Genomic DNA, 72,089 nt, shown 5'->3' on the forward strand with positions numbered 1-72,089 from the left:
CAGGACAAGAAGCAATGGGTGGAAACTAATCAAGGAGAAAAGCAACTTAGAACTAAGGAGAAATTTTCTGACAGTTAGAACAATTAATCAGTGGAACAACTTGCCTCCAGAAGTTGTGAGTGCTCCAACACTGCAAGTTTTTAAGAAGATGTTGGATAACCATTTTTCTGAAGTGGTGTAGGGTTTCCTGCCTAAGCAGGGGGTTGGACTAGAAGACCTCCAAGGTCCCTTCCAACTCTTCTATTCTCTTCTATTCTCTTCTATTCTCTTCCATTCTAAACGTTTGTCATTATTTGGCTGAAATATCAAACCCAGAATGTTAGGTTAAATTTGTACTTTAATGCGATTATAAAAAGTATGCTTACAAATTCCCCCATGCCTCAACATTAGTTTCTTATTAAATATACAAAGAATAGCTCATCTAGATTTGTAGCTGACATTCCTGCTGGATGTCAATTCATGGGAGCTTCTGTCAAGCGTTTTAATCAATTTTGCTCCCCCTCATATGTTTTATTATCCCCCCCACTCCCCATCCTGTTTTTCTTGCTCCAGGTCTAAGCAGAGAGGCGACAACTTCTTTCGATTTGGGCATGGCTTTCATTAGCTTAATGGCTATTTCCCCAGGAAACAATATGAGGAATGGGAGAGTGTGGGAGGGGACTGGTCCCAAAATTTAGTGAAACCCAGCTGTGGTGAAAGAGCTACTGGCATAATAATGAATTGTTCTAACTCTCTTGGCTATGTGCTTTGCTGATGAGTCAGTCTGCCTTTTGCTTACATGTGGGTGGCTTTCGGTATGGAAAACAGAAGCATAAATCAGTGTATGAGTAGGAACATTAGCATTATGGAGAGTGGGATAAATTTGGAGTTTCCAGACCTTTCCAGGGTTATTGCAACTAATTGAGCAAAGGCTCTGGGAAGTCCCAAGAGACAAACACCAGCACAGAACAGTCGCCAGGAATATGGTAGCTGACGTGAAACATGTATTCACTGGGAAAATATAACATTTAAAAAGGCATATTTTTTAACCTGTTGGTTTAGCTTTTAGCCAACCTTGTTGCCCCTGGTTAGGAAAAAGAGACTTGTATCTTTGCCTACATCCCTTAACTGAAAGTCAGGATGTGATTGTTATTGTTCCCTCTTGATTGCTCCCAAAGGGAACAGAAGCACAATTCAAACTTCCCTGTTCAGGAAGAGAAACCATTTTCCCCCCCCCCGCCCCCCCATCCACATTTCATGCCTTTTCCTCATCTAGCAACAAATGTTTTCTTATCTCTTTTGCTATGGCAGGCTGCAGTTCAGCCTTTGAGGTGTGCAGATCTTTGTAATAAACTTGTCAGCATGAAGGTGGGCTGGGCCATATGCGTAGCTCTGGCAGGAGTCCTGGTCATAAGCCATGTCCCCTCCAAAAAGCCTGGCGTTGTTGCAGTGATAAGACATGGACCATCAGTGAGTGACCCGATCTATCCCTGAGTACAGAAAAGCCTACAGCGTATTCACTTGCATTTTTCTCCTTTGCAAAATGTACAGCTTCCTCTCTATCCCGAGAGGGGAAAAACATGTTAAGGTTAAGGTACACGTGATAGACCGTATGCAAAGCAGGTCCTAGTTCAATTCCCACAAGCTTCAAGTGAAGAAAAGTTCAACTGGAGATTGAAATCACGGCATACAAGGTGGAGCAAAGATAAGACGCAATTATTTCTATTTTAATAGAATAAGGCATTCTTGTCTAACCTGAAGCACAAAGGAATGATGGCATCCTTGTCCAACCCACAGTCCGCATGACAGCCATTGCTCATGCTGGCTGAGAGGTAAGTCGCATTTGAAGATCATCAGGTTAGGCAAGGTTAGAATAAGATTGAGATGGGGAACCCTCGTTATCTTTAGCAATTGAAGGAAGGCTAGGCTATCCCCAATAATGTTTTCCTCTGCTTCTCTTGTGTTTCCTATTACCCCAGTAACCACTGCCAGGCTGAAAATTTGAATGGAGCAAGCATTCAGTATCATTTATATCGTAACTCAAAACTTCTAAAAATCAAAGAACCTGGAGACATTCCTGGGATTATAATTGAGTGACTACCAACTAATCAGTCCAGAAAAGAATGACTGCTTCTTTGAGATTATCAGCAAGCAAAAACTGACAAGAGTTTGGTCATGTGATGCAAAAGGATACTGCATTAGAAAAAAACAGATGCGTCTGGCAAGGTTGAGGGAAAAAGAAGGGGGGATAATGGGTAAAGGGAATGGATAAGATCAAGATGATGACTGAAATGTTCTTGGGAAGGCTGAGGATTATGATGATGAGAGATAAAGACGCCAGTCACTGGGAATAGTGTGGTAGCACCTAAAATGGATCGCTGGGCAACAAAATCTTGGTATATAAATATTGCTTTCTGCAAGTTATGTGGCTTCCTGATGAACAATTATAGTCAACAACACAATGGCTGAGAGACAATTGCTTCACACTGAGCCAATTTGCTGAACTATGATTCGTTAAATAGACCAAAGTTAACAGAGGGCACATACTGTGCTAAACTACATTATGTATGATCTCAGCCAAGTTTGTGATTCAGGCAAATTTATGAAAATGGAATCCTTGAGTACCAGATAAAACCCTTTAGATGCTGTATAAGGAAAGGTCTCAAATGGAACTCGGGTAACTGAGGTTTTCTTAACAAGTTGTTGATGTAGAGATAATGACTTTATGTATCTATCCAAAGTGTAAGTAGGCACAATGTTAAGAGTAAGTGACAACATCCAGAAGCATTGCTCACTGAACCCTTGTCCAGTCTTGAACCCAAGCAGGAATGGATTGAAATCTCAACTACAAAGAAAAATTGTTATCTTTGATCTTAGCACTCAAAAGCAATGGAGAAACTCTAATCTTCTCCAACATAGTCTAAAATTATGTAAGGGAAGAAGAGACATCAGAGTTGTTGAATATACAAAGACTAATAATGGCATACACATTGGTGGGTATTATGCCCTTGTACCGATTCTCAATGCTTAATGAAAGCAACGTTTCAATATGCTCCTGCATATTGCAAAACAATCTTCAAAAGAGACATCCTGGTATAAGAACGATTCATGATAGTTCAGATAATTAGGTATTCATTTGTTTAAATTTCAGTGTTGTCTGACTTTTTGATGACTCTGGGTGACTTACAAATTAAAAGAAAAAGGGGAAAAAATGCATATTAAAAAAACCCATGACCAACCAGACAAACATCCAATCTTAAATTAAACCTACACTAGGTAGATGGACCTACACAACCAGCTTAACTGAATGCTTAGGACAGGGGTGCCAAATTCAAGGCCGCGAGCTGGATCCAGCCCGTGGGGTGCTTAGATCTGGCCCACGGGGTCAACCTGGAAACAGCGAAGGACCCGCCTGCAGTGCCTCTGCCAGTGAAAACAGAGCTCGGGAACCCTCCCAAGCTCCATTTTCACTGGCAGAGTTGCAGAAAGCCATCGCAACTGAAAACGGAGTTCAGGAGCCCCTTTTCGTTGGCAGAGCACTCGGGCCACCACAGGTGCCCCCGACACAAGTGACGTCAAGCTGGCCATGCCCATCCTGGCCACACCCATCCCGGCACCCCGAGGTCAAACACAACTTTGATGCGGCCCTCAATGAAATTGAGTTTGACACCCCTGGCTTAGGGAAATAAGCAGATTTTGAGTAATTTACAGGGCATCGTCAGGGTGGGGGACCACATGGATTTTCAGAGTGGGATATCACAGTAGAGGCACTGTGCCTCATGGGCCCTGCATGATGACATTGTTTAATAGATAGAGGCCACCCTTCTGCTTGATCACACTGGACAGGCAGAGAGAAGTGGAGATAAGAGATCCCTCGGTTATGGAGGCAGTATGCTAGTTATTGGCTTTTGAAGGGAGGGCCGCTTCAGACAAAGCATCTGGCTGTTCACTGTGAAAAGCTGAATAAAAGAACAGAGATGGCTTTGATCTGATTAGGCATGACTTTCCTTTGGTCTCTCTTCTCCCAGTCTGAACTGGTATAAAGACAAGACCAAACCACGAACTGGATATTTTGAATAGTATAAACTGAGCCTCAAGTGTAAATGCCAGAAACCATAGCTTCTACACGCAAAACATGCACTCAACCGAGCTGATTTCGGCTTCATTTAGTATAAGACTGTTTTTGAAAATAACTTTTGAGACAATGAAGCGACAAAAAAAAAATTAAAACTGCAGGAAAGAAAACAAGCAAGAGCAAGCAGCTGTCACTTCCCCATTTTTTCCCCTAGCGAAAGCTGTGGCTGCAGCAATTGAAAAAGGCAAGACAACCCTCTGACCAATGGAATTTCTGTCTCCTCTTGGCCCAACATATTGCTGAAACTGGTCTAGGCTGGTGCTGACAAGCTGCTTCGAGGTCCCAGATATGCAAAGCCATCTCCCAAAGTACAGCCGAATTCTCAGAATGAGCAAACAAAACAACTTTTTTTCCTCCCCAGCTGGATTGGGTTTAAATTGCAAGCCTAGCTGTTTTACCCTTTCCTTCCCTCTTCTCTTCCAAAATTTTTCACTGATACAATTTCAGTCTATCCAGAAATATGTTTGGCCTTCTCCTCCCTAGAAGGACAGGGTTGGTGATTTCTTTTAAATTATGTTTGGCACTTTTGAAGTCTTGGCTGTAGCTGTTTAAAACAGTTTACAATCCTACTCCAGCGGCCTCACTTCCCTAGGCACCCTTAAATATTCTTCAAAGTCGCAGCTGAACTCCAAACAAGCTCTTGCTGGAAATTTCTGGTTCCCACTGTGCAAGCTTCCCAGCAAAACTTTTAAGATGCGGTGGAATTTGTTCAACAATTTTAATTATGTCTCCAATCTGGCATTACCTGCCTGAATCCATTCTACACGTAGGAATCTCACAAACCAGTGAGATTACTTTCAGGGGAAAAAAAAATCATGGGATTGTGGCCACATTTTCTTTTTGCTCTGGAACTGGAAAGTGTCCTTTGGTTTACTCAGCTGTTTTTTTTTTTTTGTTTTTTTTTCGTTTTCTGGTTTATTACCACTATTATCTTAAACAACATATGAAATGTGTTCGTTTTTTTTAATATTGATTTCACTTCCCTTTTTTTTTCTTTGGAACGAAAAGCTGATATAAATTGTCGGCAATAGCAGCCTGTCTCTCAATACATGTAGTGTTACATTTTACTTGTAGTACTTTTCAAAATGCCATTTTTCTTTCAGGATATAGATGGCAAGATACACCATTGGTCCTTCCTGTTTTTGATCCTGACAGTAGCCATAAAAATAGGGTAGGCAGAGGAGGGAAAGTCTGACTGAATTCACACACCTTACCAAGCATGACCTATTGAGCAATTCACATATCAAGCTAGGCCAAGCAGATCACTGTCTGGCTTGAGAGCTTCATTTTGCAATCCTTCAGATCATATTTACTGAAAATGGCCCTATATGCGCATCACTTTGAGGTTAGAAATGCATTAAAGTTGTACACTCAGAAATAGGAATCTCACATTTAAAATGCAGAATCCTTCCCCTGAAGGTCCCCCAGTTCAGATCCACTCACATTCATGATCTGGCTCCATCTACCTCGTGTTCCTTAGTCCTTCAAAAATCTGGCTGTTTGACACAAATGTTATTCACACCTACATTAAGTCAAAGTTGCAAATTGCAACAGCTGGATTTAGGCAGTAATCCATACCCAGGGTGAGCTTCAAAAATTTTAGCAAGGGGTTCTCTGTCCAGTTGCTGGGTGGGCGTCGCCATGTTGGGCATGGCCTAGTCGGTCTCCTGCACCACGGGAGAGGGGGGTTTGCCCTCCCTGGGCTCCAGAGGGTTTTCTCGAGCCTCCGGGAGGGCGAAAAAATATCTGGTAGGCCCGTTTTTTGCCCTCCCTGAGCCTCCGTGTGTGCCCTGCACTTAACTGCATTCAAAACGGGCTGCGTGGGGACTCCTGGGAGGGGAGGGATGGGTGGGGCCAGCCAGATGTGGGATTTGGGGGTTCTCCAAATTGCACAGAATCTTAGCTAGAGGTTCTCTCAAACCCCTGCAACCCCCCAGCAGCCCACCCCTATCCATACCTGAACAAACCACACTGTAATATGGTTTAGCAGAATATTTGAACACAGTCAGAGATTCCCACCTAGCCAACTCAACAGTTTGATGGCTGATTGGCTACTTCTAGGTCCAGAATGTGCTTTGAATTCCAATTAAATTAAATTTCCAATTGAAGTTTTTGGCAATTAGCAGATAGAAGACAAAAGCAGGTAGGATGGTGGTAAAGCACCTGCTTTATTCATAAAAAGCTCCATGTTCAATTCTTGGGATCTCTCCACAATATTGTTTAACAAACACATTCTTCATGAATTTGCTCATTCTTTACCCTATGCAGGTACTTCTAAATGTACTTATCCTAACTTTGTTGAATTTAGTGGCATCTGGTTATAAGGATGCTTCTAAAATTATTAAATCTATTTCAAGGGACTGTATTTACTGGAGAGGTTGTTGGAATAAAAATCCAGTCCGATCTGGGAGAAAGACGCTGGAGATAAAATGGAGGCTTGTTGCAAGGAAAGATCTCTGTTTATTTGGTTTTCCAGAAACTTCAGTGACAGCAGCATGTTTCTGGGGTGGCTGACCAATTGGCTGGGTGAGTGGATGGATTTTTATAGGGTTCTGGGGTTTGGTGATTGAGATGCTACAGGGGGTTGTAGTGAGTCTTATGTCTTTTGCTATTCTAATGGTGGTGGGCAGGGGTGGGTTCTACTTAACTTTACTACCAGTTCGCAACGTGGCCGCATGCGCAGAAGCATTCTGATGTCGGGGTCGGTGGGCCGAGCCTCCTGCTGGTTTTACTACTGGTTCTATAGAACCAGTGCGAACCGGGGGCAACCCACCACTGGTGGTGGGTAAAATCCTATTATGTCCTAAAGGTCATGTCCTGTCCTTAAGAATTTGGGTGGGGGAATGTAGATTTTAGGAGCCTTTGTTTTTGCATCTTTTTAATCCCATCAGCTCCAGCCTTCTGTGGGAGCTTGTGGCTGAAGGTGTTCTGTTTATGAATAGATTGGCCCCGTCTTTCTGAATGGATAGAAAATCTGTATTCCAAAAGACCAGCCTCTTCAAGCTTCTGTTTGAGGCTGGTTTCCTATGATAGGAAAACTGGGGCTGCTTTCTGCCTTTGTTAAGATTTTTCTCCATTTCTCCTTTGGGGGAAATATTCCATCCTGCCTCTTTTTAATATTAAGAATAAAGAATATTTTAATCTGGGGAGGTGGGGCCTTCCTAAAAGGTATAAAGATGGGTTCTAATTTTTAAAACATATTGAGTCGTAAGTACTGTTAGTGATGAATGCATTTTCATTACCCCAAGTAGCTAACTCGCAAATTAGAAAACTGGAACAAATGATTAAAAATCTCTTATGAACTGTAAGCTTAATCGTTTCTTTGAACCAAAACTATTGTCATCTTACGCTGCTTCTTCTGAATAAGTCCCTATATATGACTTCCTCATTTAAAAAAAAAAACAAGCAAAAGGAAATAAAAAGCAAATATTCCTCTGGATATAAACTCAGGCTTCATAAAGGGCACAGAGAATTATCCACAAATTCAGAGTTATCTAATTTCATGTTCATTAATATTTTCTTATTTCCCAACATTGCTTGTTTGCTTGCTCGATCCAGTTTAGGGTTGAAAGGTAAGATAATGCAGGCTATGTCCTAATTTCGTTCCTAAAATAGTAACAATCAATAAGTCAAACTAGTTTCCTAATGTCCGGGCTGCATTCTGCTTTGCCCAAAAAAGGGAAAAGGGAGAGAGACATGTGAATGACTGATTGCTGCTGGCACAGATCTTGTTATATAAGAGACAAGGAACATAGGACAGAGCTGGGATTCTTGGAAGAGTAGAGTAAAACCTCTACTTTAGGAGTTTCTGCACGAAGCAGAAAACACTTATACAAAGACCCAGTTTACCTAATAAAGTAGATAATTGCAGCCCCTATAGTATTAATTACTATATATTAATATATTACTATATATATTAATTATAGTAAATACTGACTCCCACCTCCTTATGTTCTGAGTGCTCGCATATTTAGTCTCCAATCTTTTGTGTATTGATGTCTAAAGAATATTTAGCCTCTCAGTGTGTAGTAGCCATCCTATTAGAACAGATACAGCTCAGCAGTAACAATACTGTCAACATTTAATCAATGAATATGCTGCTTCTCATAAGAGAAACAATTATATTCTCATAGGTCAGCTTATAAACTGCAATTAAACTTGCTTCGTGGCAATGGAAAGATTTAATTCTTGGTTGTCCTAGCCTAGTGCTCTACCAGCAAAGCATAGTGCCCAAATCAACAACACTCTTAAGTAACAACTGTTTCTAAATATGGCCAGGAATCAGCCATAGCAAATTTATTTTGTATAATTGACACATCTAAATCCATAAAACCATCTTGATTCAAGCAACTATTTTGACTATTTTTATTGGGATTTGATCAGCTTCCAAGGCTGTTTTATGACATTGTTTGCATTCTTATTTGCATGTACAAATGTATAATTACAAAAGTACAATTTAATCTACTCTGCTTTCTTTTCAAAGACAAAAGTAAAGATTGTTTGCCTCTCTAGCAGTTCTATCGTAGGAAGGCTAAGCAATAGATAGGCATTTTATGTAATTCATATGCAGAAGGGGAAAGGCTATAAGCCAGTGCTGAGGTATGTATTAAGCCTGAACAAAAAAGCCAAATTCCGTTTCCTAGGTCCTCAGATCAGGAAGAAAAACAAAGTCCTCTATCTACCAGAAAGCTTGTCGGCTGATGCTACACCGTACTAAGTCAGCTAACCCAATAATACCACCAAGAGACAATTTCATACCTTTGAGTGACATACATGTGCATGAGAATCAAGAGACATGCAAACCAGTGGTGAAATCTAAAATTTGTTACTACCGGTTCTGTGGGCATGGCTTGGTGGTGGTGGTAATGTGACTGGGTGGGCGTGGTCATTTTTTTTTTTTTTACTTTTAAAACCATTTTTTCTACAACCTCTTCGATGAAGAGGTTGTAAAAAAATGCTTTCAAAAGGCTCTGACGATCCCAGCTGAGTTGCCTGATCGGCAGAGGCTAAAACCTCTGCCGATCAGGCAACTCAGCTTGGATTGTCAGGCATTTAAAAGAAAAAAAGGGTTTTTTTCTTTTAAAAGCCTTTGAAGATCCCAGCTGAGCCGCATAATCATCAGAGGCTTTTTTTTTTTACTTTTAAAAGCATTTTTTCATCCGAAGAGGTTGTAGAAAAAATGCCTTTAAAAGTAAAAAAAAAAAAGCCTCTGATGATTGTGCACCTCAGCTGGGCATTGGGGGGGGGGAGGCAGGGATTTTTGCAACCGGTTCTCTGAACCATCCGCCTCCATCGCTACCGGATCAGGTGATCCGGTCTGAACCGGGAGCATTTCACCCCTGATGCAAACCGAGTGTGGTATTTAGAATACTGTATTTCTGCATGACCAACTAAACCAGTCAAACTCAAGGCCTGTGAGCCAGATCTGGCCCATGGGGTACTTAAATATGGCCCGCAGGGCTGGCCTGGAAATATCAAAGGACCAGCCTGCGGGGCCTCTGCCGGCCAAAATGGGCTGTGGGGAGGCCGTGTGCAGTCCCCCCCCATGGCCCATTTTCGGCCTCCTGCAGCACTCTGTTGGCCAAAAAAGGGTCCCTCAGAAGCCACGCGAGGCCTGTTTTTAGCCTCTCCAGCCTCCAGCAAAAACAGGCCGCACACGCATTTTGGCCGGCAGGGTGCTGCAGGGGGGTCTGTCCCATCTCCCTGCCCCTTCGGTTCCTCCATGGAGAACTACAATACTGATCCAGCCTTCGAAGAAATCCAGTTTGACACCCCTGAACTAAACCATGAAAAATTGAAGTGCATGTACACATTAACATCCTTAAAAGACTCTTCCGGCAAAATGAATATCCAACAGCTTTGGTTTATGATTGTTTGGCAACAAGGAAAGTAACTCAAGTTTCCTTGCTGCATCTGAGTCTCCCACGGTCGCAGTTTAACTTGAAAGGCTTTCACTGCATCATACATATCTGTGATCACACGATCCCATCCTTGAAGCTGAAGGTTTAGCGCAGTGAGATGCTTAGTTATATCACGCAGAAAAGCTAACTCACACAGCCACTTTTCATCCCTCAATACCGTGGAGTCTTTTTCTTTACTTTCCATGAATTGACAGATTCCCTTAAGCAACTCGAAAAATCTATTGGGCACTTTTTCTCAACTTAGCCATTGCACCTTTGTGTGATAGGGCAGATCACCAAATTCAGAATGTATTTCTTCCAGAAAAGACTTAAATTGACGGTGATTTAAACCTTTGGCTCTTATAAAGTTAACTGTCTGTGTTGCAGTGCTCATTACATATTCCATCTTTAGGGCTTTGCCGCATAGTGTTTCCTGGTGTATGATGCAGCGATATGCTATCAGCTCACTGGTGCAATTGTCGCTCTTTATCTTCTCTCACATCTTTCCCACTAATCCACTCTTTTCTCTGCACATCAAAGGTGCTCTATCTGTTGTCAGTCCCGTACATTTGTCCCAGGGCAGTTTCATGTCATTTACACATTTAGATACGGCTTCAAATATGTCTTTTCCTGTGGTAGTGCCATGCATGGAGAAGACTCCTGGAGAAGACTCCTGCAAGTCCCTTGGACTGCAAGGTGATCAAACAGATCAGTCCTAGAGGAGATCAACCCTGACTGCTCTTTAGAAGGCCAGATCCTGAAGATGAAATTCAAATACTTTGGCCACCTAATGAGAAGGAAGGACTCACTGAAGAGCTTAATGTTGGGAACGATTGAGGGCAAAATAAGGGGATGGCAGAGAACAAGGTGGCTGGATGGAGTCACTGAAGCAGTAGGCGTGAGCTTAAATGGACTCCAGAGGATGGTAGAAAACAGGAAGGTCTGGAGGAACGTTGTCCATGGGGTCACAATGGGCCAGACACAACTTCGCAACTAACAACAGTGCCATGCATTGAATTCATATCCAAAAGTTCCACTGTAACGCATAAACCTGAGTCCACTCCACGGATGAAGATTGTCAGCTGTGCCGTGCCAATGATGTCAGTGCTCTCATCCACAGCAAGGGAATAAGCAATGAAATCTTTTCCCTTTTCAATCAACTGTATTTGTAAATCAGTGGCAAGCTCACATATCTGATCAGCAACAGTTATTCTGCTTAGGCTTTCATTAAGAAATGCTTGTTTTTGATCTGGACGCAAGACTTCGCACACTTTAATCATACAGCACTTCAAAAACTCTCCCTCTGTAAATGGCCGGGCTGATTTAGCTATCTTTTCTGCCACTATAAAACTAGCTTTCATAGCAGCTTCACTTTGGGATTTTGCTTTTCTGAACACACACTGCCCTGACGTCAGACTCTTTTTAAACTCTTCCACCTTCTTTAGCTTCTGCTGTTTTTTATACTTCTCCTGATGTTGTCTCACAGTGCTGTCTCATATTATAATCTTCAAGTACAGCCACATTATTATTATTATTATTATTAAATTTATATCCCGCCCTTCTCCCCGAAGGGACTCAAGGTGGTGAACAGCCGAGAATTAAAATAACATACAATATAAAAGTTAAAATAATTAAAAATAAATTAAATTAAACAGCCGCCCCAATTTAAAACCCCTAGCAATACAATTAAAAAACTAACCCATAAAACCTATTCAGGCCAGGCCGGCTTGCTGAAATAAAAACATCTTCAGGGCCTTACGGAAAGTGCAGAGATCCGGGATCAGCCGTATTCCAGGAGGTAGCTCGTCCCAGAGGGCGGGTGCTCCCACAGAGAAGGCTCTCCCCCTGGGGGCCGCCAGCCGACATTGCTTGACCGACGGCACCCTGAGGAGGCCCTCTCTGTGCGAGCGTATTGGCCGGTGGGAGGTTATCGGTAGCAGAAGGCGGTCTTGTAAATACCCTGGCCCTAAGCCATGGAGCGCTTTAAAGGTGAGAACCAACACCTTGAAGCGGACCCGGAAGACCACCGGGAGCCAGTGCAGCTCGCGCAGGAGAGGTGTTATATGGGAGCACCATGTCGCTCCCGTGATCACCCGCGCAGCCGCATTCTGGACCAGTTGGAGCCTCCGGGTGCTCCTCAAGGGGAGCCCCATGTAGAGAGCATTAGCGTAGTCCAGGCGAGAAGTGACGAGAGCATGAGTGACTGTGCATAAGGAATCCTGACTCATAAAGGGGTGCAACTGGCGTATCAGTTGCACATTAGCTCTGCAAACAATGCACACGGCCTTATCTTCAGTGTCAACAAACCGGTACTCTGCTTCCCACCTCTTTTGAAAGTACCTGCTTTCAAAGTCCACTTTCCGTTTGGCCATTTTTTTTGGGGGGGGGTTAAATATCAGTATAGGCACGCAGGTCTTCTTCACGGCAGATGTTGTACATATGGAGTATGAGACTGCACAGAAAGCTCAAAGTCCCAGATGCTGCAGGGGCGATCAGTTGTGAGTGCTTTAGGTATCCACTCTGGAGGCTCAGTAGGATGCTATGAGTCTGGATCTTCTGGGGTATAAGGGGAGCCGTTCTGACCGGGGTGGGGGGAGATGGAGTCCCCAGTGTGAGTCTGCTAGTGTTGGACCGGCTTTCCGGTTTGACAGATGACGCTTGCGGGTGTTATCTCTGGAAGATGCTGATGTTGTAGCCCCGCCCTCTGAGCCTGTCCCATCGGAGGAAGAAAGCTCCGAGCATGAGGAAGAGGAGTCAGCCAGGCCTCCCTCTCCAGGCCCCTCCCCTCTGGCATTGTCTCAGGTGCCGGCCGAGGGAGAGATTAGCAGGGAGACAGGTGGCTCGGATCAGAGTGACGAAGAAACATCATTCCTGGACGCATGCCTCCGAAGGCGTGATAAACGATTGCAGCAGCTTAGGAGGCGTGCTAGGGATTAGAACTGAGTCACTGGACCACACCCCAGAGACTATATAATAGAGGGTAGTGGTCAGTGATCCTTGTGACGAACAAAACTAACCTTGGATAGTCACTAAAGCCTCGTTCGGAACTGCGGAGAGAAATAATTATTGTTGTCGGACATTTGGAAGCTGAGTATTTTATCTGTCTGTTTTTCTGTGAAAATAAAGGCACTTGGCAGACGGTGTGTAAATCGCTGCCAAGTTGGAGATAAGACCTGGGTGCATTCCAAAGTGTTTCCTTAACCCTTGGCTGGCTGTGTTTGTGTGTGTGTGTGGACGGGGACAGATCAGCTGAGCTGTTCCCTGGTGGAGAGGAGTGAGTTGAGTTTGACATGCCTATCTTAGAGGAAGTCAATCTACATGTTTTTTTGGGGACAAACAAAATCCAGAAAGTCCTAAAACCTGGTGTAAATCAATCAGCACCCACCAAGCCATAATATACAAATTGAAAACCTAAACATACACAAGAGACACTTTTACATTGGAGAAGAGTGTGCTGAAGCAGAATCTAGTGTGTTAAAAAGAACCCAGAAGGTGGTTGCTAACGGCTGAATAAGAAGGGGAACAGACAGATTATTGTTCTGCTCTGTAGCAGCATTTCTAATACTTAATACCGAGGTGGGAAACTATATGGCCCTTTTGTTATATTATGAAGAAAGCTACAAAAGGTAAACCAAATGCTATTCTTTAAATAGAGTGATAGATTTTAACCCAGGAGACCTCAGTTAAAATATGTCTGTTCTGCTACTGTAACCTTCTCAGGCCAGACATTATGGTTTGATGCAAACACACAAGATAAAATTCAATAAGTCTATGTATGAATGAACTTGTTTACTTGTCTTATTTACAATTCTCTCCCTGCCCCTTGCCCCCAGATAATACTCCATCTGATTTTAACCTCCGGCTCTCCCCTGTCTCCACTAAAACTCTAATTTGTTGACAGTAAATAGATATGGCCTTCCCTTAAACAACTGGAGCAAGAATTATAGAGAACGTATACATGAAATTCTTAGGTAAACAGTACAAAAATTTAATATTTCTGTGCTCAGGCTTGGTTAAAACTGTGAAAGTGTAAACTATATCGCTGGGCTGGGCTGGGTAAAAGTAAGTAAATTTGGACCTGACCAAGTATTAGTTTACATAAACTCCTTTGATTTCACTTAAGCATGATAGATAAGAGAGTGCTTTTCCTGTTTCAAACAATGACAGAACTTAAAGTCCTCTATTTGATAAGAGTGCAATTTACAAGAGATTCAGAACTTAGTTCATGGGGAAATGATGGAGTTTGAATCTACAGATGTTAAAGGAGATGAAGTAATATATCTAAATATAAATGATTTCAAACTCAAGTCATCAAAGTTCCAAAGAGACTTAAGCAGAGGCTTGGAAAAAGTAACATCTTTTATTTAATAAAGCAAAATAGCTGGGTGGACAGTTCCACTGCACACAAGCAACAAGCATGAAAGGAAGAGCCACACCTGAGAAGAGTGTGGCGAACATCTTATACATTCATGTAGCCAATCAGACAAAAGTTTGTTACCCATCCATTGAGCATTCCTTGTCCATGCCCTGCTTATCTATAGAGCATTCCTTATAGGCTTGTGCATTCATGTCCTCATCTATTTTGAATCAACTGTGGGCAGCTCTGTGCTCTACCCTTCTTATCTATTGAGCAAGGCTGTCCCTGGTGTCAGCGAAGAAGCAAGAAACAAGCGAGAAAGCAAGGAGCAAGATAGTAGAAATTAAACTATGACTAATTTGTAATAACTATATAACTAATATCCCTTCATTCCTCCCTTTACTTCAGGACAGGATGCTTCCTGTCAATGATTGACCAGGGGGGTGAACTCTTTGGAGATGGTATGGAGGACCATAACCTTTGCCGGTTTCTCAGGAAAGTGAGCGGACACTGATGAGGTTGATTGTCATCCCAGTGATGGTGGACCGGACCACACGCTGGATCAGTGGAATGAAACAGTAGAGGAGGAGACCTCCAAAGCTAACAGCACTAGAAACCCAATCCTTTTCCAACCAGAGAAGATACCGCCAAGTGAGTTGAAGTCAACTGCCCCATTCCAAGTCTGCACTGGGACGTGTGCAACTTTCATCATTCTGTCAGTGATCTCCTTTATAATTTTAGTAGTATCATCAATTTTTATGCAGCAGTTGCTAGGGTTGCATTTCCTGCAAACTCCATCTTCTTGAGCAAGCAAATAGTCTGAGGCGAGACGTTTCTGGTAGGCAGCAGTAGGAATTTGGGTGTTAGACATAGCAAGCAGTTCAGGGGATGTGCTCATAGCATTGGTGACAGTTTCAACATCAGCTTGAAGACGAATCAAGTGGTTTGGGAGATAGATTGGGGTTCTATAGCCATTCATCCCATCCTCTGCCCAGGTTGCTGGGCCATATACCTGGATACTTCTCTCTGTAGGCCAGTCATCATTTCCCCAAGTATTCTGGCTGGTAATCTGTAGGGACCTTTTTTGTCTTTGACCTATCTCGTCAGACATTTGGACACCAAGTCTCTTTCCCGGAACAATGGGTAAAAGGAAGAAACTGGGATTGATAGTGCCCAAGACACAAGTCCCGCTCCATTTCTCTGGGAGGGACACGTAAGCCTTTTTCCCACAAATCCAAAATAATCCATCTGGGGCTGGCCAGGACAAGGATGCATCATGTAGGCGGTCCCAGATGGAGGACAACTGCTTATAAGAAGAAAATGGGTTATCAGGGCGACTTCCATTTGTCCCTGACCACCAGGTGGCACTGTCATTGGCGGCTAATACATTTTGACAGACCAAGTCCCCCAAGGGGATTGTAAAAAGTCGTGAGCTAGTCCTTTGAAAGCAAGTGTTACCGATGATGGAGGTTTTCAGATTCCACTCACGGGGCCGGTCCACAGAGGACCAGGTGAGGTTCATTTGGTGTAGGGTGGTCAGGTTTACTTCCCTAGACTCCCATGGCCACTGTTCTCCCACATTGGTTCCTCCACAAACATAGCAGTTGGTTACATTGAGGGAGGACACAATTCTCTCAGCTAAATCTATAAAAAGATTTTTTGTTACCGAGGGAATGTTCATTTTTGTTTCCATTTCCTCATAAAATGAATGGAACGCAGTAAATTGCTGAGGCTGGTGTACTGTTTTTGTGATTTTGATTTCAATCTGACCATAGGGGTCTGTCCCCGTTCCATGGGGGTTGAAGCATATGGGGCTTCCATTATTGGGACAAATCTCATAACTGGTGGTGTTGTGGACACAGGACGTGGTTTGGTCCTTACAATTGTAGTGGGAATGGTAGACGAGGGTCTTTGTGACCTTGTTTCCGCGGCGGGTAGTAACCAAACATTGCTCACACTGAGACCGGGAGACTTCAGCTTTGGGTGTAGAAGTCCCTAGGATCAAAAATGTTAAGACAAGTTGTTGAGCCAAAGTAAAGGTGGGCGCCATCACTTCTTTGCCCCAGGAACTTGCAGGGAAACCACCAGCAGCAAATCAAGAAAACAGCAAACACAGCAAATCAAGTGTATTCAATGTGTGTCTAGTCCATTTAGGAGAACAGGTCAGTGGGGGAAGCTGGAGTGAGGCAAAGCTTCAGCTTGAGTCCTTCTAGCTGCTAGGCTTGCCACCACTCGGAGGCCTTGCAACGTGCTTAACCCTGGATCCGTGAACCCACACTTTAACACCTTCCACTTTCACGGTCGTTGGAGTGCTTAGGAGTACTTGGCGAGGTATGGACCATTTGGGTTCGGTGCAAGCAGGAGACGGTTCTTTAATTCTTACCCACTGGCCTGGTTCAGCCAGTGGTGGCGGATCAGGAGCCGGAGGTAGAGCAGACTGGACCTGTTTAGAGATAGAGGACAAAACCTGCACCAGATTATGCAAATATTGGGAGATATTTTTCCCCTTCGCAGGAGTCCTGCAGGGTAGTTGCAACAAAGGGCCTCCCATACATCATTTCAAAGGGCAACAGTCACAATTTCTCTGAGGGCAGGGCCCTAATTCTGGCTAAGGTTATTGGTAATACTTTTGGCCATGGAAATTGGGTTTCCTGACAAAATTTGGATAGCTGTGTTTTTAAAGTTCGGTTCATGAGTTCCACTTTCGCTGAGGCTTGGGGCCTGTAACTAGAGTGGAGATGCCAAGGGATGCCCAGGAATTTACTAACGTCCTGAATGACCTGTGAGGTAAAAGGCCTTCCATTGTCAGACTCGAGACCTTTGGGGACCCTAAATCTCAGAATGATTTGTTCAACTAAGGCATTCACCACCTCTTTTGCTTTTTGAGTTGGGATGGCTTCTGGCCACCCGGTGAATAAGTCTACAAACACAAGTAGGTTGGATTTGGCTTCCTTCCTGGGGAATTTGGTGAAGTCCACTTGCCAAGCCTCCCCTGGATATCGGGCAGTTGAGAGATGGCCAAGAGGAACCGGACTGCCTCCTCAGGGGTTGTTCCTCAATTCCAGAGCTGGAGCTGCAGAAGCGGAGACTGATGTTAACAACTGTAAACATCGGTTCCCGCTTCTGCAGCTCCAGCTCTGTCTCTCCCCCCCTCACTTTCTCCCAGGGCGAGGACCCCGTCCCCTAGGCGGACCCCACGAGACACCTGATCCCCAATCGGCGAACTCTGTGCTGGGGCGATGGCACGTGTGCCCACAGAGAGGTCTCTGAGTGCCCCCTCTAGCACGCGTGCCACCACGTGGCCTGTGGTGTTCCAGTGGGGTCCTCCCACTGAAAGCATCTTTTAAATATATGATAGTGTACCAGTTCTGGTCACTAGAGAGAGTGGTCAATAAAATATATGGATTCGTCACCACAGGATGCAGTGAGCGGATCCAGGAATTGACTTCTCAAAGATTGTGGACAAATCTCCAAGTCCCATCAGGCTTAGGGACAGGAAAAATTGGTGTTGACCATCATGACTGGGTATAAACAAGAAGTCCAGTTTCAGTTTTCAGTAAAAGTTCTCTCTGGGCCTTGATGCCAACCCGGGCTTCTCGTTTGATAGAGTATTGCCAGATTGCTACAGGTTGGGCTTCTGGGAGGAGTTGAGTCATGTGGGAAGTGGCAAATTGTGCAAACCCAGGGGTTCCTTGGTACCACACCTAGGGATTTATCTTCTGAGTTAGGCTCTGCAGTAATTGGTCCCTTCACCCAAAAACAAAGATAGGTTCTTTCTGAAAGTATTCTAAGGGAGATGCCCTTTTGGGTGCATTGTATGACGGCTCCCAGAACAGGGCTGTTTCGCTAGAACAGGGGTGTCAAACTCAAGGCCCATGGGCCGGATCTGACCCACAGGGTGCTTAGAACCGCCTGGAAATAGCAAAAGACCGCCCCGCGGTGCCTCTGCTAGCAAAAACGGGGCGTTGGGGGGTCCTGCAGGAGGCTGGCCGTCCTGTCTCCTCCCCCCAGCTGGCCTGCAGAGAACAACTACAATGCTGATCCAGCCCTCCAAGAAATCCAGTTTGACACCCCTGAACTAAGACTAATTTGTAATAACTATATCCCTTCAACATAATTCAATAAGATGAGCCCTTCTGCTTAAACCTACATTTTGAGACCAACAGTTGCTATCCACTTGGGAGATGCACTTAATATATTGCAAGTAAATTATTAAAAGAAATGCAGCAAAAAAACATTTCTGCAAGTGCAGGAAAAAAAAGCATGACATATCATGAAGATTTCTGACAAAAAGATCAGTTACTTGCTGCTCATTGATCTTTCTACACTCCAGCTTTCCAAGTTTATTGCTTTATGTAGGAAGCATGTTTTTTTTACAATCTTAGGCTTGCTTATTTTTTTAAAATAATAGCCAAATACGTATTGCTGCATTATCATAAGACAGAACTGGTGACATGTATTTCTACTGCCCTCAACTGGTACTTTAGAGGAATTTTTATTCCTTTCAGCTCATTTGTTCTCAAAATACAGAACAGTGTTAGCGGTCTGGCTGACTACTGTGAGATACAGAATGATCTAACAGGATTCTTATAATTTTCTGTGCTGTTAAAAAGACTTTTGGATCTTTTTTTACAACAACTTTTGGCCCTTTATATGTTTACCCCCAGGAGTGGGGCAGCATTTAAAATCAATTAACTATTATTATCTTTTCTATGTTAACTATGAGAGCCAGGTTGGTGCAGTGGTTAGGGCATCAGACTGGAAACCAGGAGACAGTGAGTTCTACTCATGCCTTAGGCCTAGGAAGGAGGCAATGGAAAACTACTTCTGAAAAACATAGCCAAGAAAACTGCAGGGACGTGTCCAGGCAGCCTCAGAGAGCTGGACAGAAGCGAATGGGGGGGATATCTACATGGATATCTAAACTAGTGTAGGAAGTTAGCACCCACCCCTCTCCTAGAAAAATGAAATATTCTAGGAAATATTACAAGGCAGAATATTTCCCCTAAAAGAGAAATAGAAATCTTAAGACAGAAACTCAGCCCCAGTTCCCTGACCTCAGCAGATATTTCGGTTATTTACAAGACAAAAGACATGGCTCTCAGGACATGATAGGATTAGCCCTCACTCAAGATCCAAACTAGGACAAAGCCATTAAGCCATAACAGGAATTGCCCAAAGCCCCTTCATTACATCATCACCCAGCAAGATTCAATCAGGTTACAAAGTTAGCTAAGACCCCCGCCCCATGGGAGTCTGACAGCCAATGGAATATATTTCTTGTACAGGAACAGGAAACTCTAAGGCAGGACCCAAGAGAGTATATAAATATATCCCTCTCTCCACTTCATGTGCTCTTTTTGCCCAGGACCTCAAACCACATGGCCCTGTCCACCATGGTGGCTCAGCAGACTGATAGCATTGTGATCAACACCAGCTGTCTGCAATTACTGTAAGTTCGAATCTCATCAGGCTCAAGGTTGACTCAGCCTTCCATCCTTTCTAAGGTAGGTAAATTGAGGACCCAGTTTGTGGGGGCAATAAGCTGACTTTGTATAAATATACAAAAGTATGAAGGCTATTGCTTAACGCATTGTAAGCCGCCCTGAGTCTCCGGAGAAGGGCGGCATGTAAATCAAATAAAAAAATTAAATTAAACCACCTTTCCAAGCACTCTCCATGTTTCCAATGTCTTTCTTCCCACTTGGAACTGAACCCAAATGGACATTTCTTCCAACACTAGCAAGCTTAAGTATGAACTCTTAACCATATTCAATAAGGTTCACATTTCAAATTCCTCCACCAGATGCTTCATCTCCAAAGTTTGTCTGGGACAGTTTACAGAAACATGCCACTCAGAAGCAATCCCATCAAGATTCTAAATCACCCTGTGATACCAGAATCAACCTGGATATGAATGGAATGATCAGCAAGATTGGCAGGAAGTTCAAGTACCCATTGGAATAGGGATAGATCTATAAAAAATCTGGAGTGGGCCATTTCAATATACACATATAACTATATGTGTATACACATAGTTGTGTCTGTGTGTGTTTGTGTATACAGGTACTACCGGTACTTGAATTACATAATTCGTTTAGTGGCAATTCAAAGTTATAAAGGCACTGAAAAAAATGACTGATGACTGTTTACACTTATGACTGTTGTAGCATTCCCATGATTACTTGATCAAAATTCAAACTGGCATCGGACCTCTGTTTATGATGCTTGCAGTGTCCCGGAGTCCCTTGATCATCTTTTGAGACCTTCAACGAAGTAAAGTCAATGGGGAAACCAGATTCACTTAAAAATCGGGATATTAACATAACAACTGCAGTCATTCACCTAATAACTGTGCCATTAAAAGTAGTAAAATAGGGCAAAACTCACTTAACAATTGTCTTGTTTAGCACAGAAATTTTGGGCTCAATTGTGGTCGTAAGTCAAGGATCACCTGTAAATGTGTATAGATACAGTATGTATATATTAAAATGGCCCATCAATATATGAAATGAACATTTATTAATGGTGAAGTTTCCAGAATTTGTTTCAGCTACAGTTGGCATTCTTAGGACGGGAAAATGAGCTGACAATTATGCAGAATTTTTGTTTATAACTTTTGTTTCTGGCTATTCTTCTTTTTGGGAATGCTGTCTTAAAACAGAATTGTCTGCCCAAAAGGCTGTACATGAAATGATTTCAATTTTCTTTCATCTGAAGCTTTAAAAAGAAAAACTACAGTAGATTTTGCTATATTTCAGCCATGACTTAAGACTTCTCTTTTTTCCCTTCTTCTGGATACTTTTCCAACATGTTTTCTTCAGTCTGATCCATTTGGGTACCTATCTCATGCAGTATGTTATTTTTTTTCATCAAGACTTACTATTTAAAATGATAATATGAAAGCATTTCTGGAACTTAAGCCAAAGTGCAATAATCTTAAATGGTCTCATATCAACATAATTTATAAGATAACATTATCTATTACAAAGACTATTATAGACAACTGAAACTGGTTTTTGCCTCATAATCAATAAAGTATAGGAAGCATTTTATTAAGAAAATGAATTATTTCTGCCACTTTTATTCAGAGTGGATTTGATTTAAATCAAATCAATTTAAGTCACAATTTAAATCATGATTTAAATCAAGTTGATTTAAATCATAATTTTTAAACAGCAACTGTCATCTCTGTCCCGCAACAGCTCCTCCTCTGACCCGCTGTTGACTCACCGGACAGCCCCAATAATATTGCAGAATATACAGTCTCATGCTATATAACTAAGATCCATTTCATACTGAATAAAGTAATTATTAATGGATCTTAAATAAAAAACTATCTTTAGATAGATTTTTAGTCCAAAAGCATTTTATTAAAATAAATGTGTTAAAAATTTTAAAAATCAGATTTAAAATTTAAAAATCATATATATATATATATATATATATATATAATTGGTTTTTATCCACCCTGCTTTTATAATAATAATAATAATAATAATAATAATAATAATAATAATAATAATAATAATAATAATAATAATATTTTATTTCTATACTGACCTTCTCCCGAAGGACTCAGGGCGGTGTACAGCCAATTTAAAAACACAAGACACAACAATGATTAAAAATTAAAATAATTAAATAGATTTGGCCGATTTAAAACCCCAAAAATTTAAAATACCCCAATTTAAAATTATTATGTTGATAGCCCGGCCTGGCGGAACAACAGGGTCTTCAATGCGCAGCGAAACACCCGGAGGTCGGAGATCTTACGTATTTCCGGGGGCAGTTCATTCCACAGGGCTGGGGCTCCCACAGAGACACCCCCTGGGTGTCGCCAGCCGACATAACTTGGCTGATGGCACCCTGAGGAGACCCTCTCTGTGGGAGCGGACTAGTCGGTGGGAGGCTATTGGTGGCAGAAGATGGTCTCGAAGGTACCCGGGTCCTATGCCATGGAGCGCTTTAAAGGTGGTAACCAACACCTTGAATTGCACCCGGAAGACCACTGGGAGCCAGTGCAGCTCGCGCAGGAGGGGTGTCACACGAGTTGCGCCCATAACCACCCGCGTGGCCGCATTCTGGACCAGTTGGAGCCTCCGAGTGCTCTTAAAGGGGAGCCCCATGTAGAGAGCATTACAATAGTCCAGCCGGGAGGTGACAAGGGCATGAGTGACCGTGCGCAAGGCGTCCCGGTCCAGAAAGGGCTGCAACTGGCGGATCAGGCGAACCTGATAAAAGTCCCCTCTGGCCACGGCCGTCATATTCTCTTCTAAAGACAGCCGTGCATCCAGGAGGACACCCAGATTGCGAGCCCTCTCTGTGGGGGGGCAAAGATTCACCCCCAATAGTCAGCGATGGCACCTGCTGACTATATCGGGACGCCGGCAGCCACAGTCACTTGGTCTTGGACGGGTTGAGTCTGAGCCTGTTCCTCCCCATCCAGACCCGCACGGCCTCCAGGCAGCGAGACATCACATCAAGGGCATCGTTGGGGTGGTCTGGGGTGGAGATGTAATGCTAGGCAACTCATTAAATAAAACCAGGAATTTCACAATGGGAGATAGGCAACACAAAAGCAGCATTTTAAAGCCACTTTTACATCATCAGGTCCTTGGTAGGCAACTGTTTATTGTGGAAGGTACAAAGCTGATTCTAATCTAATCTGTTTAGATCAGCCTGTTTCTGGCCTATACTTTCTGCAGTAACCAGAAGGCTAAAACAACAGCTATTATAAGCAGTGACTCTGTTGTGACTTGTTCATCTTGTGGTTTAACTCCCTTATTGTGTATTGTTTCTCCCTACTCATTTATTGTATCTCTTTTAACATTTCATTCCTTCCAAACGTTGTTTTGCCACATTGCACTCATTCCTCCTCTCCTTTCTGAATCTCCCTGCATCCACAAACTCATTCCTTCCATCTTTTATTTCCTTAAAAAATACCATTTTCCTCTTCTTCACCTCCATTTTCATGCTGTAAACCTAATTATAGAGCTGCTATGTCTTCCCATCATTTTTTTTCCTACAGAAGAAAATCCTTTACAATCACAACTAAGCCCAACATTTCTAAGCAAGACAGTTAAGTGAATTTTGTCACTTGGTGTCTGAATTCTGATCACATAACCATGGGGGATGCAGCAGTGGTATGGAAAAAAAATGGCCACAATCACCTTTTTCAATGCCGTTATAACTTCCAACAGTCACTAAATGAGATGGTTGCAAGTTGAGGACTGCCTGTAGCCTTTTCTATTACTGTACCCTTTTTTTTCCTTTCTTTGTATAAAATGTATAGAATCCCCACGTGCAACCATGTAATCTAAAGCATGTGGTTTTTATTTCCTTTGTATAGGGGGAATTCTCTCTTCCTCTTTCTCGATTTGTTTTTCACCTTCCATTTTGACCATAGCTTGCTTTTTCTGCGTTTTTCCTTTATTTCAATTGCACACACACACACACGAGACCACATAAGAGAGTCACTTTGGTGTTAGGCAAAACGAGTCAGAAACGGGACAGGAAACAAGATGCAGTGAGTTCGAGCCGTGCCTTAGGCATATGTTGGAAGAAATGTCCATCTGGGTTCAGTTCCAAGTGTGGAAAAAAGACACTGGAAACATGGAGACTGCTTGGAAAGAGGGTTTAATGTTGGACAGGAATCACATGGCTTGAGTTCCTGAACAGAAAAAAAGGGAAGAGATGCAGAAAGTGCTGGCTGATGTAATCTTCCCAGGTGCCATGTGGGGAGTTTCTGTTGCTCCTTTGTGTTGCAGATGGGATTCTGAGGCCTTAATGGCCCATTGACAAAGGTGTGTGTGGGGGGAAGGGGGGAGAAAATGAGTTTTTGCCTCCCTTTTAGGGGGGGAAATATTCTGCCTTTTTAGTATATCCTAAAATATTTCATATTTCTAGGAGAGGGGTCTGTTTTAACTTCCAACACATATATAGAACATAGAATAGTAGAGTTGGAAGGGGCCTTGGAGATCTTCTAGTCCAACTCTCTGCTGGAGCAGGAGAGGAGACCATATATAAATGAAGTTCCAAGGACCCCTCATATCAACCCTGAGCCACAACTATTCTCCTTTATTATAAATACAAACGCACATACACATAAATATCCTCTTTCTTTTTATAACCACCTTCATTCCTTCCCCAACCGCATTAAAGATTACTTACCTCAGTCAGTTCCCTCCGAAAATAATCACCGACGGCAAATCTCCCGCCAAAAGCTCGCGCTGGCTCCTGGAACTTGTAGTCTTTTCCCTCCCGGACTCGCCTCCCGATGACGCGATTGGACGGCCAGAGGCAGACCCGGATGTGTTGCTATGGCGGCGGTGCCCCCCTTCAGAGGCCTGGTCTCCGTGTTGGAAACCTACCGGGGCAGAGACCGAGTGGTGAGAAGAGGGTGGAAGATCGAAGGGCGCCCCCCTCACCGCCCTTGTTTTTTTGGGGGGGGCTAAGAGGAGCGGGCGCGGGACGGGTACTGGGTGCTTTGTGTTCGTTGGGATTCCCCTCGGGTTGCCCGGAGGATTTAAACAGCAGAGCAAGCTACAGCAGGGGTCTCCAACCTTGGCAACTTTAAGACTTGTGGACTTCAACTCCCAGAATTCCTCAGCCAGCAAAACTGGCTGAGGAATTCTGGGAGTTGAAGTCCACAAGTCTTAAAGTTGCCGAGGTTGGAGACCCCTGAGCTAGAGGATGCTCTATCTATGGAAAGCAAAAGGAGAGAGGGCGTCCAAGAGAAAGTTCCCAAATCCACAATGGGCAATGTGTGTGTGTGTGTGGGGGGAACACTACAACTCTCAGCATCCACTGCTAGCGTTAACTATGGGAGTTGTAATCCAGGACACTTGAGGAGCGCTGGTTGGAACTCATCAAAACTCCCAATAGAGACAAATTTGGGCATCTGCCATATTTAGGAATAGAATAGAGCTGGAAGGGACCTTGGAGGTCTTCTAGTCCAGCCCCCTGCTCAAGCAGGAGAACCTATGCCATTTCAGATAAGTGACTGTCTAGTCTTCTTCTTAAAAACCTCTAGTGATGGAGCGCTACCAGTTTCTCTACACTCCTCTTACTCATGCATCCCTCCTCAAGCTGGTACTTTAGCAGAGCCAAAAGGTTTATGGTCCCAATAAAGTAGAATATTTTTAGCTCAGGGTTGAAATGACCAGGGTTGGTGCTCTCTGAGTTTGGCTGTTTTCTTGCAGAGTTTCATTATTCATACTACGTAACATCATCAGTGCGGATGTTACCTTGTTTGAGTAATGAAATGTCTGCAAGCAAACAACCAAGCTCAGAGGTTTATGGTTTCCTGGACATGAGAGATACCATATAGAGCAGAGGTCTTCAAACTTGGCAGCTTTAAGACTTATGGACTTCAACTCCCAGAATTCTCCAGCTCTTTAATAAAAATATAATTAGCAAATGGTAGTAATGCTTTATACAATAAATCTTCCCACATAAGATACGCACCATCTGTTATGGCTGCCAGCTGGCTGGAGGGATTTTGGTGGCCAGAAGGCAACCTGGAGAACCATCCCTTGGCCAAGGCCTCCTGACTGTCTCAGCACAACTGAGTCACTGTCGAACAGTTCTACGCCTTTTTGACGACCTAGCCATGCTTTCCTATAGCTGCCAGTATGGACTGGGGAACAAGGTAAGACATCCCAGAAAGCGGATGCTGTCCACAAAGTTGAATGTTAATGGGGCATTTGCAAAAAAAAAAAAAAAAAGTCAAATCTTATCCTGGTCCACGGTCTCCAAATGCAAGAAAGATATTAGAATAAGAATGCAAGCAACAATAAGCAAAACCCATTCCTGGATATAGGGACCTTACAGGTCTGGGTCTGGGTCTGGGTCTGGGTCTGGGTCTGGGTCTGGGTCTGGGTCTGGTCTGATCTGATCTGATCTGTCTGTCTATCTGCCTCTCTCTCTGTCTCTCTATCTCTTTTTAAATTTGACCTACTAATACAGAATAGAACAAAATACTATAATAAAGGGTATTTGTAAACAATGGATCCAGAAGTTTACTTTAATTGTGTCTACCATATAGATTGTTTTTAAAACAAGAAGAGCCGAGGTGGCGCAGTGGTTAGAGTGCAGTACTGCAGCTACTTCAGCTGACTGCTAGTTCAGCAGATCAGCGGATCAAATCTCACCGGCTCAAGGTTGACTCAGCCTTCCATCCTTCCAAGGTGGGTAAAATGAGGACCCAGATTGTCGGGGGCAATATGCTATTTAGCATACTGTCTTTGGTGTAAGCCGCCCAGAGTCCTCGGAGAGTGGGAGGCATAGAAATATGACTAATAATAATAATAATAATAATAATAATAATAATAATAATAATAATAAAAGATGTTATGAAATAGGAGCAAATTTTACTGGACAAGGCTGAAACTGATCTGAAAGTGGATTTTAAAATGAGGGGCTGCAAGAATGATATAGAAAAAGATGTGACACTGGATATATATAGCAGCTGAATGAAGCCAGCTAATGTCTTAAAAATTAAAGGGGATTTATAAAGAGTGACCTGGGTAACTTTTCTATAATGGATTTACAATGAGAATTGTTAAAGCTTTGAAGAATTTTGTGAGAAGGGACAAAGGAAAAATGAAATCAAGTTCTAATATATTATTTGAAGGGATTAAAGATCAAGATTGCTTAAAGGGAAGGAATATAAAGTTGGTTTATTTATTCAAGATTAAAATAGATATATTATCATCTCTGTTAACCCTTAATGGACCTTTGCTGATCAGGACTGAGTGAAGAGGTTTTGTTTGTAGATAAGAGTCATGAAATATCAGAAGAAGAGAACATTTGTTGTATTTCAAGGGGTGATGTTACATTGTTTATAGTTATGATGAAGGGGGAAGTCCTTTCTTTATATGCTTTTCTTTTTCTTTACTATATTTTCTTTATTGCATTCTTTATTGTTTTTAGTTTACATTAGTTTTTCATCTTTTTAATTGTAATAAAATTACTATTAAAATATATAGGCCATTCAGAATGCCCAGAAGCTCCATTTTATGATGTTTTGCAACTAATGTTTACAGTAGTACTGATCAAATCTCAGGTCTAGTTTAGGATGCTTGTGTACTAGTAATCTTTCATCTAAATGCCAAAGTGTAATGCACACTTCTGGTCTGGTGACCAAAGACCAGAAGAAGAGGAAGGGAAAAGATAGAACTGAGAAATCAACACTTAAAGCTTGCTTAATATCCCATTGCAGGAGAAGGATACAGCAATGCGCTGGCTTTCCATCTTCAACAACGTAGCTGACCAGCTTTATTACCCCTGTGAGCATGTGGCCTGGGCTGCTGATGCTGAAATTATCCATGCCAACTCAAGTAGGTGGTGGACACTCAGTACAACTCTCTGGGGCTTTTCTCTGCTGCTGGGGATTGCACGGTAAGGAGTAGAGGAGAGGGAGGGAGGGAGGGAGGGAGAAGACAAGACAATGACTACCTGGAATCTCGATCTTCAAAGTACATGAATCATTGGGATTCAGTTTACCCTTCCTCCAAGCTTGATTCTGATTGAGAAAGTCTTTATGCTTTCCTCTTTCCATATGTCTGGAACGGGTGAAATCCAGCAGGTTCTGGAGAACCGGTAGCGGAAATTTTGAGCAGTTTGGAGAACCGGCAAATACCACCACTGGCTGGCCCCAGAGTGGGGTGGGAATGGAGAGTTTGCAATATCCTTTCCCCAGGAGTGGGGAGGGAATGGGGATTTTGCAGTATCCTTCCCCTGGAGTGGGGTGGGAATGGAGATTTTGCAGTATCTTACCACACCCACCAAGCCATGCCCAAAGAACCGGTAGTAAAAAAAATTTGGTTTTCACCATTGGTCTGGAGTATCAAGAAGGCTCTCTAGAATCACAGAATTCAAGCAATATTAAGGGCAGGGAACTCTTTCTGCTCTAGAAATATGGGCTGCAGCTAAAATTTTGTCTTTACGTTCTCATTCCAGATCTCTCCGAATTTTATTACTCCTAAGAAGAAAGCAGCACACAGAATCCAGGTATGACTCCCTGCCTTGTAAGCATTTTTTTTCCTCAATGATTAACAGAGATAAATTCTATTTGGCATACAGGCACACATCTGAACACTTTCCAGAAAAGTTAAGAGTCAATCCAGAAAGTTAAGGAAATTTGTATTAAATTGTCATTGTTCTTTAACTCTTTCCTTTCCTTTCTTTTTCTTTTCTTTTGTTTTTTCTTTTCCTTTCCTTTCCATCCATCCATCCATCCATCCATCCATCCATCCATCTTTCCTTCCTTCGTATCTGCTGTCCAAAACTTAGTTAATAAACCAAGCTGCTGTTCTTTTATGGCAACAAATCAATAGTCCAGTTAGTACACAATTATTATTCTGTCTGGGACAAAAGTAGAATTTTGGCTCCTGGGGGCCTGCTATTTCCACACGATGATTTCTTCTTGAATGCTTCAGTTGTTGCCAAGAGTAAAAACTTATTTCAGGCCAAAGATAAGCCATGAGTTTTCTCCCTCCAGTGCTGATAGCAACAAATAAGCTCAGCAAATGTATCTTTCTCCTCCATGTCTGGTTTGCAGAGACTTCTCTCAGAAAACAAGGGCTGAAATGCACATACAAGCCTTGACCATCATCAGCAACCTGGCTGACCTTGCCAATGCCATCCACTGGTTGCCTCCAGGAATTCTCTGGGCTGGAAAGTTTTCTCCATGGTTTGTGGGCCTCATGGGAAGTATTTCTTCCTTCATTGGGATCTATAAAAACTACGCAGGGGGCAGTTGTGGAACAGTTTGAACAGCAACTTCACAGTGCTGCATTGAATGGAGAAAAGGGGCTATTACAGGAATTCATAAATGGTTACATAATCTCTGTTAAAATGGGGGGAGTAATTCCTATTATGGTGGAGGCTAGATTGGTATTAGGTTCTTCTATTAAAACATGGTGCTGCTTTTATATAAAACATAGGCACTTTCCTGGAGAAAGTGAGAGCTTTCTCTCACTTTGAGAGAGCTTATAGAACAGGGATCTCTAACTTTGGCAACTTGTGGACTTCAACTCCCAGAATTCCTCAGCCAGCTTTGCTTGGTTGGAGACCCCCTATTATAGAGTTAAGTTTGCCTATAGGTAGTCCTTGACTTGCAACCACATTGGAGCCTGGAATTTCAGTCACAAGTCATTGCAATCATAAGTCAAAGCACCACATGACCAGACTTGATTTTACGGTTGTTTTTACAATGGTCGTAAAGTGAGTCGCTGTGATTGTTAAATGAATTACATGGTTGTTAAGCAAATCTGTTCTTCTAAATGGGCAAATTTTTGTTTGCTGGAAATTGGCAAGAAAACCCAGAAGCTGGTGAAAACATCACAAATTGTGGTCACATGGTCACAGGACGGTACAGTCCATCGTAAATGCAAGCCAATTGCCTTGAGGGGGGCAGCAGTCATAACTTCAAGGACCAGTTATATGTAGCTTTTTAACTGTTGTAATTTCAACCGGTTAACTACTTTAAGGGACAAGTGGCTGCCCTGCCCAGTTAAATAATTTGGCTATGGTTTTTTTTTATGTGAAGAATAAAGTCTTGCTCTATGTACAAAATTTTATTGTGAAACAATTAGGGCTGATAATAAAAGATACAATCTCACACTTTTCCTTAGCTGATTGGCTCTGTTGATATAGCCCTGAACGCTTGTCTTTTCATCAAATGTTTATTTGGAGTATGAAATCCTATTCACTCATAGCTACATTCAGTTTCAGAGAGCCAGTGTGGTGTAGTGTAGCGGTACAGGCATCAGGCTAGAAGCTAAACCATGGCCTATATTAGGCCTAAAACCAGCTAGGTAACCATGGGCCAGTCTCACTCTCAGATCTAGGTTGGAGGCAATGGCAAACTACTGCTGAAAAACCTTGCCAAGAAAATTGCAGGGACTAAAACAGGTAGTTGGCAGGAGTCAACACTGTATAGAAGGCACCAAAAAAAGCAAGCAAATAAACTCACATTCCCCTTCAGAGAAATCTCAGGGCATTAAAGATGGTAGCATTAGTACCTGCCCAATTCACAAAACAATGGAGGCATTGCCACTTCTGGACATACCGTATTTTTTAGACTATAAGATGCACCGGTGCATAAGACGCACCAAGATTTAGAAGAGGTAAGTAAGAAAAAAAAAGGTTTTTGCTCTCCCTGGCCCCGGGAGCACTGTGCAGGCCTCCCAAGCCCTCTGCGCGCCCCATTTTTGGCAAAAATGGCCCAAAAATGGCCCGTTCTCCCCCCATTTTTGTGAAAAACAAGGCACGCAGAGGGTTTGGGAGGCCTGCAGAGTGCTCCTGGAGGCTGGGGAGGTCAAAAACGACCCCATTTTTGTAAAAAATGGGGCGCGCAGAGGGTTTGGGAGGCTTTCAGAGTGCTCCTGGGGGCTGAGGGAGGGCAAAAACGCCCACATTTTTGCAAAAATCAGGCGAAACGGGTGTTTTTTTTCAAAAATGGAACAAGCGAGGTGGGGCTTTGGGAGGCCAAAAATGGCTGTATTCGGTGTATAAGACGCACCGACATTTCCACCCTCTTTTAGGGGGAAAAAGGTGTGTCTTATACTCCAAAAAATATGGTAATTATGTTTTTACACCATAGAAATCTTCTCATGATTCGCTCCTTTTGCACCCATTTCTTTGGTTTTCATCCACATCCTTGAATTTCAGGGCCTTGAATTTTTGACCTCCAACAAGGGAGAACTTAGCTTGCTAACTATTAAGAAGCCTTGAAACCCTCTCTCAAGACAAGAGCCCTACAGAAAGGATTCAACAAAGATCTGTGTTATCTATCAGAATTATAATTCATCAATTACCGGTATCTAAAGTGATGTAAGGGAAACCGTCGTTTGTTTTGTTTTGGCAGCAACCAACACAAGTAATCGTATCAAATGATCATATCAAATTTCAAACAAAGATAACACTTCAAAAGTAGGACATATTTTATGGTTCACTTTATGATTTATGGTTTCGTGAATTGACTCAAACAGCTTCAGGCTTTAGTTGCATCTGAGGTTCCACAATTATCCTACAGTAGAGAAACAGTTGCAATCATTGCTTAAAAAATAGCCATAATTTGGTGTGAAGGGATCCCATTTGATCATTACAGTAGTGCACAAATTTGACAAAAAAAATATTAAACACTGAAAACCATCAACTTTACAAATAATTAAAAAGGAGAGTTACATAGAATGATTGCTATGTAATAACCACTAAGGGAGGATCTATGTACAAAGTTGCTAGGATTTTGTCTAAAGAGATAGTTGCTGGGATCCTTCAACTTAAAAATCCATTGAAGAAGCTTCAGGCTGACGTATTCACACAGAGAAGTAAAGCGCAAAATGAGCTTTTCAGACTGAAGCCACTAGAGGCAGAGGACTTCTCAATAAAGTTATAGCCACTTCTTACTACAGAGAAACTTTTTTGTTCATCAGTAAGACAGAAAGGAAATAAAAATGCCATCCATGTTCTAAAGTGCTTGGGTTCGTTTCACACCATCCATATATATCAGAAAACACTGATAAGCATGGCACAAATGGTCAGTCAGAATGCAATTCACAAACATTGCAGGTACAATAAAATTACTTAAAAGGATTTTTTTTTTGTGATACAGCTGGTAGATCTACACAAAGAGCTTAAAAGCTAATTCAAATAAAACATTTTCTGTCATGGCTGCCTACTGTAATCTTAATGACATCATCATCAGATTCTGGACTATGGTTTCTAAGATGGGAAGGGGGGGTTCATATTAAAGTGAATGGCACCATGGCTTCTGCCATGCGTGGACTGTGAAGAGGCCCTGCTTTCAAATCCAGTCTCTCTTCTGACCTCCAAACTTCCTAATGGCTCTAAAAGGAAACCAACGTCTCCATACAGTCAAAAGAACATGTGCAGGCCCCATAATAAAACAAGACCCAGAGTACGAGAGTTTCACCTTGAGACACTATTCATGTGCAACAAGGTGGAAGAAATCGGACTTTTCCATAACTCAACTCTCAAACAAGCACTTGTGATGCCAGGATACAAATACAATGTACAGAGTGTAAATTTGAGGAAAGTTAAAACTTCCAGCAGCTTGCATCTCCAGTATTTTCATGACCTGAGGAACAGACACAGAAGAGAGGCAATGGACGTTCCCACAGGGAATGACATCTTTTGGCGAGAAAGAAGCTCCACTCAAAACATCTTGATTGGTTATTAAGTTAAGCATTTCTTCATTTCCTTCATTTGAACCAGAAATAACTTGGCATCCAATGTAATTCTGACCTGCGTTTCCCTCCCCCCTCGAAGAATGTATTCTTAGAATACATTCGGGTCTGGAAAATTGGGCCTGCTGCTGTGTGGGCTAGTTACTACAGCAAGGGTCTTCAGCAGGAACAAAAATCCGGGACCCAGTTTGCACTGGATTTCCTTAACAATTGGAGGAGGAGGAGGAAGCAAAATGAGTCTTCGGGGAGATGAGGTGCTTTGTGCAACCAGCCAGGGCCTATCTAATTCCCTCAGATTCCCTCCATAGAGTCCCTAATAGCATCAACATCTTTGTTTGGTCCTACACAGAGTCCAAGGGCCACCTTATGGTTGAATGTAAAGGTTAAGTTAAGGGCCTTTTCGTACCCTACCGTTCCCAAGAAGGTTATTGTAAAAGCTTGCCTTGGAACTCAAAGAAAGCTAGAATAATGTTCTAGCCCAAGGAACAATATAAGCAAAGCCAAGATTGTAGCATGAAGGCCCCCCCCCCCAAAACGATATCTTCATTTTGAATAATTTTCCAGGGGAAATCTTGCAGCTCTGCCTTCAGATTACGCAGCTGGGGCAAGGCAGAGCATCCAACACCCATTTGGGCAAAAACAGCGGATTTTCTTGGTGTTGATCAGAAAAAAATAACATCATCTTTGCTAGCGTCATCCAGGGCAGGTGGAAGGACATGAATGCTGTTGGGCTTCATGAGACCAACAGAGGTAGATGGCGCTTCCAGATGGCCGCTCTCAGCAGCACCAGCCAGTTCTGCCGGGGGGGGAAAAAGGGAGAGGAAAAGGTCACTACGCAGCATAGTAATAGATCAGCTACCCAGGTAAGCCTGTCAAGTGTATTTTACCTGGAAGGAAGGCAACATTCTGGCTATGCAGAAAGACGGGACTTGCAGAACGTCTGTTTCGAGACTGAGATTCTTCCTTGGTAACCATCTTGGAAATTGGGAACGGCCTCACATCAACTAATGCTTGAAATAGAAATGAAAAGAGGAAAAACTCAGCTGATCTACGAGAGGAAAGGAATCACCAGGCACTAAATCATAGCTCAGTCAACTAAATTAAGGATTCTTTGTCAACAATAACTAATTTTAATAAATATGATGAGAGAGATCCATAAAAGATATTAAGGTACAGTCTGATTACTTTGGTTTGGGTTACTGGATCATGATCTGAACTCAGCCATTATTATTTGTATGTCCTACTTTTGATGATGATGTTACGAGCTCTATAACTGTAACATCCAACAAACTGGTCAGGATAAAACCATGGCTTATTGCAGAGAAAGACATCAGTTTTGCAACTATGGACTATGATGTTTTAAACTTCCAGCAGTCTCAAGGAACTGATGGTGGCATAATCTTTAATTTGTGTGAAAGAAATCTGGCCCGTTCCCAGTCACCTCAGGTTCCCCCACAAAATTGGCACAAAACACAGATTCAAAAGAGGAACAATTTTTTTTGCCACAAGAAACTGTCTATCTACCCATAACACTCTTTTACAGTTCTCAGAATAACAAAGGCAGAACATTTTAATGAGCTAGTAGATTTTCCTCATCTGACAATTCCTAGAATTCCCCTCCTTGCATATCAAGTTGGGGGTTGAAGTTCTATCTAGCACAGTGGTTCCCAACCTTTTTTTGGCCATGCCCCGCCTAAGCATCTTAAAATCTTGATCCCACCTCCCCCACCCCCCAATGACATATAATTCTTTGAGTCTTGTCTATGCATATATCAAAAAGTGTAGCTAAGATCTAGACCCGTGATGGCGAACCTATGGCACGTGTGCCACAGGTGGCACGTGGAGCCATATTGGTGGGCACACGAGCATTGCCCTACCTCAGCTGCAGTGCGCATGCATGCACCGGCCAGCTGATTTTCAGGCCTTCTGGGCCCACCGGAGGTCAGGAAACAGGCTGTTTCCGGCCTCTGGAGGGCCTCCGGTGGGTGGGGTGGGGAAGGCAGTTTTCACCCTTCCCATGCTCCTAGAAAGCCTCTGGAAACTGGGGAGAGCAAAAGATGGGCCTACTAGGCTCATCATGTCATTGCGTGCCAAAAGCAGGGGGGGGCACATTTATGGGTATGGGCACGTGCACGTGTGAACCCCCACCCCCGCGCTTTTGGCACACAATGGCAAAAAGGTTAGCCACACCACAGATTTTCGAATTGCCCCCATTAAAAATCAAATTGCCCCCCTGTGGGGCACAGGCCCCATGTTGGGAACTACTGATCTAGCACAAGAGGAGAGTAAATGGCTGAGGAAGGCTATAGCAGATAGCCTTCCCTGTCCGAGGGTTCTCTGCAACTTACTTGAACTTTCAGTCCTGTGGGAGGTCACCTTGACAGCTTTTCCACCTTTTTCCTTGCTGCCCTTGGTCAAAATGGCCAGCTTGGTGGGGATTTGCTGCTGCACAGCTGCCTGTTTCTGGCTCTGGTTGGTGGTACTCAACAAGTGGATGGGCACCTCATTCTTCAGGACCAGAATGGGGCGGCCTCCCTCCAGTGCAGCACTGTCCTTTCGCACCAATTCTCCTCGCTCCAGGTACTCCGTCCCAGATACGCTGGCTCGCCCACCTGGCTTGGTGGGCAGCATGGCTCCTTCCATACCTTCGCCATTGAAGCTGACGGAGTGGCTCAGGGTCTGCGCCTGGGGAAAGTGGACAATATTGGTCATTCAGCTCTAGAGGAATCGAATTTCTAAGGACAGGTCCTTGAAGGTAAAAGTGGAAAGAAGTGGGAGTGGCAGCAGATTGCCAATTCTCAGACTTACTTTTCATAAGTGCAGCTTCCTTATACAGGTAGCCCTCAACTTCCGACCACACCTTGGGACCAGAATTTCTATTGCTAAGCAAGGTGGCTGTTAAGTGAGTCGTGTCTGATTTTATGATTTTTTTTTTTGCCAGGGTTGTTAAATGAATCACTGCAGTTGTTCATGCAGTCAAATCCATCAAATCCAGCTTCCCCCATTGGCTTTCCGTATCAGAAGCCATCTGGGAAGGTTTAACAGAACAGAATACCAGACCTTGGAGGCTTCTAGTCCAACTCCTGCTCAAGCAGGAAATTACCATTTCAGACTAATAGCTATCCAATCTCTTCTTAAAAGCCTCCAGTAATGGAGCACCCACAATTTCTGGAGGCAATTTCTAGGACCAGCCAGAGGTGGTATTTGTCGGTTCTCCGAACTACTCAAAATTCCCGCTACCGGTTCTCCAGAATCTGCTGGATTTCACCCCTGGTTTTAAGTCAAGGGCTACCTATACCTTTCCAATAGGCCTTCTTCCAGTACTCACTTGGCCTGTCTCAGGTGAGAAGGCACCCGAGACTAGATGCTGCTTCTTCTGCTTGCGCAGCTGTTCCAGACGTTCCTTCTCAACGGCTCGCTGAGATTCCCGCAGCCTCTCCAAGTCATGCTGGTAGGCCTCTCGCTGCTGTTCCAGCTCCTCCCGTTCTTGGCTCAGACGCTCCATCAGCTGCCGTGCCTCCTCCTCTCGCTCCTGTAACTGGTTCTTCTCCATCTCCATCTGGCGCCGCTGGCGGTCACAGTCTCGTTCCCAGCGCTGCTGCTCGATCTTCAACTGGCCCTGCAATTTCTGCACATTGGCCAGTTCTTCCCGCTGCTTCTCAAAATTGCGCTGTCTCTCCTGATCCAGCAGCAAATTCCCTCGGGTGGATTGCAGCCGGAACTGCTTCTGCAACTCAATGTAACTGTCCTGCTGGGCTGTCACCGCCTGGGAAGGGTGGGGGTGGGGGGGTTGAGGGGGGAGAAGATGCACCGCTGAGCTTTCTTCCCCATCCAAAAACTGGGAGAAGGGAAAACCCCGCAGGTCGGGTGCCAAGAGTTACAGTTCTGTGGAAATGCTCCAAGAAAGATGGTCATAACTGTGTCCCCTTAATGCTCTAGCAGAAAGTTTAGCCCCTCCCCACTTATTTATCATAATTCTCCCTCTGGAACAATCTTCTCAAAATGACTTACAAGTAACAAAAATTTGTAAGTAAAAAATATAATCATTATTCTTTTTAAAAACAGCTACTGGCGACAGCCCTAGAAAGGAGTTAAAGGAATGAAGAACCCAGGAATAAACCAAAATCTTAAGCCTCTCCCTTGCCTTTCAGTTGTGGAAATAATTTTTATAATGGTTATGTCATACAGGACACTAAGTAGATTGGAAGAGTTTCTAATGAAGGCTAGACTGGAAAAGGCACTTTCTTCTACCTCCTCCTCCAAGACGTCTCCATTCCGGTCCCTGCCCATCTTGTTATTTTGCTAGTCCTTCTTGCTCCATCAACACAAATCATAAAAGCCAAAAAAAATTGAGGGGTGGTGATGGGAAAAGACAGTGGCACTTTACCTGGAGACTAAGCAGCAAATGCAAGAGTGTCTGTATCCTTTGGACAAGCTGAGGGAAAACAAAAAGAGGAGGGTGTTACCTAACATCCGACTTTATTTGCACACCCAAATATCAGGAACCAACAACTTATTTCTATACATAGGCCCAATCAGGTTAGGGCAGTTTTGCTGTCATGTGCCAAAAGCAGGGGGAGCGCAGGGGGTCACGCACCCATGTGCCCACATCCATAATTCAATGCCCCCCACCTATACACACATGACCCCCTCTCCCCAGTAGGCCCGTTTTTCACCCTCCCCAGGCTCCAGAGGCTTTCTTGGAGCCTGGGGAGGGCGAAAACAGCCTTCCCCACCCACCCATCCCGGAAGTCCTCCGGAGGCCGGAAACAGCCCATTTCCCGACTTCCGGTGGGCCCAGAAGGCCTGAAAATCAGCTGGCCAGCGCGCGCATGGGCGTTGGACCTGAGCTAGGGCAACACTTGTGTGCCCACAGATATGGCCCCACACGCCACCTGTGGCACGCGTGCCATAGGTTCGCCGTCACGGGGTTAGGGTTTTTCCATCAGAACCCCAGTATCTCTTCCCCCCCCCCCTCCGTCCATCTTCTCAAAATCCACTTTGGGCAGAACACAACTGCTCTGCAAATGTAAATGTGCTGTCATATCAATGGCTGAGAAAAAAAACAAGTGTATAGCTCCTTTTGTTGGACACATGGTTTTAAAATTTACACCCCGAATCCCACAACTCTTCCAGAACTTGCACAGGAATCATAATTTCTAATGTACTGAAAGAAATAATGAAATAAATTGAAACTGACCCGTGTTTAATTTAATTAACTATATTTAATGCTTTTACATTCTTTTGGGGTGGGCAGCCTAATAATAATGCAACAAAATAACATCAAATTTAGTTTTTGACCTGGCTTTCCCATTCTCTGGAATAAGGCAGTTCGCATAGCAAAGACCCAAAGCAGCACTCAAACGGCGGGGGGGGGGGGGGGGGGGGGGAGGAGAGGAGAGCATTGCTCTCCTACTCTCCACCATCATGGAGAAAATAATTGGCCAATACCTCAGATTCTGTCCACAGCAATGGTTGCAAGCTGCTATGATGTTCCAGTCTTGTGTTACTGACCTGAAAGGATAAAAAAAATGAGAAGCTGAGTTGACATGACATACCAAACTAAGCTAAAATAGGGTTGACAAGTCTGTGGTTCAGTCCACTGTAGAAACCCAATCATTACCTTAGCATCAGGGGTGAAATGCTCCCGATTCGGACCGGATCACCCGATCCGGTAGCAATGGAGGCGGGTGGTTTGGAGAGCTGCTGGCAAAAATCACTGCCCCCCCCCCCCATTGCCCAGCTGAGCCGTGCAATCATCAGAGGCTTTTTTTTAATTTTTAAAAGCGTTTTTTTACAACCTCTTTGGCCGAAAAAATGCTTTTAAAAGTAAAAAAAAAAGCCTCTGATGATTGTGCGGCTCAGTTGGGATCATCAGAGGCTTTTAAAAAAAAAAAAAACCTTCTGCCGATCAGGCTAGTTAGCTGGGATCATCAGAGGCTTTAAAAGCATTTTTTTAGCCGAAGAGGTTGTAGAAAACCTCTTTCTTCAGCCGAAGATGTTGTAGAAAAAATGGTTTTAAAAGTGAAAAAAAAAAGTTGGCCACGCCCACTCAGTCATATTACCCCCCCCCCCCCAAAAGCCACGCCCACAAAACCGGTAGTAACAATTTTACATTTCACCACTGCTTAGCATGCTATGGGAGAAGACAGTGCTTAATTATTCAGGCACATTATGTGAACACAAGAACTGGATTTGTATTCAATGAATTGTGCAACCAAACACGTAAAGACCAAAAGGTTTACAAGGGAGGGCTTATAGCATTCCCCACTAGCAGACTCTATAGTTCCAGAGGCTCTTAAATGTCCCAGAGTCTTCCCACCATATTTACTCTTTCACAATTCTGTAAAACAGGAAATATTTTAAGATACTGACTGTCTCAAACCATTGTAGTCAGTTTCACAGTGGACTGGAGAAGTGAAGGAAGACTTTCCAGACCTTAAATCAGGGTCTGAAAGGTGAAGGGGAGCAACATATTATGTCCTTCTGAGGACCACAGGTAGACATAAGATAGTAACACCAGAAAGGGCATGGCCAAAATGTCATTTGTTCCTTTTTTTATTATGACAAGGCTCTCAAAAACACCTTTTAAATAAATCAAAAGACTCAGTAGCCAAAGAAGAAAAAACAAGAGTCTACAACAAATGTAAGGTCTGTAACAGCCACAATGTAGGACAGAGAAGCAAAAGACTAGCAGAGTCCATCCTTGAATATCATAGCAGTCAGAAGACACAATGGAAACTCCTTAATCTCACAACACATGGACAGACTCAGTCATGGTTTCAAACTGAAAAAGTGTAAGCATTCTAGATCAAGCTAAATCCAAAAATGCTAGGGAATTTCTGGAAACTTGGCATTTAGACAAATCTGCCATCAACAGGCACATAAAGATAAACCACATTTACATACTATTCAAAAGAGAATATAAACGCTAAGAACAAAACAAAAAGAGTGGAACATATCCTTTCCAACAACCAAATAAGCAGGGATTAACACCATGCAAACAAGCAGAAAATAATACCATGATCAAGGAACTACCAAGGAGGGGGAGGGGAAACATAGCCCCACCAACACTGGTAGAGAAACCTACTGTATATAAACAAGAAGCAGTTTATATAAACAGTATATAAACACTCCCTAGCACTGATGATGTTACCTAGTCAGATAATAAAAGCAAAACAAGCAAATAACTAAACTTGGAGCACCAAGGATGCTTGTTCACAGGATAAAAATCTGCAATGTGCACAGGAGTTATATAAATACGTTCATTTCATTCCAACATATACGCCTTTCAGATTTTCAATTGCTAAAGGGGAGAAAGGAAAAGCCGGATGTTTTTCAAACTCAGCTAAAAACTTCCTGGGAAAAAGAAGCTCATAGCCATCACTATTCCCAACATGGTTAGGGAATAAATACCGAGATTTTGGAGAGCAAAATCCACCTACCAAACACAGCCCTTCCTCTCCAGCAGATGGGACTTCTTGTTGCACTTGCTCTGAATTGGCTGGGGTGCCTCGCTGATCTGGCACCCGCTGCTCTCCACCACAGACTTTCTTCTTGAAGCTACCAGCTGAAAAATAAAAGGCAACCGTTGGCATACAGGGCAGATTACCCAAATTCCATTGGAGAAACTTTCATTACCCCTAACCTATGGATGGGTTTAGACTGCAAAATTCAGAATCCTCAAAACTCTCTTCTTTTTCCCCTTCTTTTTAATCTATTTGCCCTGAGTTACATAAATAAATCCAAGACCCATAGAAATTAAACTCTCTATTTGTTTTTATACTTTATACGTATATGTTTTATATTTCTGCTTTTGTGGTATTGTAAATCGTGCAGTGTTGCTTTGGATAATGAGATGGGCAGCATATAACATTAATTAGGGGGGAAAAAAGACCACCGCAAGATCATTCAACACTGATGGAGCTCCTGCAGAGACTAAAACGGTACAAACTGGGCTTACTAAGTAGGCAGGATTTAAACCATTTCTATACAACTGCATTCTGTCTGCAGTGGGAACAATAATCACAGGTCACTCATTCCTATATCAGATCTCATGCTCCTTCCTCCGTTCCTTTTTTTTTTTTTATTGAAAAAGTTTTACAAATACAAATTTTTCCATTCCCCCCCCCCTTTTCCCTCCCTAACCCTTCCCTCCTCCCATGACTTCCCCAAGGTGAAATCCAAATCCAGATCATATTATATCATACTTTACCGCCCTTCTAATCTCCCCTGTGTACTATACATTTCTACATAACATTAAACTATTCTACCCCCTATATACTATACATTTCTACACAACATTCAACTAAAAGCTATCTGATACTTCCTAGTTTGATATTTATTCTGCACATAATCTATCCATTTCTTCCACTCCCATGCATAAGTCTCTTGAGTCCGGTCTTTTAAGTATGCTGATATCTTTGCCATTTCTGCAAAACTGGGCACCTTCAAAGTCCATTCTTCAATAGTAGGCAAAACATCCCTTTTCCAATATTGACTAATCAGTAACCTAGCTGCTGTCACCATATACAATATCAATTTTGTTTCACCCATTGAAAAACCCTTAACTATACCCAATAAAAACAATTGAGGAGAAAATTGGAGTTTTTTCTTCAGAACATTTTGCATAACCCACCAAATTTTTATCCAAAAAGCCTTCACTTTCTTGCAAGTCCACCATATATGATAATATGTAGCATCCAAACAATCACATCTCCAACATTTTGGTTGAACATTAGGATACATGCATGACAATTTCTTAGGACAGAGTTCTCCGTTCCTCCTTTTGACCGACCTGTCATGGCACTGTCATATCCTCCAAAAGTCTCAGCTCGCCTCAGCAACCCGGACCCACTGGAATCTTCAGGATGAGAGCTTGCACTGGCCAGCTGGGTGAAGATCAGATTCTGAAGGCTCTCCACTAGAAGACAGCAGCCAAGAAGGCAGTTGAGTAGGAAAAGAAGAGAAGAGGTTTATTGCCCTCAAGAATTATGCTGTCCATTGTACATGCTGAATACAGATCATGTGATCCCCTTTCACACTCTTCTGACAAGCAAATCAATGGGGGAGCCAGATTCACTTAACAACCATGTTAACCAGGTTATCTGAGGGACCATCTCTTGCCGGTCACATCTACCTGATCCAGCGGGGAGCCAGGAAATGTTGGGGGGTCCCATCCCCTAGGGATATATACCTGGTGGGACCCAGAAGGGCCTTCTTGGTGGTGGCTCCCTCTCTCTGGAACATCATTCCCCCAGAGATTAGAATGGCCCCAACTCTAGCACTCTTCCGGAAGGTGCTGAAGACCTGGTTCTGTCAGCGGGCCTGGGGAACCCAGAGCAGGTTGGAGCCCATTAAATGGCGCATGTGATGTACTGTCACCGGGGTGGGGTGGGGGGGTTATTTTATTATATTAATTTTTTTGATTCTTTTTTTATTAGTTTTATTGTTTTAAATGAGGTTTTATATTCTGTAAAGCCGCCTTGAGTCACCATGTGCGAATAGGTGGCAATATAAATTCAATAAATAAACTAATTAATTAATTCACTTAACAACTGCAGTGATTCACTTAACTATCATGGCAAGAAATATTGTAAAGCGGGCCGAAATTAATTTTACAACTGTCTTGCTTTGCAGCGGAAATTTTGGGCTCCGTTGTGGTCATACGTTAAGGACTACCAGTATTACATGGCCGTCTCATATAATTTCTCCTCTGTTCTTTCATCTCCAGTGCACCCACCTTCGATCACTGCCTGCTTGAGGATGGACTCCCCCTGCAGGGTCTCTGGAGAATCCACTCTGTTGATCAACCGGAAGCGGGAGCCAGCAGCCAGGTCCTCAAAGCCATTCACATCTGCCATCTCCTGGTAGATCTGCTGCTTCTCGTTGAGACTTTGCACAATCAGATCATCTTTCATGTTCAAACGCTCTAGTTGGTGGAGGAAGGGAAGGGAGAAGGGAAGAGACAACTGAACGTCATGGTGCTTGGATGGCTGCTGCTGCAACAACAGCAAGTCTGTTATGGTCCGCCAGCAGCCTGCGGAACTGGCAGCAGAGTCAACAGCGATGAGGCTGAGGAAGGACACGGGCCAGTCCTGGAGGCTGGGGAAGGCCCGGACGAGGGCTCTGCGTCGGAGGCAGAGATGAGGCCAGGGCCATCGGGGAGTGATGTGCGGACTTCGGAGCCTCCAGCGGCTGACAGTAGAGAGGCAGAGGAACAGGAGGAGCCTGTTCCTAGTGCACGTATGAGAAGAGCTGCCAGAAGGCAGGAGCAGCTAAAGCAGAGAGGATGACTCAGGAGTAGGGCCAAGAGATGATGGGCCCCTCCCATAAGGCTTAAAAGACCAGCAACGGCTCTTGGCCTCTTTGCCGGAAAACAACATTGAGAGAATTGCTTCTTATTTCATTGTATTCATTTCTTGTCGGCGTCTTCTGCTTCTGAACTTTTGCCAAGAAAAGCCTTTGGCAGTTTGCCTAATTATCCCAAGGTCGGTGATAAACTGAGGAATGGTGTTTTGAAGAATTTGCTTTAATTTAGTTTGGACTATGCTGAGAATGAGTTAATTCTCAGCTGTTCTAATAAAGTCTGCTTGTTTTCGAACTGTTTGTATGTAATACTAACTACTTGGGCCTGGGTCACAACACAGCCCAGCAACCCATTCTTCAGGCATTGTTTGCGAGATGACAAAGAGAAAGACAGTTCTCGACTTACAACCACAATTGACAATTGTCATGCCCGATTTTATGACTTTTTTTGCCATCGTTAAGTGAATCACTGTATTTATTATATTATAAGCTGCCCAGAGTCACCTCAGACATTGAGATGGCTGGTATATAAATTTAATAAATAAATAAAATAAATCAGAGTTAACCGAATACAGCTTCCCCCATTGCTTCTCGGGCGCCAACTGGGAAGATTGGAAATGGCGACCATGTGAACCTGGACACCGCAACTGTTGTAAATACACGCTGGTTGCCAATTTTGATCACATAACCATGGGGGTACTGTCATGATCATAAGTGTGAGAACCAGTCATGTCACTTTCTTCAGTCCCGTCGGAACTTCGGCCACTAAATGAATAGTTGTAAGTCGAGGACTATCTGTAGTGCTTTTACGGATCAATTCACAACCAAAGGGTCTGATAGCAACTTGCCTTGTCTTCCTTCCTTGCAAAATGTAAGATTGCACATTTTGCAAGGAAGGAAAGAACAAGTCCCCAAATCTAGGCAAGCCCAACCCTCTTATGCTGTAGAGTTTTGCAAGACAAGAGCCTTTACCTTGAAATTCTTTCAGTTTTGCAGTTCTCACTTCAGTCTGCTTTTTTTCCTCTTCTGGATCAGCAAGGACACTATCCTCTTCATCAGGACAACTGCAAAGAAATATAAACCACTGAAGTCCTGGTCAGAAAGGAGTCCTAATATCATAGTTACAGAGAGCCTGGAAAGAAGGGTCTCATCATAAACCCAATTTTGCAGCTACTTGTCTCACTCAAGTTGGGAAAATAACATTTGGGTGAGCAAAAACCCACCATGACTAATCCAAACAAGACTGTACAGAAGCAATTCTCACTTATGACATTCAATTGGCAACCGTTTGAAGTTATGATGGTGCTGAAAAAGGAATCCTCAAAGTTCTGGCTATTACATTACCCTGCGGTCACATGATTGCAACTCAGGCATTTGGCAATCAGCTCACACTTACGATGGCTGCAGCATCCTAGGGTGATACGATCCCATTGGCAACCTTCCCGGCCAGCTTCCCCAAGAAAAGTCAATGGGGAAGCTAGCAAGGAAGATCGCAAGTCACTCCAGTAAATCCCTTGCACCTTTTCCTTGCCTAGCAGCAGCCCTCTCTGACCTCTCATTATGTCTTGTGAGCCATTTGCACAACCTCCCCATCTGGCAATAGCCACTCCTGGCCCCACTGTGTTCATGCCATGCACTTTTCGAGCCGTGGTGGCAGGGTGGTTAGAATGCAGTACTGCAGGCTTCTTCTTGCTGACTGCTGGCAGCCAGCAGTTCGATCATCACCAGCTCATGGTCGACTCAGCCTTCCATCCTTCTGTGGTGGGTAAAATGAGGACCCAGACTGTTGAAGGCAATAGGCTGACTCTGTAAAACCGCTTAGAGAGGGCTGTAAAGCGGTATATACCAGTAAGTCTAAGTGCTACTGGTATTGTTTTCATGCCTGTTCCAGAGCTTGTTTGCAAGCCACCTGGGTCTTAATTAACAACCAGAGATCCTTGCTTAATGATGGCAATGGCTATCATCGGGATTGTTGTTGTGGAGCAGTGCAATCATCAGACGTGCCTTACGACCCCATTGGTTATAAACAAAACATCTGGTCCCAATTGTTGTCATTAACCAAGGACTACTTGTTTTTCCTTATGATGACAAAATAACAGGTATGGAAAGAGCCACTTAGTCTGATACCAACTCAATACAGGAGAGAAACAAAACAACATATTTTATATGCTCACTTTTCCACTGCCCTGCGAATTTGTGTCATCCAGATATTCCTTTCCTCCTTGGAGTTGGTGTGAATCTCATACATCTCTGGTCCTTTCTTGGAAGCAATGATTAAGAACATGGCTCGTTCCTCGTTGGCTACTTCTCGGACTATCAGTTTTTGCAAGGAAATCACTGGTGGCTTTGAGTCCTGTGATGCAAGATACATCATCATCATCATCATCATCATCATCATGCCATCTACGGCAATCCTAAAAAGCAACAGCTATATGGAAATTCAGGTCATGGTTGTCCCAAAGGTCCTATTTTCAAGAGGCATCTGGACTTTTTGGTTTTTCTTTGAAGACGTTTTGCTTCTTATCCAAGAAGCTTCTTCAGCTCTGACTGGATGATGGGGAATGGAAGGATTCCTATTTGGTCAGAGCTGAAGAAGCTTCTTGGATGAGAAGCGAAACGTCTTCAAAGAAAAATCAGGAAGTCCAGATGCCTCTTGAAAAAAGCACTTTTGGGACAACCATGATCTGGATGACTGAGAATCTCCATAGACAACATCTATAGTATTTCTTCTTTATACAGCACTTTATACTTGCAAATCAGATTAACCTGGAAAGAGTGGAAGGAAGTAGGAAAAGTATCCCAAAGATCCCTGCTTGAATCTGATTATCTCTGCCTAGCTGGGAAAGATCTTTTCTTGTCTGAAGCCCCAGAGAATTGCTGCTGGCTGGGTTATACTAGGCAAGGGAGGCTGAGTCAGGTCAAATAGCTGGTTGTGTTAACTGTTGAAATCCTGAAGGACTATTGCATAGAAGACAGAGTTGGGTGCCTCTTCAATGGAATGGCTTGCCTTCAGAAGTTGTGGGTGCTCCATCACTGAAGCTTTTTAAGATTGGTCAACCGTTTGTCTGAAATTGTAAAAGGTCTCTTGCTTGAGCAAGGAATTGAACTAGAAGACCTCTAAGATCCCTCCCAACTCTGTTATTTTGTTATTCTTGATAACTCCTCCACATAGGAAGTCTTTGTTTAGCATAATCAGTTTGAAAGATGCGCACGCACGCACACGCGCACAGACATACACTGAAGAATCCAACTTGCTAATTTGGTTCTTTTAAGGAAATGCAAAACATATAAATGCATTAAAATCAGTATTTTGATTTAACAGATGAAAGGGAAGTTATTGCACATTTGTCAATTAATTATAATTGTAATTAATAACTAGAAGATAAATGAAAACATACTAAATAGGTATACTAGTAAACAAATGAAGCTATACTAAATAAATAGGACTGCAATAGAATGGAAACAGAGGCAATATAAATTTTCCAGTAAGAACTCAGCATTGGTAAGCAACTTCAACTGTCCTATTTAAAAACATATTAAAATATTCATTTCGATTGTATAATAATAAAGAACATCCATTTTGCTGACAAGCTCTCAAACAGTTGAGGTTTTTTGTAGGAATGGACATACCTAAAATAACCTACAGGAATTTACAAAAGCTGAAGCCAGTAGTTAGGGGACTGAGGCTAAGACATGCTGGGTTCCTAGAATTTTCTTGGCAATCAAACCAGAGTTTTTCACTGTAGTTCAGATTTATTTGTTATTACAGAAACCACAGAGAGTTCCAGGTTTTCCACACTACCCTGCCTATCCTTAGCAGAGAGAAATACGTACCAAAGATGCAAACATGTATTTCTGGTCTTTCTCTTGCAGTAGCAAAAGCACATCTGTCAGCAGAACAGCCAAAATATCTGCCAAAATTATTGGAAAAGGGGAAGTTGAAAACAAAATAATCCTTTCAAGCAGAACAAGTAATTTTTTTAATATTCTAGCAGCTAGCTAAGCACTAATTCAAGGTCATTTGCTGTTGAATTTTTCCTTTGGGGGGATTAGTCAGAAGTGTGTCATTTAAGTCCAGTGCTAGTGCATATAAGGTAATTTCTAAGGTACAGTTTTATATTCTGATCATTTCACTGACTGAATACGGATGCTCCAATGTTTGGCCATCCCAAAATACCAACCCAAATTTCCATTTTCAGGGGACTCCCATCATCTACAGCCTTAGCACTAGTTTTCCTATATAAGAATATCTGTCCATCTGACTTTGCATCAGCTTTTCTGAGCAAATATTTATTTCACTATTTGCCACTCAAACCTTCCATTAAAAACTACACCTAAGATAATTTGAATACATCCCTAAATATATATATAAAAAAGGGGGGGGGGAGTTAACAAGGAAACTGATTCTCTTATATCAATTGAAAACCCATTTTCAGAGTTGTCTATTATTATGATGCCAAAACAACATTAGTGAGATACAGGATTAACCAGTCAGGCGGAGATGGACTCAAAGATTTGCAGAAAAAAAGGAAAAAGAGAAAAGAAAGAAAGAGAAAAACATTTCTGGAGGAGGGAAGGAGAAGGAGCTCAATGAGAACTTTAAAAAGCTATTGAGCTTCACAGGATGACTCACAGAAGCAGAAGGCAGTTGAGAAGAACATGAGCAAGAAGTTCCTTGCTTAAGATCAGCAGGCCAAACTTAATACTCCGAAGAAAAGAAAGTGTACCTATATCATGGGGTTAACATGACACAGCTTCAAAGTGTGAAACGGTTGGAAGTCAATTATTGACACGAATGTTTTGTCTTCCCCTTGGGTGTCTGAGAAAGACACTGACGCAATAAATAACTCATCATTTCGGTCATTGTCTCCCTCTCAACTGGGCAGGATCTTGGGGGGGCAGGGGGGGCGGGGGCAGAAGCCGATTACTAAATGCTATTTTGCCAATTTTTAATTGGGCAAGCCAAGCATGAGAGGCAAGTCTCTTTCGTCCAATATACACAGTGGTGAAATCCAATTTTTTTTTTACTACTGGTTCTGTGGGCGTGGCTTGGTGGGTGTGGCAGGGGAAGGATACTGCAAAATCCCCATTCCCTCCCCACTTCTGGAGGAAGGATATTGCAAAATCTCCATTCCTACCCCACTCTGGAGCCAGCCAGAGGTGGTATTTGTCGGTTCTCCGAATTGCTCAAACTTTCCGCTACCGGTTCTCCACAACCTGTCAGAACCTGCTGGATTTCACCCCTGAATATAAATAGACACTCCTGTGTGTCTGATTACTGAGCAATGCAGTAAACACCTGAAAAGGAGAACAGACAACCCACAGAATTCACCTTTTAGACGCCCAGAAGCAGCTTTCCAATACAGCATCCCAGCCAGCAGGAGGCGCCGCTGAAGCATATCCTCCTTCCGGAAAATAAGGCCATTCTTAAACTTTCCAGAAGACTTGAGTTCCATCTTGGTTACAATTTCCCGGAGGCGCTGCTCTTTCTCAGACTCATTCACCTTGGTGTCAACAGCTGTGATGGTCTCCTTGATAAGCGACAATGCCTTGGTCAGATCTTCGTGCTCCTTTGTGGTGACTGGAAAGATGAAGGGAAAGAGCATGTTTAGCAAAGCTACAGTGCATATTAACTCTCTGCCATCTGGATTAGTCCATATAATAAAAAAAATGGCACCAGCGTTTGGTAGCATTCTAAAAATTGCCAAATTGATTGCAGGAGAAAACATTTAGAGACCAGAGATAAAATACCATCAAACTAAGTCATTCTAAATCTCTTAATTATGACCTTTCACTGATCCTTTTAAGTGACTAACAGCACAGGTTTTAGATTATAGGTATGTTTTGAACATATTTTGCATATATACATACATACAAACAGTATTAATAAACAATATACAAGTAGTTCTCACGACTGTAACTGAGCCTGGAATTAGTGTCGAAAGTCATGGCAGCTGTTAATTGGGTGACCATCAGATTTTATTACCTTTTTGTGGTGGTCACTAAGTGAATATCACAGTTCTTAAGCTAATCCATTGTACCCAGTGGGAATTTTTGGCTGGAAACCAGAAATAAACACCGGTTTCCGGGGGGAGGGGTAGCCATCAGTACTTTGAAACCAGGTTGTAAGTAGCTCTGGAGAGGTCCAGCAAATATCGCCAGAACCATGTAGTTTTCTTGGCAGCAATACTAAAGCTCTTTCTCATCATTTTTTTCTGATTCAATTAGAGTTGTTGAGAATCAGCCTATATACATGTTAATCAATTTATTTATTATTAGGTTTGGCCCTGCTTAAGGGTTTGGGTTTTTTTATACATTAGCTACCCAGAAGATGTTGTTTGATGCCACCAGAAGAGGAAGAAATGTTTCGCCTAATAAATGGATATGCAACCTGAAAAATGGGAAGGATCTGTCTGAAAGCATTTGGGAAGGAATATTATCCAGGCTCGAGGAATTAAAAAAAAAAAATACTGAGAAGTCAAATTCTGCATCTATACAACAGTTTCGCCCTGTTCCCTATGTTGCTTGGCGTGAATTGTGCTCCCTAGTGAGCCCTTCTGATAAAGCAGGGGTGTCAAACTCAAGGCCCGGGGACTGGATCCGGCCCGTGGGGTATTTAGATCTGGCCCGTGGGGCCACCCTGGAAACAGTGAAGGACCGGCCCACGGTGCTTCTGCCAGCGAAAACAGGCTCTCAAATCGTCTGCCAGTGAAAACGTAGCTCGGGGGGGCTGCCCTCCCGAGCTCTGTTTTCACTGGCAGACCGTTGCAGGAGGCCGTGGCAGCCGAAAACGGAACTCGGGAGCCCATTTTCGCTGGCAGAGCGCTCAGGCCGCCACAGGCGCCCTGACAGGAGTGACGTCGAGCTGGCCACGCCCATCCCACCCCCACAGCACCGAGGTCAAACACAACCCTGATACAGCCCTCAATGAAATCGAGTTTGACACCCCTGTGATAAAGGAGTCAAAAGTGGCTAAATAAGCGCCTCTAATAAGTCAGGTTTTTCACCTTCTGTGTTCTGAATGATCCGCTCCACCAGGACAGGATACTTCATGATGCGCTGAGTGACTAAAAGATTACACTCTTGGACACCAAGTCGTCTCACAATGGAAGAATTGCTGATTTTCTGAAATATATCACATGCACCAAACATACTTACTAACAGTTGAATTTGATACCACACCTTTCATTTCTTTCGTCAAAATAGATAGAAGAAATGAAGGAAAATGACCTGTCCTCTCCTTATTCTTTTTCTGGTATGTGAAAACATGCATTCAAGTTTTAATTTGTCTTAAATTTGCCCCCTTTCTGTAACCATTTTTTTTTCAGTTACCACAACCTGGAAAAATCATTCTATTTCATCAGTAAATGAGTTTTCTGTGCAAATAATTACAAAGATACATTATCATTCTTTCTCTTTGTTCCACATTCTGTCTTTTTGGTTCCCAGAGAAAGTCTTGCTGCATCACATTTCAAAAATCTTTCTAATCTAGCACCCTGACTAGTGTATATGGCAATAAGTTTAATAAATCACTGAGGAAATAAGCACAGGAGTCAACTCTTTCCTGAACTACATTTTTGTTGAAACATGTATTGTTAACAGTATAATATCTTTAGTCAAGGTTGATCCCTAATGTTACACCCACATACCGTATTTTTCGGAGTATAATTTGGAGGGGGATGGGGGGGGGATAAGAAAAAAACAATCTGCCTCTGCCTACCAGCATCCATCGGTATTCATCTGGTTAGTTGTTCCTTGCAGCAAACAGCCTGGTCAGCTTCAGCACATTAACCTGATTTAGCACGAGTAGCTGATTGGCTGGTGGATTACCTCCAGAATACCCCCAATCAGCTGTTCCCAGAGGTGAACTTTAGCAACAGGTTCGCTAGTTTTGAGCACTCACGTGCCTCATTGGGGCAGATACGCAGCTTCAAAAATGCAGCTGATCGTTGCAGGGCGCTCCAGTGAGTACAGCAGGGGAAGCGCGGAACCGGTCCGACAAGGCCATTTTGACCTCTGTGCCTTGCTTTTTCACCCTCCGAAAACTCCGTTTGAGAGGCTGCCTTTGCAAAGAGAAGCTCCTTTGCAAACGGAGCTTTTGGAGGCTGCTTGAGAGGCTCTCCGTTTGAGAGGCTGCAAACGCAGCCTCCAAAAGCTCCAAAAGCTCCATTTGCAAAGGAGTTTCTCTTTGCAAAGGCAGCCTCTCAAACGGACCTTTAGGAGGGAGGCTGATGGGCGGGGCTACATTTGGTGTATTAGATGCACCCAAATCTTAGGGGGGGAAAAGTGTGTCTTATACTCCGAAAAATACGGTACTTTTCTTGGTTATAAATACAGGTAATCCTTAATATACGATCATAGTTGGGACCAGAGTTTCCATTGCTAAGCAATAGGATTTTTAAGTGAATTGCCCTAATTTTACAACCTTTTTTTGGCCACAGCTGTTAAGCAAATCACCGCGGAGGTTAAGTAAATCACATAGTCATTAAGCGAATCTGGTTTCCCCATTGATTTTGCTTGTTGAAAGCAGGCTGGGAAGGTTCCAAATCGTGATTCATGTGATCCCAGCACCTGAAACCATTGTAACTACATGCCAGTTGCCAAGCAGCAGGATTTTGGTCATGTGACCGTGGGGATACTGCAACAATCATAAATGCAGGGACCGTTCATAGGTCACTTTTTTCAGCACCGCTGTAACTTTGAATGGTTGCTAAATGAATGTCAAGGACAACCTATAAAGAAGGGGTTTTATCATGATCTTATTCTAGATTGGCTTTTGAAAAAAAGTTTCCATTTGGACATTTTGCCTCAAAAAACTTCACTGGCATAGAGTATCGGGTCTTACATAGGAAGGAACAATGAACTGTCTGAAGGTCTCTTTTGCTCCACCTCTGTGCATTGTGCGTAACATTTTTTGAAAACTACCCAAATGACTAAGAACAGAGCTAAGTGTGCTACTGCTATGTCAGATTTCAGCAGAACCAAAAGAATGACAGAATGAAATCAGTTCCCATCTGTGATCATCTCTCGTCTTTTACCTTAATCAAGTTTTGGAACTTCTTGCTTTGCTGCATCAGCTCTTTATAGTAGCTCACAGCATCACTGTGGCTGCTACAGTAAATGCCATATTTCTCCTTCAACATATTGCCTGTTTTTCCTGAAAACTAAATAAGGAAAACACAGTCAGGAACAACTGATGTTTGGGAGAAAAGCAAGCTGCATCCAGCACACTCTGGGGTATCTGGAGAACAGACGTCACAGTTCAGCATTGTTATGTATATAATAATATATAATATAATATGCTTTGGGAGGAATATCTCAACTAAAAAGGAAAAAAGAAGTGAGAATAGGATATTGAGAATTGAGTAAGTTCTAAAGTAGTGCACGACACAGTCCTGAGAGAGAAAACGCAGGTGAACAGAGTAATGAAACAGCCATTCCTCACTATGGAGAGATTATATTTTAAGAAACACAGAGTAACTCAGTATTATCTCTGCTGACAAGAATCAAAGATAGAAAATAGCCTTTTTCCTAGACTTGCCACTTGGAATACATTTACCTGCAGTTCACATGCAAAGCTACTGGCTCTAATATGCACCTAGGAGATGTAGCTTTTTTTCCTCAGAAATATCATGAGAGCCCACTGGCCTATTTTCCAGGCCTGCTGAAAAAGGCAAAATTCCCCCTCTGAACTAAATAAGTGTTTTATATCATAGGATGCCCCCCATGCCTATCCAATCCCAATTCCATAAGCAAAATCTACACCTAAGAGCTCACCTGTTGCACCAGGATGTCCCCAATGTTCTGGATGATATAGTTGCATTCGCTACCTTCTTCCAAAGACTCCTTCCGACGTTCCTTCAGCTGGAAGAGGAAGGCTCTGTGGAGCTCCAGTAAATCGTCCACACACGGGAAAAGGCGGTGGATATCAGAATTGCTGAACTGCAGCTCCTCTCGCATGGCTTGGGAGTAGACCTTCAACATGATCTTCAGAGTCCGGACATGGTGCATCTCTGTCCTCATCAACTCTAAAGGGAGAAGACATGGACATCAAGCCTCTCTGATTGGCCAGAGACAGACCCACCTAAAAAGCCAACCACTCAACACAGACTTCTTTACCATCTGGCCGACTTTCAAAAAAAAAAAAAAAAAGGGAGAGCACACCAGACCACAATCAATAGTCTATGTCCAATTTTAAGACAAGCACTACCTTCAGGTCAAAATTTTGCATACATGTGAACGAAAGCAGCAGCAGCAGCAGCAGCAGAGCAAATACTGTCCATTAAGTCTGGTGGGGAAGAGGCAGAAAAGCTTACCGTATATGACATCCTGCCTTTTAATAACATCCCGCTCCTGCAGCTTCACATATGGCTGCTCTACTGCCAGACTCCAAGACTGAGCAGCAAACTCCCGAGCGTCTGTCTCCAGTTCATTCCTCAAGGAGGCAAACTGAACATCTGGAAGGGGAAGAGTCACAGCTCAGATGAGAACGTAGGTCTATGTATTCAGAGAAGCATTCAAAATGCCATTATCGGGAAAAAAACAAAAAGAGATCAGTGCTATTATCACCAGAGTGGAAATCTAAGGGACTGCATAATGATTCTTAATTTGTGAAAGGTCAAATGCTCAAAAAAGGTTTATAAAAGGTATACTGCGCAATGCAACGCCCAGGATGTATTATGGATAAATGATCATTAGATGTAGATAGTGAAAGGTGAAGAGTCTTCGGAGAAAGGCGGCATGCAAGTTGAACAAATAAATAAGAGAAGATGCAGCAAAAGGACCAAAAGGAACCTTTTGAGGTCAGAGAAAACATCCACCTTGTTGCTATAAAAATGTACAACTGTAGTAGCACCCTGACTACTAAAAAATATTCACAGTGCAAAATGCACATTTGAATTTATCATCACGCATTGGAGGGAGGGCAGCCACAAGTGCACAAAGGAGCTGGATAAAAGGGAAGAGGAAAAAGAACTCAAACTCAAAGGCTAGGGATTTGGGATGGTTAACTTTGGAGCATCTGATTTCAAAAGTGGTCCACCTGCAAGATTTCAGCAGGCAAAAAACCAAGGTTGCTCTGCTGTCTTCAAGTTGCTTTGGGGGTGTTTTGCTGAGGCATTTGTGTGGCCACCGCATGAAACAAAAATGTTGAGTTAGACAGACATCTAACTACTGGTATGGCTCATCAGCCACGCTCTTCACATTAAGAACTCTTGGACAAGAAAGAAAATGAAGGAATGGCATAGGCAATGGACCCAAGGGCAAGTCCCTGGCAAACTGGACTGAAATTCTAGCTTGAGTTGTCTTGCAAGATCTTCTTGCAGTTTCAATTCCCTGCTACAGGTGTGGAAAATGAAGGGTTCTAAAGTAGAAACAGGCCATTTCAAATATTCCAGAAGTATTCTGAATAAGAGCTGTGGTGGCCCAGTGGTTAGAAGGCAGTATTGCAGGCTAACTCGCTGCTCACTCCAGGAGTTCGAGTCTCACCAGTTAAGGTTGACTCACCCTTCCATCCTTCTGAGGTCGGTAAAATGAGGAGCCAGATTGTTGGGGGCAATAGGCTAACTCTGCAAACCACTCAGAGAGGGCTGTAAAGCACTATGAAGCGGTATGTAAGTATAAGTGGTATTGCTATTCTAACTTTGAAAAGGGCTTATTCTGAGATCAGGTGACTTCTGGAAGAACCAGAGCAGCCCAATCTCTTGCACAAACCTTTGTTCTTTGTTAACTCCAGCAGTAAACTGCTCTGAGAGATGAGTCTGGCTCATCTCTCAGATGTGTCGGGCTCTTGATGACTTTATAGCCAAGTGCTCTCCATGCTACCCTGTCAAGCACAGCTTCTTCCATTTGTTGGATGTTCAACTTTTCATCAGATTTGATGTTCTCAAGCCAGCATGTTCTTTGCTTGCCCCTTCTTCCTGTTCCACTAACCATTCTTAGATCCTTGCATTCTCCAAAAAACCCAAAGAATAACGGAGTTGGAAGGGACCTTGGAGATCATTTAGTCCAACCCTCTACAGGAGCAGGACAATCTATACCATTTCAGATAGGTGGCTGTCCACTCTCTTCTTGAAAGCCTGAAGTGATGGAGCACCCACAACTTCTGGAGGCAAGCTGTTCCACTGTTAATTGTTCTAACTGTCATGAAATTGTTCTAACTGTCATAAAGCTGCAGTGGCCTTGAGGTGGAACTCTTGCCTCACAATCAGGAGGTTGTGAGTTCAATCCTAGGTAGAGGCAGATGTAGGGTCTCCTGCTTGGGCGGGGGGTTGGACTAGATGACTTGCAAGGTCCCTTCCAACTCTGTTAATCTGTTAAATTTCTCTTAGTTCTAGGTTGCTTCTCTCCTTGATTAGTTTCCATCCATTGGTTCTTGACTTGCCCTTTGGTAAATAGTTTGCCTCCCTCTCCCCCCCCCCACAATCTTTGTGGCAGCCCCTCAAATACTGGAACACTGCTATCATGTCACCATATTCCTTCTTTTCATTAAAGAAACACACCCAATTCCAGCAAATGTTCTTTATATTTTTTAGCCTTCAGTTCCCTAATCATCTTTGTTGCTCTTTTCTGCACTCTTTTCAGAGTCTCAACATGTTTTTTTTTTAATATTGTGGTGCCCAAAACTGGATGCGGTATTTCAAGTATGGCCATACGAAGGCTTTGTTATTAAGGGCAAGACTGCCAGATCTTCAGTAGCTTTACAGAAGATGTAAATACCATCTTCTTTATTGATGTGAATGACTTTACATGCAGGACATGGCCAAAGTAAATCAGACGTAGTCTTGTGATTTTAGCTTCTAGTGATGTGACTGATTTTATACGATTTAACATGAGAAGCTCCTTACCTTCCACAAAAACCGATTCCGTGGTTGATGGTGCCAGTGAGACAACATCTTCAGAGGCTGGTTTAAGTTTCATGAAGCCACAATCCCCTTCATCCATCTCTCCCCCAGTGAGTCTGAATAGTCAAAGGAAAACATTGAACCAGATCAACTCTTGCTCCAGGACTGAGTCACTGCACAAGCTATTTTCTTATTAGGCTGTTTCTTATTCTAATGAATGCAGCCTGGGCCAAATACCTTCCAGTGATCAACTTAAGAAGAGCAGCAGTCCTGAAGTACATTTGTGCTTAGTTTGGAAAGGCATCTTGAGATTGTCGAGGAAGAATAGGGATACTGCCAATGAGCGGCATGAGAAAATAGTGACAGCACTCACAGGAATGAACTCAAAAAGTCAAAAATCCATGGAAGGGCTAGGAAGCTGCCAATAAATGTCTGATAATTACAGAAGTAGAAAAAAGGCAGCAAAGCCATGGATCATCTTCTAGTGCTGACGGCTAAAATAATTTCTTTTCTCATGCAGAAAACTTTATGCAATTGAAGCTCTCCACATTTATGGTGTTAAAAACCCACAGCATACAAGGATTTATAAAACCATCATGCAGAATGTCTATGGGAAAATGAATCCATTCAAAACTCGTCTAACAAAGATGAGATGTGTATATACTAAGAACTAATTTTAGGGATACTGTTTGCCGATAAATTTAGAATTCCCTCTTGATTCCCAGCTCAACAGGTTGCTGTTCTGACCTAGTGGCTATGCCTATAAAGCTGATTATTTAATAATCCAAATTCTTCCACTGAATCCCCCAAAGACTGGGAACCATTGTTATTTCCTGACTTGGTTAGAACAAAACTCTGTATCCTCAATCTGAAATAGCATATTCCCTTCAGCAAACTGAACAGACAAAATCCATATCTACACTTGGCAGAAATGTAAAAAAACAAAAAACCCTGTATATCTGCTCTTGTGGATACCCACTCATGCTTATGGATTTGCGTTATGTGCTGCAAAATGACAATATGAAATTGCACTACAGTTAAGCTAATACTCCCCCCACCCCATAAACCCAGAGTTTCCATTAAAATCATGGCAAACACATCAAGCCTGAGTTTGTGTTTTGATAGAAAAGAGTCCAGCAGTGAGACCCGAGCTCTTTTTTTTTTCCAGAAGAAAAATAGAAAAATAAGAAGTGGAGCACTGTGAAAGACGTTAAAGATGAGCAGTTATTTCTTCCCAGGCAGGATAAGACCAGATTCCAGATAAAAATTCCAAAAGCAGCCATTTGTATCCAGCAAAGTGCCTACTCACCCGAGCTTACCAACAGCCCCAGCAGAGGTGGTGCTTAGCTGAGACGGCAAACTTCCCCTCTGCGCAATTGTCATGCCGAGGTTCTGGGGCAAGCCAGGGGTTCTGCCATCCGGGCCCAAGAGGGCCCTGCAGGAGTGCTCTTTGAGCGAGGTAGCTATAGAAGGAAAGACAGAGTTGGTACTCAGGAATCGGGGAGTAAACTGTAGGTTGCTTTCTTGCAACCCTCGGCTCTCTGAGCGAGTTTGGAGAATCGACAAGATCTTGGAGGTCAGGCGCTCATTTTCCAGAAAGATCGTCTCATTCCACTTGTTGGAAAATGAGCCACAGAACAGCAGCTCTGAGTGAGCTGGGATGACTGACTTGCCGCTGCCACTGCCCTTGGAGTTAGCATTTCCCATATTTGCAAAGTGGCTGCAAAATTGCCTGTGCACGCTCCACTTATATATCACTGTGTGATCCTTCTAGAAATGTCTAGAGATGTAAAAACTGTCACTCCACAACGCTGTGTTGGTTAATCAGCAGCAGGTCAGAAAGGGAGAAAATCAGTTCCTACTGTGTCCTCAATCGAATGTGGAAATTGCAAAGTATCTTTTTTAGCAAACAGATAGAGAAAGTGCACCAATCAAAAATTTACAGAAACAGAACTGTTCTCACTTTGCAACGGAAGAGAGAAAATGACTCGCACCGAATTAAGATTTATCTGAGACAGAAAAAGTGGAAGAAAGACGCGCTCAGTTGTTGCTTCTTCCCCTACATGCTTGTTGGTTCAAGTGCCACAATTTATAACACTATGCACATGGGGTCCTAAACTAACAAATTAATCCAATCTAATGATCAAGGCATACATTCTCCAAGCAAATTCATTTTAGAGAATGTTTTTTTTTTAAAAAGCAATGTAAAGATTATTTATTAGTATTATAATTTGTATGAGTCAGTTGTACGAGTCAATTCTTAATATTGGTCATTAATATTCTCACTACTCTACATTCAGAAAGAGTGCTGTCACTCTCTTTTTATCTATATATAAGATACCAGACACCAACCTATGTTTAATCTATATATAAGACACACAAGACACCAAACCTTGTAGAACCAAATTAGATATTTGGCCTTCCACAGAAACAGGTGCTTCATGCCAAGATGTTTTTGCTGTTCTGGTTGCAAAACCAAGACAGAAGCAGAGAGGCTAAAAGATGGGGAGAAGTCTATTGGCTTCCAGGAATTATTTGATGGCAGGGAAATATCCTCATTTTACTATCCTCCCATCTGCCCTCATTGATGCCAATGTGCCTTGAAGACCTACAAGGCACCAAAATGTCAACAAAAATATTCCATGACACGTTTTGGCATGCCTTTGGCATGTCAAGTTGATGCCTTTCCCCTGCCTGCTCTGCAAAACCAGTTGTTCATTTATACCCTACTTTTGTATCCCCAAAAATAGATAAGGGAACGAAAACAAAACACAACTAGCAATCTCAAAGGTGTTTTCTTTCCAAAGGCAACCGGACTTTGTTTTGCTAGAAGAAGTTTCGCTTCTCATCCAAGAAGCTTCTTCAGTTGTGACTGAATGATGGAGAATGGAAGGATTTATATTCCTTGCGGTCATGAAGTCAAGTCATGCAGTGAAGAATATAAACCCTTCCATTCTCCACCATCCAGTTGTAACTGAAGAAGCTTCTTGGATGAGAAGTGAAACGTCTTCTAGCAAAACAAGAAAGTCCAGTTGCCTTTTTGAAAGAAAGCATCTTTGGAATAACCATGACCTGGACGACTGAGAATCTCCATAGACAACATAAGTAGCACTAACAAAGTTCACTAAAGTTATGACACCTAACATGTATCCATCAGTATAATAAAAACAGGACAGGGGGATTGTGTGTATATTCATATTTGATGATTTTAATGTTTTTTTTATGCTGTAAGCTGCCCATCTTGCTTCACTTTGAAACAAGATGGGCAGCAAATAAACAAACAAACAAGACTCATGCACTCTCCCACACACTGTAGGAAGTTTTATCCCTCCCTCATCTGCCTTCTCTCTTCCAAATTCTTCTCTCTTTCAGCCCCTTGGTCATTTCCCTCTAAAGTGGACAAAACTAGACTAAACTGGTAGTTTCCAAACTACTAGAGAAAAAGATTACAGTCGGTGAAGAATTTGAAGGATAGATCAGGAAGAATTGCCAGAGAAGATGAAATACACCTAAATACAGAGCCTGTAGTACAGTGGACTAAAGCACTGTTATTAACATCTGTTGCTTGCAATTACTGCAAGTTCAAATCTCACCAGGCTCAAGGTTGACTCAGCCTTCCATCCTTTCAAAGGTAGGTAAAATGAGGACCCAGATTGTGGGGGCAATAAGCTGACTTTGTATAAATATACAAAAATATGAAGGCTATTGCTTAATGCATTGTAAGCGCCCTGAGTCTCCGGAGAAGGGCGGCATATAAATTAAAGCAAAAAAAAAAAAAATTCTCCCAGAAAGTATCTCAGAAACTATAAAATATTTGAAACCATATAGTTTATTCTTTTTCTTCTTTTGGCATCCCTTTGTGGGCAGAATAATTACAACACAAATCTCAAAAGACATCGGATTCCTTCTTTGCATCTTGCACAGTCCCAAGATATATATGGGGCTAGCTAAGTATGCCGAGTTGGGGAAAAACACATGCAGTTCAAATGCTTTGTGAGAAGCCAAATTCAGCCTTTGCTTAATGAAACTTCTATATTGCTTAGGCAGACCACCATTCCTGGCTCCAGAAAGGGCATTAGGAGTGGCTGAAATCATCTGCCCATAAACACTCACTCTTGCAACCTATCCTTGATTCCCACCCTTCCTCATCTTAAAGTACAGTACCCGCTTCTGGATCATTGGACTGAATTGGGAGCTCCTTTGCAGACCAAATTTATGTCTCGGAGACAGAATCACAACCAACATGCTTCTTCAAATCTAAATAATTCCCAAAAGGCATACTGCTTTACTTCAGATCTTCCAAAGAGCAGAGATATTCTCCCCTTTCTCCAGCTCCCAGCCCGCTTCTCCCCTTCTCTCCTCCCCTCTCCCCCCCCTTTGAATGCCCTGGAAATGGACTGATGAATATGAGAAACTGTACTCTGCATTCAATTAGCACGATCTGCACACTGCTGAGAACTACTATTGATCACTGCTCCCCTCTTCCCACATAATAGATCACTGTGATATTCAACCATAAGGCTGAAGGAAATATTCCCCCTGACCCCCCCACCCCCTCGCTCCCCAGCTTCTCTTTTTAAACTTCCAAAGCTCAACAAGACCCAGACTGGGGGCTGTAAAAGATCAGCCACTTTGTTTTGCACAGTGGGAGAAACATATGAAGTACCAAAAATATCCAACCCCAAAATTGTATCTGACCTGTAAAATAATAATATATAGGAGGAGAAGGGATTCCTGCTGGTGTACAAATCACCCTACTTCTTGGGTCAGAATATACATCCTCAATAAATATTAACATCAGCTGCCTGCAATTACTGCAAGTTCAAATGTCAATATAATAATTTTAAATTGGGGTATTTTAAGAAGGGCAGTATAGAAATAAAATTATTATTATTATTATTATTATTATTATTATTATTATTATTATTATTATTATTATTATTAAATCTCACCAGGCTCAAGGTTGACTCAGCCTTCCATCCTTTTTAAGGTAGGTAAAATGAGGACCCGGATTGTGGGGGCAATAAGCTGACTTTGTATAAATATACAAAAGTATGAAGGCTATTGCTTAACGCATTGTAAGCCGCCCTGAGTCTCCGGAAAAGGGCGGCATATAAATCAACCCCCCCCCAAAAATGCAAATATGTATTATAAATAAACATAATAAATATAAATGAATAACATCAAATTTAATTAATTATCTTATCAAACAGTCAAAGAAGCAAAGGATGCATTGGCTAAGCAAAGCAGTCAAGAACATTAGAATTTTAACTGATACGAGTTAAAAATTGGAACTAACTGAATGCACAGAAAACAAAACATGAATGTCGAAATAATGTAATAAAACACAAACAATGCTGGCAAGGAAAAGCATTACATGGTCAATTATTACAAAAAAATCGAGGGGAAAGTGGTTAAAGAGAAGACCATACAAGCTTCTGCAAAAAAATTGCAGAGACTATAAATAATGACATAACCAAAACAATTCACTGGAACTTCTATAAAAATTACCATTTGCCAGTAATTAAAAATTGGTGGGAACATATACAGTAGTAGAAAAAGTAATTGAAAATGAGCAGATGAAAATATTGTGGTACAAGTAGTCCTCGACTTACAGCAGTTCATTTAGTGACCATTCAAAGTTACGACGACACTGAAAAATGTGACTTATGACCATTTTTCAGAGTTATGACTTTTGCAGCATCTCCATGATCATGTGATCAAAATTCAGATGCTTGGCAACGGGTTCATATTTATGACGGTTGCAAGCAAAGTCAATGGGGAAGCCAGATTCACTTATCAACTGCAGTGATTCACTTAACCATTGTGACAAGAAAAATAAAAAAAATGTGGCAAAACTTACTTAAAAATGTTTCACTTAACAACAGAAATTTTAGGCTCAGTTCTGATCGTAAGTCGAGGATTACCTGTATTTCCAAATACAAACTGATAATCTTGATGTATAACACATCAAATTTAACTGTGGTTGAAAAGAAAAAAGTGTGGATAATTGATGTGGCGATACCAGGGGGCAGCAAAATAGAAGATAAAGAACTGGAGGATCACAAAGTATCAAGATCTGCAAACTGAAGTTGAAAGATTATAGCATAAACTGGCAGTGGTGCGAGCCCATTGATTATAAACCCACTGGGTGCCACACCAAAATACCTTGGACAGCAGTTAGAAAATCTGCACATTGATAAAATTTCCATCTGTCCATAACAAGAGGCCACATTGCTGTGATCTGCACATATCCTATGTTGATAAATTCCAACACCTTAGGTTCTTGGGAAGAACTTGCTGTAAATCAGGGATGCCAAAGCTAGGTAACTTTTAAGATTTGTGGACTTCAACTCCCAGAATTCCCCAGCCAAGATGGGAGTTGAATTCCACAAGTCTCAGAGTTGCCAAAGTTGGACACCCCTAAAGTAAATGAAGGCCACTACTAGTTAAAAGAAATGGCAGCTGTGATTTCATGTTGTTGTGTATAATAGTTTATTAAATATATAAGCCACCTGACTCCCACAGACTCTCAAAAGCTGCTCAGAGATGGCACTGCATCCTGACAGCAAAGATTAGTTTTGGCAGGATGCATATGTTAAAAATTAATACAGAAATAACATCTAAGACTAAGAAAATAATCTTTCCAATTTGCGCCACATCTTCAGGAGATATTTCTTTGCTTTTCTTGTAGCTTCTTTTGCCAGTTTAATTTTGGAGAATATTTAAGATAGTGGCCTAAATATATAATAAGCTCTGTCCACAGGCACAATTTAATAAAAGCAAACGATCCAGATATATTGTTCAATTTCACAGTTACAGAATAACCAATCAATGAAAAACCAGCAGCTTATTGATTTTCTCACTGCCCTGCGATGGTTGCTCCCTTCCTACCCTACTTTTTGTTTAAAAAGTTTCACAGCACAATAAAAAAAAAAATTAAGATACACAAGAACAGTAGATTAGCTAAAGAACATTCTAGACTTTTCACCAAGCAGGACAGCATAGCTGCTCCACTCTTTTTGGCAGCACTGCACAAACTGTATCCTGCAATGCTTAAACTCCGTGGGTTTAATCAGTGGTGAAATCCAATTTTTTAAAAATTATCGGTTCTGTGGGCGTGGCTTGGTGGGCGTGGTGTGACTTGGTGGGTGTGGCAGGGGAAGGATACTGCAAAATCTCCATTCCCACCTCACTCCTGGGGGAAGGATATTGCAAAATCTCCATTCCCAACCCACTCTGGGGCCAGCCAGAGGTGGTATTTGCCGGTTCTCCGAACTACTCAAAATTTCCGCTACCAGTTCTTCAAAACCTGTCAGAACCTGCTGGATTTCACTCCTGGTTTTAATAATGTATTTTTCAAAGACACAGTACTAAGCCTTCCATATTCAAAACCAGAGCAAGAAAAAAAAGCTTTTTATACAAACCTGGGCTGGCACTCTGGAGCAAACTAGGGGGGGAGCCTGGGGGCCGGAGTTGCAAATCCCTTTGCTATAACAGAAAGAGAAGAGACAGAAAGAATCACATATACTTCAGCTGGTTTAGTTTCCACTGAGCAACAGCTCTGAAGCAAGCCCCCATTCCCTGAATTCAAAGCTTTCAGCTCCCTCATCTGAACTCAAAACCCTCTGATCTAGCAGGACAGTCATATTAGTAAAGACCTAACCATACTCTTAACGAGGAGAAGTGAAGATTGAATGGGAGCTTCAAAAATCCGTAGGAACTTTGGGATTTATATCTCAGATTCTCAATTACCCAATGGATACTTATTACTGTAAAGAGGAAGGTGAGCCGATTGGAAATACTGTATGCAAGAACCATTACGCGGAGAAGAGAGACAGAAACAGCAGGGGGGGCGATCAGCTGTGCAGCGCAGTTTAGCTTTGCTAGAAAGCAGGAAATCCTCCCCCCCCCCCCAGCTTCTACTTACCTTCCCAAGCCTCCTTTTGGCACATGCTACGCATGCACTCGTGTACAGAGCGCACATTTGGTACGCACTGCACATGCCCACGCAGAATGCGCTTGCGAACCAGTAGCAAACTGGTTGGGATTTCACCACTGGTCCAGAGCCACATTTGGAAAAGGCCTGTGTGATTTACTGGTGCGAGTGGAGTTTTGTTCAATGACTACTTTGCTTAGCAACCATTCAATGTTACAACAGCACTGAAAATGTAACTTTACAACCAATCCTTGCACTTATGACCATCGCAACATCCCCCATGGTCATGCAAGGGAAACATGAACACTCCCAACAAGCAGAGTTAACGGAGAAGCCAGCAGTAAAATTGCAAATCATGGTCAAATGATCTCTCACTTCTTGACCACAGGTGATTGGCTTAATGACCATGGTGGAAGTGAGGTTGTAAGCCCAGCCCACTGTGGGCGCATGATGTTTTGCTTAATGACTGAATTGCTTAGCTATAGAGTTGGCAGTCCCAATTATGGTGGCCAAAGGAGGACTACCTGTATAAGAATAGGGAGGAGGTAGTCCCCACATTAAGAACAAGTTCCATTCCTAAATATGTCTATTTTTGAATTTGTATGTAAGAAAAATAATACTATACCATCATGTTTGCTTATAAATCAGTATATTAATATAGTAGTATGTATAATGTATAAAGGACAATGGAACCACATGTATAGATATATTGATGTAAAGGAAAAAACGGGACATATAGCGGATGTATACCGATACAGAAATGTTGCAAAGAGGAAAATTGTTAAAAAATATATTAAAAACTGTTCAATAAAAATTATGAAAAAAAGAAAATGTACTTACAAACAGACTATTACAAATAGTCCTTGATTTATGACCGCAATTGAGCCCAACATTTCTGTTGCTAAGCAAGACATTTGTTAAGTGAATTTTGCTCCATTTTACAACCTTTCTTGTCACTGCGGTTGTCAAGTTAGTAACAATGATATTAAGCGAATCTGGCTTCCCCGTTGAATGTGCTCGTCAGAAGGTCACAAAAAGGGATCATATGAACTCAGGACACTGTAATCATCATAAATACATGCCAGTTGCCAAGTATCCAAATTTTGATCACGTGACTGTGAGAATGCTGCAACAGTCGTAAGTGTGAAAAATGGTCATAAGTCATTTTTTTCAGTGCCATTGTAACTTCAAACAATAATTAAATGGTTGTAAGCCAAGGGCTACCTATACTACAAAAGGCAGATGCCATTCGCCTTCCTCAAGCCCATGAAATGCTGAAGCCACATAATGTTTTCATGAAACACTGAAAACAGGCAGTATATTCAAATCCTAAATCTCCAGTGTGAAATCACGATGTGGCTTCAGCAGTTCATTGGCTCAAGGAAGGAGAAGGCCTTCTGCCATGTTTAATAATACTCAGCCCATTTATAAGTACATATTGTCTGTAAATCAGACCTTCTTAATCTGGGGACTGGATCAATCTTGCAAAATTCTGTTATTGCAGCCAATCTCAATAAATTAGTTTGTGTGTGTGTGTGTGTGTGTGTGTGTGTGTGTGTGTGTGTGTGTGTGTGTGTGTGTAATTGATTTCCTGATCTGGTCTACCTAGAAGGGTTCACAAGGAATACAGGCTTTAAGTAAGTGTTTGGTGTAAAGTGCTACTTTTCTGGAAATTGTGTTCTTCACAGATCCATTTAAACTCTTGTCAAATCCCTCTGGGATCTTGCAGACCATGAGATCTTCTATTAAGTTCCAATAATTAAACAATTATGTACAATTACAAAGTTGCCACATTAATCTAATGCCCTAAACACTAACCTGCCATAAACATTAGTTAGCAGGATCAATGTTCAGGCAAATAATTATCTGGAAGGACACAAGTTCCTCAATCCTACTTCAAGGTTTAAACACGTTTAGAGCAAAATATTAACAAAACAAATAACCCTTTCATTCTCCCCCGTTTTAACTACCGTATTTTTTGGTCTACAAGATGCACTTTTCCACGTCCCCAAAAGTGGGTGGAAATGTCTGTGCGTCTTATAGAATGAATGTTGCTGAAGCCTCACCCACCCGCTGGCCCCTACCCTTCAGCCTCTGCCTCCCAGCAATTTGCCTCCTTGCAGCAAACAGCAAACAGCCTGGTCAGCTTCAGCACAGCCCGATTTAGCACAAGCAGCGGATTGGCAGTTGCATCAGCCTCCTGAGACGCTGCTGATCAGCTGTACCAGGCTGCAGGGATCACCACCACCCATGCCCATCGCCACCTCCGTGCGCCCCATTTTCGGCCTCCGTGTGCCTCATTTTCAGCACTCACGTGTCCCATTTTCAGCTTCTTCCAAGAGGCAGGGATTGCCGCCACTGCTGCGTATTTGCTGCCATTTGAAACCGGCCAAAAACAGGATATGCAGAGGCTGAAAATGGGTCGTGCATCGGCGATGGACGTCGGTGATCCTTACAGCCTGGAACAGCTGATCGGCAGTATTCCAGGAAGCCGATCCAACCATAAATCAGCTGCTCGTGCTAAATCAGGCTGTGTTGAAGCTGACCAGGCTGTTTGCTCTTTGCTGCAAGGAGGCAAATTGCTGGGAGGCAGAGGCAGTTTTTTTTTTTCTTGTTTTCCTCTCCAAAAGCTAGTTACGTCTTATAGTCCGGAGTGTGTTATAGTCTGAAAAATATGATAAATGGAAAATAAATATTGACCAGTACAGGTAGTCCTTGACTTACAACCACAATTGAGCCCAACATTTTTACTGCTAAGAAAGGCAGGTGTTTTACTCCATTTTATGACTTTTTGCCGTAAGCAGATCACTGGTTAAACAAATCATGTAATCCTTAAATCCGGCTTCTTCCAATTATTTTGTCAGAAGCCAATGAAGAAGGTCATCACATGATGCAGGACAGTGCAACTGTCATAAATACATGCCAGTTGCTAAGTGACAGAATTTTAATCATGTGACCAAGGGGGCGCTGCACTGGTCATAATTGTGAAAACTGGTAATAAGTCACTTTTTTTAGTACTGTTGTAATTTTGAACGGTCACTAAGCGAATGGTTGTAAGTCAAGGACTACTGGTACAGGACAAGTTTTAAAAGATTTAAACAAATATTCTTGTTTTGTTTTGTGCATCAATTGGTCAACCAATAATATTCTCCATTTTTTTTCCTTCAGGGACACCAGCAGTACATCTTTGAGAAAGAAGAAGAATAATTTGATAGCAAGTGATAGAAAAGGAACCTCTCTGCCTCAGCAACTTAAAAGATACTCATAGTCATCTACCACTACTGAGCAAGATAAACTATTAGCTTATTTTGATCCTATTAATTGGAACTTCTTTTTTAGAAAGATTCAGGAAGTAGTCATACAATTAACTTATTTTTACGAATTCTGCCTCCACCCTCTGCTATTAATGGAATATAATTATCATTTATCTTTACCTAAAATAAATCGATTGGCTCATTTCAAGTCATTTACTCCTGTTCACAAACATTCAACGACAACAACAAGGATAGATAACGCTGTACTCTAACTTTAAGAATAAACAATTATGTCTTTTCACACAAATTGGAATAATCAGCAGCTTGCCTTCAGAAGTTGTGGGTCCTCCATCACTGGAGGTTTTTAAGAAGAGACTCGACAACCACTTGTCTGAAATGGTATAGAGCAGGGGTGTCAAACTCAAGGCCCGTGGGCCGAATCCAGCCTGCTGGATGCTTAGATCTGGCCCACGGGGCTGCCCTGGAAACAGTAAAGGACCGGCCCACGATGCCTCTGACAGCGAAAATAGAGCTCAGGAGGGCTGCCTACAGCCCTCCTGAGCTCTGTTTTCGCTGGTAGAGGGTTGCAGGAGGCCATTGCAGCTGAAAACAGAGCTCGGGAGCCCATTTTCACTGGCAGAGCACTTGGGCCGTCATAGGCGCCCCGACACAAGTGATGTTGAGCTGGACACACACACACACACACACCCGAGATCAAACACAACCCTGATGCAGTCCTCAATGAAATTGAGTTTGACACCCCTGGTATAGTGTCTCCTGCTGAACAAGGAAGTTGGACTAGAAGACCTCGAAGGTCCTTCCCAACTCTGTTATTCTGTTAATAACTTGTTTGTATCAGAACCAAAAAAGCAGCCTTTGCATTATGAAGCCCTTTGATATAAATTATAGACCTGGGCTGCTTGTTTTATTTTTATCTGTAAAGTTTAGCTGTAAGAAGTAAAAATGCTACAGAAGTAAGTAAGTAAGTAAGTAAATGTGTGCGTATGGGTAAGATGGCATGATCTACCTTGGATCTGCTGCTGCTGCATTCAGGCAGAAGATTCTTGCAGTTTTTGTGAACATTTACTGCGCAATCTGGCGAGGAAAGAAAAAGAAAATTGAGATCATTTTTCATCAATGAACACTGACACTCATATGCGGTTACCCTAAGGTCAGCAGAGTCTTTAAAAGGCTACAGAATGACAGTCCTACAGACACAACACCAATATGGCACATGCAAGCCAATGCGATGCTGACGATTCCAAAGAATACCATGGACTGCACTTAGAGATATGCACGTTACATTGCAAATGGTTGCAAATCCTCAGACATCTTTTCCCATAGTCGTTTTTTAGGGTCGGGCAACCATGCAATCCCAAGTGAAGATGTAGCTGCTTTAGAGAGTTGCACTTGTCACAGGGACACCCTGTGTGCCCAAATGACCTTTGTTCCTTTGCACAGGCCTATTAAAGAGTACACCATCAAAGCTGACACCAGCCAGAGCATAGAAAAACTCAAAGACGTAGTGCAAGATCGGAAGAGGTGGAGAGACCTGGCCCATAGAATCGCCAAGAGTCAGGCATGACTGAATGGATGACCTCATCCCCATCATTAAAGAGTAACTAGCTAGGAAAGCTCATCTCCCTCCAACCAATTAGCCCAAACCCTCCTTGGACAGCAAGGATATATACTATAAGGTGGTCAGCAGTATTCGTTTAACACACATTACCTATCAAAATATTCTTCTAAACACATGAAACTGTCCTAGACTGAATTCAGACCACTGGTCCTTCCAACCTTAAATTTTTTCTCACTAATTGTAGTTCGCCCAAATCGAGGCAAGTAATTTAATTGGAAATACCAGAGTCTAAAACTAGGATCTCCTCCATGAAAAGTTGGTGCTTCAAACCATGTCTTTTTAAACCGCTGCAAGCGGCTGGAATCATCACAAAATTCTGTCTACTGAATGTTGATCGTTACAGCATGATATCGAGTGGGCTCTCTCTTCTAGTTTTCCTGCTGATCAAGGAGCAGCAAGGAGGAGCAGTAGAAGCTGGGAGGTGGCAAAACTGAAAAGGGCCACCTGAATTAGTTTGTGCACTGTCTGAGCAATACTACACCCCAAAACTAACTCTGTTGTAACTGGCAATGGATACCCAGTGTCCAGGGTAGATAAGAGGACTTTTCCAGATCACAGATTGACAAGTTTTTAAGCAAAGTTCATAACCTCAGTGTTCAAGACGGATCCACGTGGAACTAGAATGATCCAGATATATAGCCTGTTAGGAACCACTGCCTTTTAACACAGTTAAAGTTGGTTTTTGCTTCTCTGGTTTTGTTCAGAGTTGCCAAACGTTGGCTGAATACCGCCCTCTCCTGCAACAGACAGACGTCAAGTTCGGAGGCTACAGTTTCCAAGGCAAACTGAACCTGATTACATAAGTCACACAAGATATAGCCCCATAAACGGCAGCCCTTTCGCACTCCAGCAACCGCACACCATGTCCTTGCAACAAACAGGTTGAACTGGCTAAGAAGCGAACAGCTTAAGACTCAGCTTTGAGTGTTAGCAGAACCGTTTGGGCCGCAGCACCAGGAAGCAAAGATTTATGCTAAACTCAGAGCCTCCTCTATTCCGGAGCCATTTGAACAGAGGGAAAATGTACAGGACCTGATTTTTTTAAAAAAAAACTTATTTGACTGAGATCATCATTTTTGTGCAAGCATAAGAGAAAACCAAAAGCTGCTTCTCTGTGATTTCTACTTGGAGGAAACTTTTCCTTGCCCTGGAAGAGGTTAAGCAGAGACATTTACAAACCTGGAAGCAATATAAGCAACGGCACCTGGTTACAGCCATGGAAAAAGTCTTCATCCTTCCCCACCATGAACTATCAATATGTAAAGCTGCTGCTCCACCCTTTAGTTCAATAATAGAGAGCGCTTATTAGGTGACACCCCACACCTTGCCGGAGGGATAGAGCGTTTTATTTTTTGCCCAGATTGGACACCACCTTTCTTACACTTCCTTTAAATCTTTTCATAAAAAATTAGTCATTTTATTTTATCTCCTCTTTGGCTGAAATCCAACTTTATCGCATATCACTGAAACATGGCATACAGGTAGTCCTCGACTTACAACAGTTTGCTTAGTGACCGTTCAGAGTTACAACAGCCCTGAAAAAAGTGACTTATGACCGTTTTTCACAGTTACGATGAGAAAGATCGTAAAATGGGACATAATTCACTTAACGAATGTCTCACTTAACAGCAGAATTTTTTTGGCTCGTACGTTGAGGACTACTTGTATTCTTCCTTGTCCTCTGGCCCCTCGTTGAAACCCTTTGAGATCCGTATCTGACCTTTCTCTTCTACCGTGGAGAGCGCTGAGCAGACTGGTGAGGTCCTACAAAGAGCTGAAGCAGCAACGGAAAGACCAAAGGGCAGCTGAAGCACCACCTCTCAAGGCCTGCCAGGCAACCTAAGTTTTCAAATGTCTCCCAGAGGAAGAGGCCCTTCAACATTTCTTCCCAATACCTTCACCTCCCACTCCCACTTCTGACCCAGACAGCCATGCGAATGACTTGAAAGAAGTACAGAACGAGACACCAGGAACAAAAATAACTAGAGTGACCTCACCCTGAAAGGTATTTGAAGTATTCTAGGAAGTGGAAATGCTGAAAAGCAGAAACCAACCGGTCTTGCCTCAAAGCTCCGTTCTGCCTGTCTTCTGAATTGTTTCAAAGGCAAATTTGCACGGCAGAAGCTCAAAGAGATTCGGAAACCAAAGTCCCAACATCTGTCATAATTTCCCAGCTCCTGCAGCGCTGAAGGCAAAGTCTTTATCATACATGTCAAAATGGCTTGACCAAAAAAACAACCCAAAAGACAAACAAACACACACACCTGAAATTTGTGTCTAAGTTTATTCCAGTCTATGGGAAAAGCCCCTGAAAGCTTATTGCTAGACTTTATAATTTCAGACATGGTGTGGTGAACTGAATGCAGGTAGTCCTTGATTTATAACCATTCATTTAGCGTCCGTTCAAAGTTACAACGGCACTGAAAAAAGTGACTTATGACCGTTTTTCACACTTACGACCATTGCAGCATCTGTATGGTTATGTGATCAAAATTCGGACACTTGGCAACTGTCTCATATTTATGACAACTGCAGTGTCCCGGGTGGGGTGGGGGTGAGGGGTCAGGTGATCATTTTGCAATCTTCTGACAAGCAAAGTCAATGGGGAAGTCAATTTTCATCTAACAACTGCGTTACTAACTTAACAGCTCCAGTGATTCACTAAACAACTGTGCAAGAAAGGTTGTAAAATGCAGCAAAATTCACTTAACAATTGTCTTGCTTAGTAACAGAAATATTGGTCTTGGTTGTGGTCATAAGTCAAGAACTACCTGTATAGCCATGTGGGAAGTTTCCCTGTAAGAAAATTAACTCAAGACAAAACAAAAACAAAAACAAAAACAGGCTATTGGGACCAAAATATATTTGAGGATATCTCTCTTTGTCAACAGATGCTGGAAAAAAACCAAATTAAGATTTCTAAAGGGACACATACTTATATCTCCTAAAAAGGACCCCCATAAACATAATATTTTAAAAACACTTATCATACTACATCCACCCAAACTTCCTTAATCAAGGATTAAGGTAATAAGCATGTTCACATTCACTTTATTTAGCATTATGTTTGTTTAGCATTATGTTCAAAGGATAATTGGTTTGTTCTTCTTTTAATATCCCAGAATTATAAGTGAGGTTTTGTTTTTGGCTCATGCAGAAACAAATTAAAATGTAACACTTATTTTTTTTAAAGGACAGAAAATTCTTGGTTTCTCTAGCCGCTCTTGCTAGCAGCAACCAGCCAAAACTGTCTTTGAAAATTTTTATGATTTATCAGAAAATAAAATAAAAAGGAAAATAAAAAAATAGTGGTAAACTAAGAGAGGGAAAAGGGAAAGAAGAAAAAATGTGGGGTATTGGGGGGGGGGGGAAGAAGAAAAAAGCATTGACTTCTGACTCTTTTTAGCACAGTAGAAGTTAATAACATTACCTTCAAATTTTTACACAGTATATATACTAGCCATTTCTACTACAACAAACATCTCACCAGCAAAAACCAAAATCAAAGTTTCATTTTT

The 72,089-nt window shown here is 42.5% G+C and overlaps 2 protein-coding genes across 2 annotated transcripts; one reads left to right on the forward strand and one right to left on the reverse strand.

Annotated features, from left to right (window-relative positions):
• The first annotated feature begins 24,693 nt into the window (after nt 1-24,693).
• On the forward strand, nt 24,694-29,937 carry PEX11G (peroxisomal biogenesis factor 11 gamma). The gene is made up of 5 exons (XM_070943429.1): nt 24,694-24,762; nt 25,833-26,024; nt 27,597-27,775; nt 28,337-28,387; nt 28,938-29,937. The coding sequence occupies exons 1-5, from the start codon at nt 24,694-24,696 to the stop codon at nt 29,149-29,151; spliced, it is 705 nt and encodes a 234-aa protein (XP_070799530.1). The 3' UTR covers nt 29,152-29,937.
• Nucleotides 29,938-31,305: 1,368 nt separating this feature from the next.
• ARHGEF18 (Rho/Rac guanine nucleotide exchange factor 18) lies at nt 31,306-57,446 on the reverse strand. Its single transcript, XM_070943416.1, has 19 exons — nt 57,049-57,446; nt 55,743-55,855; nt 53,214-53,354; nt 52,675-52,925; nt 51,936-52,061; nt 49,905-50,022; nt 48,230-48,478; nt 46,732-46,808; nt 45,072-45,250; nt 43,870-43,961; nt 42,332-42,520; nt 41,387-41,512; nt 40,035-40,159; nt 38,041-38,103; nt 36,977-37,024; nt 35,918-36,355; nt 34,938-35,274; nt 33,477-33,599; nt 31,306-33,385 (listed from the first exon to the last, which is right to left on the reverse strand). Exons 1-19 carry the CDS (start codon nt 57,444-57,446, stop codon nt 33,252-33,254), a joined length of 3,327 nt encoding a protein of 1,108 aa, XP_070799517.1. The 3' UTR covers nt 31,306-33,251.
• Nucleotides 57,447-72,089: the final 14,643 nt, after the last annotated feature.

Source organism: Pituophis catenifer, unplaced genomic scaffold (genome assembly GCF_029215685.1).
Source record: "Pituophis catenifer annectens isolate HBS135680 unplaced genomic scaffold, rPitCat1.0.hap2 SCAF_1, whole genome shotgun sequence".
In the NCBI taxonomy this organism is placed as follows: domain Eukaryota; kingdom Metazoa; phylum Chordata; class Lepidosauria; order Squamata; family Colubridae; genus Pituophis; species Pituophis catenifer.

Coding starts and splice junctions, on each gene's coding strand:
- PEX11G (XM_070943429.1), top strand. CDS start 24,694: ATGGCGGCGGTGCCCCCCTTCAGAGGCCTGGTCTCCGTGTTGGAAACC. Junction 24,763..25,832: donor ACCGGGGCAGAGACCGAGTG/GTGAGAAGAGGG, acceptor TTCCCACATAAG/ATACGCACCATCTGTTATGG. Junction 27,776..28,336: donor CTGCTGCTGGGGATTGCACG/GTAAGGAGTAGA, acceptor TTCTCATTCCAG/ATCTCTCCGAATTTTATTAC.
- ARHGEF18 (XM_070943416.1), bottom strand. CDS start 57,446: ATGGGAAATGCTAACTCCAAGGGCAGTGGCAGCGGCAAGTCAGTCATC. Junction 43,962..45,071: donor ATTCGCAGGGCAGTGGAAAA/GTGAGCATATAA, acceptor ATTTCTTTGCAG/TTGTCCTGATGAAGAGGATA. Junction 40,160..41,386: donor ATATGACAGTGCCATGACAG/GTCGGTCAAAAG, acceptor TTTATTTTTCAG/CTGGTAGCTTCAAGAAGAAA.